This window comes from Schistocerca gregaria, chromosome 5, assembly GCF_023897955.1.
Source record: "Schistocerca gregaria isolate iqSchGreg1 chromosome 5, iqSchGreg1.2, whole genome shotgun sequence".
NCBI classification, from domain to species: Eukaryota; Metazoa; Arthropoda; class Insecta; order Orthoptera; family Acrididae; genus Schistocerca; species Schistocerca gregaria.
The window spans coordinates 256,086,813-256,158,901 of record NC_064924.1 but is presented as its reverse complement, the minus strand read 5'-3'; the positions used below and the strand labels follow the sequence as shown (position 1 = coordinate 256,158,901).

At 40.7% G+C, this 72,089-nt stretch overlaps 1 protein-coding gene and 1 pseudogene across 1 annotated transcript; both read left to right on the top strand.

Moving 5' to 3' along the window:
• The first annotated feature begins 36,500 nt into the window (after positions 1–36,500).
• LOC126274439 (5S ribosomal RNA) lies at positions 36,501–36,618 on the top strand (annotated as a pseudogene).
• A 9,651-nt stretch (positions 36,619–46,269) lies between these two features.
• On the top strand, positions 46,270–69,973 carry LOC126272327 (allergen Tha p 1-like). The gene is made up of 3 exons (XM_049975109.1): positions 46,270–46,343; positions 59,461–59,596; positions 69,652–69,973. Exons 1-3 carry the CDS (start codon positions 46,284–46,286, stop codon positions 69,837–69,839), a joined length of 384 nt encoding a protein of 127 aa, XP_049831066.1. The 5' UTR covers positions 46,270–46,283; the 3' UTR covers positions 69,840–69,973.
• The last annotated feature ends 2,116 nt before the right edge of the window (positions 69,974–72,089 follow it).

Here is a 72,089-nt window from a genome sequence, read left to right as displayed (position 1 = left end):
TAACAAAGCTGTGGTCGACCGACTTTGCAACATGTACTTCCAAAAAATTCCTACCATTCTCTTTTAACTGGCCTAAACAGTGGCAAGATGTTTCTGTGATTTGACAGTGGCAGCGAGAGGAGACAGCAGTGGTCCTCATAGCTCACTACTGTGTTACACGTGAAGCAGATGTAGTCTATTATCTGTAATCGTTGTTCTACAAGGATGAAGTTGCTCCCATGGATACACTAATACAATTTTCATGTTGAAACGTCCCCTTTGAAAAATTATACATGACTGTGCTTAAACTGACTCACAATATTTTTAGCGCAACGCAATCTAACTTCCAAAAATCCCTACGAAAGAATGGCCCTGACTAACATTAACCTATATGTTTCACAAATCACTTACCTTACAAAAATCTTCGTTACTCTAACTACTGCAATACAGCGAGCGCCACTACTGCCAGCTAACTAAAAGATTCAAACTACGGAAGTCACTAACTACTGAGGCACAGTTAGCGAATGAAAGATTTTAATAGAGAACAAACAATGTATTTACCTTAATAGTCATAATATATATATCAGTTCATGACACCAATTCTTACAGATTTTAAAACTCCGCCATCTCTCTCCCCACATCCACCACTGCTGGCGGCTCACCTCCAACTGCTCAACGCTACGCGCTGTTAGCATCCAGCTGCCGCTGCCCGACACTACAATGGCAGACAACAATGCAAACTAGCCACAGACTGCGCACAGCACAGCCAGTGATTTTTCATACAGAGCGCTATGTGGCGTTATCAATAAGAAAACCTAAACAGCCTACTTACATAGCCCCCATGCTACCCACAAAAAATTTTTACAAATTGTTTTGGGCAGTGGCCAATAATGATTTGATAAAATTTTTCATAATTACTATAATAAATATATCAAATGCACACACTTATTGATACAATGTTGGTCAAAAGCTAAAATTTTCTCACACTCCATATAGACAGTCCTGATCATTCATCACAGTAAAATAGTAGTGTTTTTCTCAAAGACTGAGCAATAAAAGAAAATGCACATGGAAGTAGTGGATTTCCATGCAGTCTTGAAGAAGTAGTGTTGTCCTTCCAATGGAAAGACAGTGCTGACTCTTGACATGCAGGCAGGTAATGGGCCACAACAGAGTCAGTCGACGTTGAAGACTATTGGTAGGTAGGTCATCACAGAGCAGACCCACTGTAGTCCTGGTAGAGATTACTATTGGTGGGCCACCAGAGGTGCAGACCCACTGCAGTCCTTGTAGAAATAATGGTATTGGTGGGTCATCAAAGGTGTAGACCCATTGTAGTCCTTGTAGAAATAATGGTATTGGTGGGTCATCAAAGGTGTAGACCCACTGTAGTCCTTGTAGAGATGGCCAGCAGCCATCTGTTGCGAATGTGCAGGTGCACAATCACCCTCGAAAAGAGTCTTGCGAAGAATATAGCAAGTCCATAAACCACCACTTTTACAATCACAAAGAATTTGTTTGAAATGTCCTTAGAACCAGCAATGCTGTTATCCAGTCTCTTGCTGAATTATTAACACACGTGCAAACACTATCAGTCCCTACTTCTCACATATTGTCCATATACTATGACCAACAGAAACGTGTGCAGTGAAATGTAATTTACAAGTTACTTAATTTGATGAACTGGTGTCAATTACAATTTTATAACATAAGAATGCAATAACAAAGGTACAAAATACATCTTTAAAGAACATAACACTACAGATAACATTTGCAGTAGTACAGGCTTTACAAAGGAATCGAAATAGCAAATACATCAGTGTTACAAAAATTACGACATAAGTACATACATAAAAGATCAGAATAACTTTTGAAACATCAACTTCACACATGAGCATAAGAACAAAACAGAATAAATAATGTGTAAACATCTTTACAAAGTAAATAACATGTTATTAATGCAAATTATATTTGAGGATAACAGTATTCCTCATCATAGTGAATGTAGCTTAGTATTAGAAGAGAAAAAATTCAATGAAACAGTACACAGAGACAGGAAGAAAACAAATACACAAGGGTACACAAACACATAGTGGGATAACACAAGGAAAGGACAGGGTTTATTTTACTGCAGTATTTTGCATTGAGATCTCCCTTAGTTCATCATTATTCCCAAAAAGTCTTATCTAAACCTGCTTTCTGTATTCTGTTCACATTCTCTTTCAAAAATAGTTTTTCTCCACTGTACACTGCTTTTTTGGCCAAACCATTTTCTTATAGCTTCTCAATGCTTTTCTTCCAATTCGCTCAGATGCTAAACTAATGGATGAGGCAATGCAGCAGCACAAAACAATTAATACAAACAGCAATGACAAAAAAAATGCAAGTAAGCATAGCGAGCAGCAATAAATGTAATAATTTATATCTAAACATGACAAAGCTGAAGCAGAAAAAATATTACAGTAAAAATGTTTAATACCTATGTCACACCTTAACACTAGAGTGATGCATCACGAGAACATACGCTAGCAGATAAGTTACCAAATCGTAAAAAAAAATTATTTTTGCAATTCCTGTCCAGGGAAATGTCTTTTTGAGCTCCTTCGTTTCTTTTTAAGTGCATTATAAGGTTATTATTTACTGGATCTGTAGGCATAAAATATTTATATTAGTACATCCATTAAATTTTATAGTAACCAATGCTGCAGTGCAGCTATAAACTAGATATTAAACAAAATAGGCAAAGCAAGGCGTGAAACGTCATTCGCTAGCCGTATGGCGTTTCATAGTGCAGTAAACAATCTTTCAACTAGCAAGACAATAGACATGAAACGTTTCTCATCATTTCATTTCAGTAAATATCATAAATTAAGAACTCTACAGTGTAATCATGTTTTCAAGTTGGAGGATGTCGTATTTGCGATGCTTTCTACAAAGGAATGCCAATAGCGAGGATAATGGCTTCCCTTTCTTTTTCTCCACCTGTGCCTCTGACAGGCACACACTAATGGCTTTCTTTTGTCAGGTGGTTGTCGCGCAGCTGGGTGCCCACGACGCATTACGTGCAGGTGGTCACTTACCTTTCTTACTGAAAAATTTACGACAACAGTTTCCGCTACAGTGACAGTCTCATATAAAAATATTTTCACAGGTTCAAAATTTGCGTTAGAAATGTGTAGAAAACTTTCACCAGCATAGTGATACATTCACGCATATACACACATTTCAAAACACTTAAAGTACGATTCTCGGTTTCCAACATCCTTTTTCACAAACCAGAGTCCCTAACCACTACTCGTTATTCCTTACCTTTATTACATATACACATATTCGTAGACACTTCTTCAATTTTTCATTATAACAGATATGTAGCATAATCAAATAGCATCAGTTTATTTATCATAAACATAATGCAACAGCATAATACACATCGTCGACGTAATAATATCATAACATCTCAGTCAATTCTCAAAAACGTTGTAGCTTCCTCCAGTAATTTCAAAACCTAAAAAAAAATTCTCTGCTCATATCAAGTGTCATCTGCCTCAAACGTACTTTAAAAATCATGATCTCATACCCAATTATGACATTCAAAGCTCTCATAGTATCACAATGGTTCCGAAAATGTATAAACAGTTCACAAAGTACAGACAAAATACAATTTCGTAAGTGTGAAGTTATCCAACTGTGTAAATACGTAAACATCTGTCATTGATCTAGTAAAATAAATATTTGTCTCTCTCAGTTAAATGATCAGATAGCTGTGTAATTCTGTGTTAGAGAAATATGGTACCGATGTGTAAAGTTGTATAAGCAAATACCATATTAGCTAGGGCTCCCTGTGCTTGCCAAACACATGGTACACAAAGTAAGCGTGTACCCCCCTGAGGATTAATGTAATTATATCCTCAGGTGTTACAGATTACAGCAATGGAATGAAATGTATCTCGGAAAACCTTTGTATCATTGTATTTCAAATATCTTTAAAAATAAATGCTTTAAGTACAAAATTAGTCACTCAAATACGCGTACTGTAGCGCTAAAGTGTGCGTCTTGTTGTAAGATTATCTCTGTGGAAGTGTCGTTGTTATCGTCCTCCGAAAGCTAAGTTCTGCAGAAGTCAATGTACTTACCTCATGATAAACGAAACTGAAATGCTTTGCGTATAGATATCTTAGTTATTACGCTTATTGCTGTGATGAAGAATGTAATGTGCTGCAACGTATTGTTGTGCTACGGAAAAGTCTGTCTCATTGTAGCTATACCACAAAAGCTACAACTAAAACATGTTATACTTTCCAGAAGAATTCAGAAAAACTGTGCAGATGTAAAACAGATACACCGCGAAAGCAACATTGTAAATTGTCACTCATTAGTAGCGTCGTGATATAATCGTGTAGCTGTCACATATACTAACCACTGTGTCATCTGGTATCTCACAGAATGTACTTAAAATCCAGAATGTATTTTCAAGTAAACCAAAATGTTGCATTAAAATCTCATTAGCAATACTGGTAAATGTTCTAAGTATGTGAGCCTTATAGTCGTTACGTAATCGTGCAACTAACAAGCAAGAATGTACACACGCAATAACACTGTGATGTCTGTTCACTATAACAATGCACTCGTATATACTGTCTAAATATGTTCCGTAGGTTCTAGACTGGATAGTAAACTTCAAACATTGTTGCATGTTAACAGTTTCTAAGTCTGACAAAGCAAACTAGTAATGTAAAGTGAAAATTTTTATGGCAAAGACAAAAGTTAAAAAGCAGATTATATTTCAATGAACGGTTTTACATGTGAAATGTGGTGCCATCATTTACCCTTTCTAGTTCGCAGAGTTTTAACTTCAAAGCAATTATCATGTTGTGTACGTCGGTAAGGAATGCTAAAATTTTTCTCAAGGTTAGCGTCTTATGTTATTTTTCTCTGAGCCAGCCGGCGCACGTGGCTGCCTGCGGTGCGAGTCATTGTCTGTTACCTCTTTGTTGGCGCGCGTCGTTACTGAGATTAGGAGAACTAACTTCTACAAATTCACCTTGCCGAGAGGGCCCTGTCCTGTAGGAATCCCGCCAGTTATGATGCCATTCAGGTCTGTCATTTTGTCGGTAGATTCCGTAGTTTCTTTCTTGTCGGCCACGTGGTGGAGAATTACTTCCTGAATCGTAATTGCGCGCTGAACCGTTGCGTCTGAAGTTATTCTGTCTCCCGTGATAATAATAATAGTTCTGCCATATTGTCTGTTTCTATGATTGTCTCTGTCATGTTCATTACTACGCAAATACGATCTTTCTCTGTAACTATTATTTTGCCAGCGGTTGTCATACGGGTGGTGTCTGTTTTGGTCACGATTTGTGTTGTGAGAATAGCCTTGTCGTGTCCAGTTATCATTTCTTTCATCGCGGAATTGCGACGGATGTGACCTGTAATTGTTGTGTTCCTGTTTTCGCGTTCCGCGATTGTCAGTGTCAATTTCCAGTTCTTGTAACAGTCCCTGAAAAGCTTCAATGTCGTATTTGCATCGTCCTGCAAAAATAATCTGTCGTAAATGTTCAGGTAATTTGATTAAGCAAATGCAGATGAGTTCTGAGGGGCTGTATGGGTTTGAAAGATACTGATTCTTATGTAACATGTCTTCAAAATATTTGACAAGACTGGAAAATTCAGATTGTTCGAAATTTTTCATCATTATGATGCCATGTTTTACTCGGTCTTGTGTGGCTTGAGACCAATATGCTGAGAGGAAGGCGTGGTAAAATTCTCCTTCACTGTGGCAATCGTGAATGACCGATCGCATTCTTACAGCTGGTTCATTCTCTAAATAGCCACACATAAATTCTAATCTGTGCTCTAATGACCAGTTGGGGGGGAAACAATGAGAGAATTGATGAAGCCACGCTTGTGGATGAATGTCGTTGCCAGAACAGCTTATAGTCAAAATCATCGTGTCGGCGGGTAGCATATCGTTCATTGTTACGTCGCGTCGGCAGTTCCATCTCAAAATTCGGTGCACCTTGCCAATTTCTTTCACGATTTCCGAAATGCCCTGTATTATTATTTTGTGGCTTTTCCGTATTTATAAGTCCCTCTTCCCATGTTGGAGCGAGACTGTCCTCTGAAATACGTAATTCTTGTATTACCTGTGTCAGCTGATCTTGCACTTCCCGGATTTCTCTTTGGTGTTGTGTATTAATTTGATTCTGATTTTGTTTGAATTTCCTAATTTGTTCGCACTCTTCTGTATCATTCAGATCATCATCTACCTTTGTAGATAAGTTAGTGAACTGATCTGAAAGTTCGGCTACTTTCTCCGATAGTGAACACATTTCCTCAGTGTGTTTTTCTGAACCAAGTTTCAGAGTGTCCATTTGTGTTGAAATCGAATCTACTGTGACCTTTAAGTTTTCCTGAGTTCTTGCAAGTTGCGTAACCGAATCGGTGGATGCAACTGAGTCCATTTTAGCTTGCAAGGTGTCGTGATTTTCACGAACAATAGTTTGCAGTTCTTTTATGGCTGCTTCATGATTCTGTAATGCATTTTCATGCCGCGAAAACATAGGTTGAAAATGCTCACAAATTTGTGTTTTTACGTCATTACAGATTTTTTGGCATTTCGATTCAATGTTATGTAACTCAGTAGTTAAAACTTCGCGTGTTTGTTCAAGTGTGGTGTCTAACTTCCAAAGATTTTGTTCCATTGTGTCTAACTTTTGAAGCTTTTGCTGTGTTTGTCTCTGATTTTGTTCCATTGTGTCTAACTTTTGAAGATTATGTTCCATTGTGTCTAACTTTTGAAGCTTTTGCTGTGTTTGTCTCTGATTTTGTTCCATTGTGTCTAACTTTTGAAGATTTTGTCCCATTTGTTTCTGATTTTGTTCAAGCGTTGTGTCTAACTTTTGTAGCCTTTGTCCCATTTGTTGCATTAACTGTAATAACAGTGCACTGGTGTCTGAAACATGTTCCTCAGTGCTTTTCAGCAGTGCATTTGAACCGGCAATATTCGCATTTTGAAAAGCAGAAAATGTGTCTTGATTTATTTGAGAAAACGGTGAGGACGCAAAATCTGAATCTACAGTATTTGCAAGATTGTGTCCTGTCATTTCGGAATCCTGAGGCGAGCTGTTGCCGACCGATCGATCGATAATGCTTCCCTGTTCACTAATTGTTTCACTGCCTACACCATTATTTGCAGCCCGCTCCATTTCCCTATGCGCTATTACCAAATTACCACTTTGAACGTTAGTGAATACATTGCATGGTGACGCTAACACACTGCTTTCGTCTTCACTGTCATTTCTCAGTTTACTTTGGAGCCTAGTGTTACGTTTTTCACACGCCATTATTGTCACAATTTTTCACACGACAACACAGAAAAACACAATTTGAAGAACAAAAATAAGAGAACACATTAACATAGCACTGAAAATAATATCTAGTTAATTGCAAGCGCAGCAGCGAAATACTTCGTGCAAAACTACATGCATGCCACAACTATTTTACTGTACAACAATGAAAGACTGCAACTACAAAGGAAATTCTCTCTATGATTACGCGCTAGCAATAAACACTAACTACACAAACTACAAGAAAAAATCAGAAGATTCCAGTGAGGTATCCTCGGCTAAGGGTCGACATATGAAACGTCCCCTTTGAAAAATTATACATGACTGTGCTTAAACTGACTCACAATATTTTTAGCGCAAAGCAATCTGACTTCCAAAAATCCCTACGAAAGAATGGCCCTGACTAACATTAACCTATATGTTTCACAAATCACTTACCTCACAAAAATCTTTGTTACTCGAACTATTACAATACAGCGAGCGCCACTACTGCCAGCTAACTAAAAGATTCAAACTACGGAAGTCACTAACTACTGAGGCACAGTTAGCGAATGAAAGATTTTAATAGAGAACAAACAATGTATTTACCTTAATAGTCATAATATATATATATCAGTTCATGACACCAATTCTTACAAATTTCAAAACTCCGCCATCTCTCTCCCCACGTCCACCATTGCTGGCGGCTCACCTCCAACTGCGCAACGCTACGCGCTGTTAGCATCCAACTGCCGCTGCCCGACACTACAATGGCAGACAACAATGCAAACTAGTCACAGACTGCGCACAGCACAGCCAGTGATTTTTCATACAGAGCTCTATGTGGCGTTATCAATAAGAAAACCGAAACAGCCTACTTACAATGTATACAATTCTTGTCAATTATTAATTCACTTAGAAAAGAAATATCAGTAAGCTAATACCATATTAATAATGAGTGGAAATGGAAAAATCCAACAACATACGTTTCATTCCCCGTTAACACAACATTACTAAATACAGTGAATTGAAATCCGATCTCTTACGTCCCATAAAGGTGATGTAGAAAGTCCGCAATAAATGCATTTGGAAAGCGTGACTAAATAAAATATTGTGAACATCAAAACTAACCCACTTCTGTAGTAACTGTGAAATTGCTGGGCTGAATACAGATAAACATAGACTTCATGAATAGCGAATAGCCTATAGACCTTATCAGTAAGACAAATTACACTGAGCCAATAAAAATTGAAGAAAATACAAGTACAAAATATGTGGTATAACATGTACCATGGATCATTATGTTGCATCAAAGAATGTCTGAAAATTATATGTAACATAGAACGATACTAGATTCTCGTATTTATCTGCGATGTGTACATGGTCAGTAGGCACCTGGTACACACGACGTGCGCGTAATCCAAATGCAGTTAGGTTAAAGCACGATTCTCTTCATAACTTTGTTTTTTAATACCTGCTTTAGTAACAAAAGCTTCAAATATTTTTTATCGTAAAGGTAAGAAAGTTTCGGTGTTGCGCAACTGAAATTTATTCTGTAGTACCAGACATGTTTCGCTTATTCATGTCAGGCATCTTCAGTGGTATTCATTTTTGTGTCCTGTTCACCTTTCCCTTTGTTGTTATATACGTACCTGTACCATGTTTATATAACATATAGTGAACAACAAAATGGCTAGATGAACAGGGCAAAAAATGAATACTACTGAAGGTGCCTTACAAGAATAGACGAAACATCTCTCGTATTCAAGAATAAGTTTCAGTTTCAAAAGAATATAGTTTTCTTATCTTCAAAATAAAATATAATAAAGTAACGTTATTACCAGCTACTGAGCACAATGGATGCAAATATTAACAGTATTTCATGTTATACGAATTTAGACTTTCTAGGAGAATCTCGATGATGAAATATTGTCGGCTTATCAGCCGAGTCAAGGTATCGTTCTGCCTTGACTCGGCTGATTACCCGAGGTGACTTCATCATCAACATTATGTGTTAGTAACAATAATCACGATTCTCCGGAGAACTGTGTTCATTAATTGCTAGGTTAATAACAATAATGACAGCGTAACTGAAGGGGTACGCACTCACGAATATTGACAAAAAGTCGAGGGAATGAACGCTTAAATCTATCCCACAGAAACACGTGAACACAAAAATAATACAAAATACTTCAGAAAACAAACATAATATTATATAAGTGTCCCAGACACCAAGAACTGCTTTAATTGTTAAGATAATAGATCTGTATGGGTGAATGGGCCAACAGCCAACATCAGGAATAAATTACAAATCTAGCACTGAGGTCAGCTTTACTCATTAGCACCAGGCGGATGAGGTCCGACGATAACCTCTGGTTGGGGGAGAGGTGGTCGCAGAAGTCGACCCTCCCCCCTCCCCCATGTCAGTAACACAGAGACAGAGAGGATAACTGTGGTAGAGCACATTTCTTATTGTTGATAAAAATGACCAATAGCCAACTCGTCGAGATGATACGTTCGTTCTCAGGGGCCCTAAGTGGATCGATTGACTGGAGCAAATATGCGTCCTTCCTTTTGGGCAGGAAGTACAGTAAAAATTGAATCAAATTGAGTTAATAGTTTGTCCCGTGCAGACGGAAAACTTGATTGTTGTTGCTGTTATGGTATTTAGTCTGAATGCAGCTCTTCACGTTACTCTGCCATGTACAAGCCTCTTCCTCTGTTTTTACCTTACTGCTGGTAAGTTTCGAACTAGATGTGACGTCACGTGTGCTAGACTGCTGTTGTAATTGCTCGTGAATATTTTATAAAGTTTTAGCCTTCAATTACTTATTTTAAAGTTGATTTTTATTAATATTTGCTGTAAAAGTAACTTATTAGTGGATTTTCATTCGTCTCAGTCTTTCTTCCTGTGTTATTGACTCGAGTGGTCTGTTATTCGTGAGTGTGCTTACGTCTTTCGTCCAAGCCTCACGTCTCAATAGTGTGTTTACATTTTTCGGCTCGTAGTTGCAGCTGTAGCGGCTATAAAGCTAAGTGCTGACAAAGTTATTTGCGCACTGTTATACAGTTACTAAATTTCACAGTTTCCATCTGTTTTTCGTGCTGTTTGTGGCGAAATAACGATTTAATAAACTTCTGGCAACGCTCGCTTGCTGAGTTTTTTAGTGTTTTCTGTGCTTTGAAGTCGTTTAGTAAATTTCGTGCTTTTGTTTACGGCTAACGTTTCTTTTTGTTTCTAGTGAAATATTTCAGAAAAATTTTCATTCAGTGTTCTAACTTCGTTGAGTGTTCCAGTGGCCGCCTTGAATTTTTGGTTTTAGCTATTAATTTTGTGAAGTTTTGTTGGTACTGGTATTAGGTGTGGTGTAGTAGTATTAATACAAGTTATTGCTTTCTTAGTAGACAGACAATTTTTACTATAAATAGTTCTACTTGAGTAACTGAACTTAAGGAACGTAGACATATAGTTGTTTTTCAATAACTGTAAAATTTTACTATGAGTGAGAATGTGGGCTCGCTCGTAAGTTTGTGAGTAGTGGTTTACGGTGTGGGATTTGTTCAAAGTATTTTCATTTGGGGGGTGGGGGGAGGGATTCAGTGGGGAAGCCTGTAGGCATTGTAGCGAGATACTCTCCAGGGAATGCAGAATCTGTAGTAGAAATAAATTGATAGAAAAGCACAACAGTAACATCTGTGCCCTTCAGGTGCAGTTACAACGCGCGAAGGAGAACTGGATAGGCTGAGGAGGCTGAAGGGTGGTGGGGGAGTGGGAACTGGCAGCTGGCAAGAAAGCAGCTAGGAGAAGGTGGTGTTCCGACAGTTATTCTTTGGGTATATGCAATAGATTTGCCCAGTGCTGTTTTTTTCTGGGGGAACGCTGTGGGATGCGTACCCCTAAACTTTTTCGTCGACAAAATAACTTTCTTATGATGTTGAGAACTCGGAAGAGTGCCAAAGATTTCAAGGACGTAAATATTTACTTCATTTTTTCGTGTTGGTAATTGCAATACGAACGAGACCAGTGCACTTTTTGGTGGGAAAAGGGATGGCATTGACTGTTTCAAGCATTTCGAAGCTGCGGCAACCGTTCTCGACAACTGAGTCGCTTGCAGCCAGTTCGGCGAGCATGTAGTGCCCTCGCCCGCTAGTGGTCGCCGATGGTAGTGTTAAACAGATATGCGTAGGCTCAAACGCCGAGCTACCGATAGATGTCTCTACGGTCACGTTACCATGATCCTTCACGATTCATTGCCATCTTTGTTTTGTTGTTCTTTATTCGTTTGCGTTTGCTGTTCCGTTCTTGTCGGTTATTCGAAGTTTTACAGTGTGTCCTGTCTTTCGTTGCAACTTGTAAGTTAAGTTGGAGGTGAGAGATGAGCAGTAAACTAACAAACTATTTTACTTGTTCTCCGGCACCTAAAAAACCAAAAACTGTCAATAATTCGTGTGAGAGTGAAAAGCCAGGAAGTTAAACAACAGTGGATGACAAAAGTGAATCTGTAAACCTGAGCACGGAACCTACGTGTGAAAATGCACTGAACGATGCATGATAGAAAATTAAATGATCATCCAGAATATTGGACTTTGGAACAAGAATTCACATTTTGTTAGAAAAATGACTGGTTGATCGGTTCAAACAAAGACCTTGGCTGCAGAATTTGCAAGGAAGTAGGAATTTTAGGTGTAAAAAGAAATAAACAATGAATGAACATTGCGCAGCCATGGACTACAGAATCTGTGTCATCTTCAGGTGGTTCCAGAAAAGAAGAAATGGTTTCTTTGCGTAAAAAAATATTTAAACATAAAGTTCCGCTCATCAAGCTGCTGCTTAAATAATACATCATGCTAAACAGACGACTATGGAAAATACTTGCATTAACGCGTTTCAAAATAAACTTAAGGCGACAACAAATATATTTCGCCCCGCTTATAAAGTCGCGAAAAAGAACCAAGTATTCAATGATTTTGAGACCTAAACTGACTTTCAAAAACTTAGTAGAGTTGACATTGGCCGAATTTTACATTCTAGAAATGCATGCACTGACATTGTTAATCACATTGCACAGGAAATGAGAAAGACAGTGATTGAAACAATTACTGAAACAAAATCAAACATGTCATTAATGACTGATGAGAGCACAATAATTAGCCAGTTATCATCTTTAAGAAATTTTTTATGAACCAAACTGCCTGACATGACAGAGCCCACAAATAGTTTCATTGATGTAGTTCAGCTGAACTGTGTTACTGTTAAGGTATTTGTAACACATTTCTTAATTTGCTTGGAATCCATGGGATTTTCTAAAGAATGTCTGAATGACAATCTTATTTCAATTGCAACAGATGGAAAAGCAGTGATGATGGAAAGAAGAAACGGAGTTGTTACCTTAATGAAACAGCATTTCCCACAGATTTTGGTTTGGCATTGTGCTTACCATAGGCTCGAGTTATCAGTTAATGACGTAATAAAAAGACTTCCCATCTCTAATGCGAATAACTTCAGGTCTTTCTTAGACAAGCTATATTAACTATACCACTAGTCACCGAAAAACGCTCGAGAGTTAAAGCAACATGCAGAGCTACTTGAAATTGAAACTTTGAAAATAGGCCGAATCTTGGGCACCGGATGGGTAGTATCGAGCTTCAGAAATGTGTCAACAGTGTGGAAAAACTTTAAGCTTGGGTTGCTCACTTCACAGCTGCAAAAGATGATCAAAGCAGGAAATCAAATGGCAGAGGTATGTGCGGTGGTTAATTGAAGTACATTACCGAAGTTGACTTCATTCTCGACTTGGCTCTAATGTGTGATGCCCATCAAGAATTATCACAATTAAGTCTTGAGCTACAGTCAAGAGGTGTCACTGTGTATACTGCCCAACAGAAGATCATAAATCAGCTGTTGGTGTTTGAAGAAAGAAGCCTGAGCTGTGGTCTTCATTACTGTGAAGCTCTCAAAGTAGTCCAAAAGCTTAAATTCATAGGAATTCAACCGGAAAAGGGGGCAACTAGGAGACATCTTGAGCCCAGAATATTTTACGATTGTCTGAAACAGCGGATGGAGAATCGTCTTATGCAGACAGAGGATATTGCTATCTCTGAATGTGCGAAAGTTTTGGACTCTACAAACTGGCCTGAGAATCCTGGAATAACATATGGTGAAGCAAATATCAAAACTTTATCTTGTCGTTTTGCCCCTCCAGAGAGAGAAATATGAAGAGGGTTTTGGGAGTATTTGATGGAGAAGATAATTCCAGTAGCTCTCCTGCCTCTTCAGAATACACTGAAATGTGTTGCTATATCTTCAAATGAATGTGAACATGAGTTTTTCCAAATGAAACTGATCGTCTCGCCAACAGGATCTTCATTTCATCTTCCCACAGTCACCAACCTGATGTTCATTAACTTGGTTGGTCCTACACTGATGTTGTTCCATAGCCCATGGACTATGTACGCTCTTGGTTCATGAAAGGCAAACACCTTGTTACTGATAGCAAGAGTAAAGTAAGTAGGTGTGAAGACTACAGCAGCCATAAACTAAAGTCAGTTTGGAAACTGTAGTAACGCTATTAATGTAAGTTACACTGTATATTTTTAGTTAAATAAATTTTCAGCTGTATTGAAAATTCGGTCAGTTGAAGCACGGGATACCACCTATCATCTGTGCCATTTCAGGAGCCAAACAAGGCTACAAAAGATTTTTGTAGAGTAGTTTCTATTCTTGTTGATGATAGGTGTGGATTGTTTTTGTTGTATTGTCTTTTAATGGTGTTTTATAGGTTAAAATGTGTGTTCAGTAATATTTCCTTGTATTGTTTTGTATGTCGGTGCGTTAATTGGACTCACCTGTTTCATTTGAGGTGTATTATAGCTCAATTGAAGTGTACAATATAATTTTCTTTATTGTTCAGTGATTGATGGGAATCTCATGCTTTATTTGAGGTGATGTAAACTGAAGTGTTCGATAATACATTCTCTTGTATGTTTGGGTGTTTCTAGGTATCGCCTGCTTCATTTGAAAAGTCTGATACCATTTTTTTTTAGTTCTACATGGTGAAGACGTCATGGCTTAAAGCAGACAGGTGGCATTCCATGCTACACTTTTAAGTAAATTTCGTTGCATTATATCCAATGCCGAAGTACCCTAAAACTTTTTTTGTTTTATAAAAAAAGCACTCGATTTGACCAACTGTGAGAGTTGAATAGAGGGGAGCCTCTTGTAGCTGTAGGTGTAGGGAACATACAGCAGTCTTCAGCAGTTAAGTGGCCTAGGTCAGTTGAAAAGCATAACAGAAAGAAGGTTCTGCTGCTTGATTGTTCACGCGGTAGAGATGTGGGCAAGCAGTCCCGGGAAGTGTTGGTGGAGTTAGTACCAGGTCACAAGCATTGTGAAGCCTAGTTCAGGGTTGGCTCAAGTGACTGACAGCATAGGGGAGCTATGTAGGAATTTTTACGGAGTAGGATCAGCTAGTGATAGTGGGTGGAGCAGGGAACAGTCTTGATAGGGACAGGGAATACGATGTACATGGTGACCTGTTAAAGATAGCTACTCAAACTGGTGGCACTAATGTGCATTTCGTGCAACTGTTTCAGCGTCGTGATCGGCCTCATTTTAATGAGGCTGTTAGGCGCGTTAACATGGAGCTGGAGAGGGCGCTGATAGTGGCAGCATAGTTCACATTTCAGTGGTGCCAGTTGGGTCTGTCAGTAGATCGGGTCTCATTAGGCATGGCCTGCACCTCAATAGGTATGGTAAGCGGAGACTGGCAAAGCTTATAGATGATAGTGTAGTGGGTAGTGGTGGGATCGCTCAAGGAAATATTCCTGTAGTAATTTATGTTAGAGTTGCACCCTTCTTAGATTGAAGTCAGCTGATAGGTATACCTGCTTAAAGGAGGTCCCTTTAACTAAGGGATCACCTTCAGAGGACATTATGTTTCCTAGTAGAGAAGGAATTAGCATATTTCATCAAAATATAAGAACTGCTTATAGATGTTGACTCTGAAATTATACGTGTACAGAACAATTTTACAGTTCAGAGGCTTGCTTTACCAGGATACACATTAGCTGGCAGTTTTTCAAGGAGATTCTTGCAGATAGAGAGTGTCTATGTAGGTAAAAAAACAATGTTCCATTTGAGTCCATAGACATATCACAGCACTGCACTGAACAGATATTTGAATGATGTGCAGGGGCAGTTTAATTTAGTGAAACAAAACCTGCAATTTTTGTTGTTTATAGGTTCCCTAACCCTGACTTCAGAGCATTTCTGCTCAAGCTAGAAAGGGTTTTTGATTCACTTTGAAGGAAGTACCAGATATTAGTTATATGTGGTGACTTCAATACAAATTTTGTATACGAGGGTACAAGAGAAAGGATGTTGGTAGATCTCCTAAAATCATATGACCTGATGCAAACATTGCTTTTTCCAACTAGGGTGCAGGGGAACAGTAGCACAGCTATCTGCAGTACATGACCTCAGTTAATGGCTTGTAGAAAATAAACTAACGCTAAATCACAGTAAGACTCTGTTTTTACAGTTTCTAACACACAATTGGATGTAGGTTACAGTAGGTACTGGGAGATGAAGAAGCTTTCACAGGATAGAGTAGCACGGAGAGCTGCATCAAACCAGTCTCAGGACTGAAGACCACAACAACAACAACAACACACAATTTAACAAAACCAACATTTCAATTTCACAGAGTGTGCAAATAAGTGAAACTGAACAGTACAAATTTGTAGGTGTTCAGATAGATAGTAAACTGTCGTGGAAACCCCTCGTTCAGGATCTTGTTCAAGTACTTGCCACTTTTACTATTCGAATGGTATCTGAAGTGAGTGATCGTTCGACACGAAAATTAGTCTACTTTGCTTATTTTCATTCGCTTATGTCGTATGGTATTATATTTTGGGGTAACTCTTCCCATTCTGAAAGAACATTTTTGGCTCCGAAATGGGTGTTTCGGGCAATAAGTGATGTAAATCCACGAAGCTCTTGTCGACCCCTGTTTATGAGTCTGGGTATTTTGACATTGGCCTCTCAATATATATATTCCTTACTATCATTTCTTGTTAACAGTATTAGCTTTTTCCCAAGAATAAGCAGCTTTCATTCAGTTAATACTCGGCAGAAATCAAACCTGCATTTGGGTCGGGCTTCCTTAACTCTTGTGCAGAGGGTTGTGCAGTATACTACTGCATCTATTTTTAGTAAGCTACCACTCGAATTCAAAAATGTTAGCAGTAATCCACGCTCTTTCAAACAGGAACTGAAGAATTTCTTCATGGGTCATTCCTTCTATTCTATCGAGGAGTTCCTTGAAAAATTAAGCTGATTCTTGTTGTATTGTTGATTGCGTTTATTTAAACTTATGGAATTACTTTTTTCGGGTTCATAAACATTTTATTTTTATCTGTTATTACTTTTATGTTGTAATTTAATGTACTGACAGGTTCCATTACCTTTCAGATTTCATCATCAAATTGGTCCTACGGACCTTGACGTGTAAATAAATTAATAAATACATAAATAAAAATTGCAACCTAAGTCCTTTTTAACCTGCTTCCTGTATTCATTACTTAGTCTCTCTCTACTATTTCTCCATTGGAAAACTGACTGTTCCCTCAAGTCTCTCGATGTGTCCTGTTAGCCTATCCCTTCTTTTGATCAAGTTTAGCCAAAAAAATTTTCCCCCTTGGAGTTCCGTACTTTCTCATAAGATAATTGATTTACCCATATAATCTTCAGCATTCTTTTGTAGCACTACGTTTCAAGTTAATCTATTATCTTCTTGACTCACCTTCTTAACGTCCACATTTCAGCTTTCGGAAAAACTTTCTGTCCCATAAGTTTACATTCTAGAAATGCATGCACTGACATTGTTAATCACATTGCACAGGAAATGAGAAAGACAGTGATTGAAACAATTACTGAAACAAAATCAAACATGTCATTAATGACTGATGAGAGCACAATAATTAGCCAGTTATCATCTTTAAGAAATTTTTTATGAACCAAACTGCCTGACATGACAGAGCCCACAAATAGTTTCATTGATGTAGTTCAGCTGAACTGTGTTACTGTTAAGGTATTTGTAACACATTTCTTAATTTGCTTGGAATCCATGGGATTTTCTAAAGAATGTCTGAATGACAATCTTATTTCAATTGCAACAGATGGAAAAGCAGTGATGATGGAAAGAAGAAACGGAGTTGTTACCTTAATGAAACAGCATTTCCCACAGATTTTGGTTTGGCATTGTGCTTACCATAGGCTCGAGTTATCAGTTAATGACGTAATAAAAAGACTTCCCATCTCATGCGAATAACTTCAGGTCTTTCTTAGACAAGCTATATTAACTATAAATATTATATGTTCGTTGTACATCCAGAAGCTGTAGCACTTCATATCCTCTCTACTTCAGACATCATCAGTTATTTTGCTGCCCAAATAGCAAAACTTATCCATGAGATCTATCGTTTCATTTTCTAGCATAATTTTTCAACATCACCTAATTTAATTCAACTACATTCCATTACCCTAGTTTTACTATTATTGATGTTCATCTTACCTCTTTTTCAAGACACTATTCATTCCATACAATGCACCTTCCAAGTATTTTTGTTATTAAAGACAGGACTGCTGCGTCATCAACAAAACCCTCGAGATTTTATTTATTCTACTTAACTTTAATTTTCTCTCAAAATTTCTTAATTCTTCTCATCAGCTATTTCCTTTCATGTTCTACTCTGTAGCTGCCGTCTGGTTTCTGTACAAGTGCAAATAACCATTCGAATCCATTATTTACCCTTCTAGCTTCAGGGCTTCAAAGAGTCTGGATTGAAACGGGGGAAAGAAATGTAACATAAGACGAATGTGTAATTTTCGGAGATTAAGTGGTGAAGGCAGTAGTGGACCAGGTAAGTAAAAAGTAGAAGTCGTTGGATATCCCGAAAGATCATGAATGTAATGATAAAAGGATAAAATTTGTAAATGTAGCATATGAAGTAGGGAATACTGATGTCTAAAAAATGATATTGACAGTAAGTGCAGAATAGAAATAGAGGACAGACACAAGCTGCAGACGCAAACAATCAGCTGAAATATGTCTATCCACTTACAGGATAATTAAAGAGACTTTTGGATAACAGAAGCATCAGTATGAAAGTCGAGAGCGCAGATGACAAGCCAGTACTAAGGAAAGAAGGCAAAGCTCAAAAAGGAAAGTGTATTTGAGGGGCTAGACTAGGGAAATTAACTTGAAAGCAATATTTTAGAAACTGAAGAAGAAGCAGATGGAGATGAGATTGGAGAATGATCCTGCGAAAAGAAGCACAGAACTCTATACACGAAACAAGCCCCTTGAGTAGACGTTATCCCCACAGAATTACTGATGTCTTTGGAACAGCCAGCTATGACGAAAGTAATACACCTGGCGTGTAAGAGATATAAAACAGGCGAAATACTCTCATTCTTCACGATGAATTTAATAATTCAATCTCCGAAGTAGGCAGGTACTGACGGGTGTAAATATTAATGAATCACCGGCTTAAAAGTCATAGTTGCAAAATATTGACATAAATTACACAAAAGGAAAAACGGGTAGAAAATTATCTGGATAAAGGTTAGTTCGGGTTCTGGAGAAATGTAGGAACAAGTGTTGCAATTCTGAGCCTACGTCTTATTTTAGATGTTATATCAAAGTAAGGTGCAAATCTACGTTTACAGTATTTGAAGGTTTACAGGAAGTTTTGACAATGTTGACCATACTGCACATTTACCCTCTGCTGTCGTTCTGCCTGCAGTACGGTTAGCTCTATCGTTGAGGGTGTGTTACCCCACCACTACAACGGCCATGGCTCATGGGCTGACTGTGTGTCAATTATTTCGCATCACGAACTTTTGAACAATGGCCCGCAGCGGATGAGCGTTGTGCGATGTGCTAGGCCGATAAGGGCATCAAAGGTCACAGTGGGCCAGGGTCAACGTATAGCCAACCGTTGCAAAATGAGATAAGGTTTGGGTTCTCCACAGTCTTTACCACGTGCGGACAAGTTGGTTTGGATGTAGCCTTTAACAAAAGAGCAGTTTCGTAGTAACAGGATTTTCGCTCGGCCGCTAACTGACAAAACATAAACTTCAACAAGTGTCTGTCTCCGGTGTGATAGATCACAAGCTTCCTATATTAATTTGTTCTAGAGAAGGCCAAACTCGTTAATCTCTTAGAACTAGTACGCTGGTGATCCTTCCTTTTCGGGAACCATTGATTTCCACTCGTTCACCGTTCCTTTTTTATACAACTGTGTGTGCTACATGGAATCTTAGATAAATTTCCAGAAAAAACATAAAGTACGCACAAATATTACTACTGCTTGATAAATCCATTGATAAAGTTATACAGACAGGTCGTTTACTTAGGTTTCCTTAGCCGAATGCCTTCTCAGAAAACATCGCATTCGTCGGCTGAACCGAGCGAGGTGGCACAGTGGCTAGCACACTGGATTCGCATTCGGGAGGACGACCGTTCAAACCCGTGTCCGGCTTTCCTGATTTAGGTTTCCCGTGATCACCCTAAATCGCTTCAGACAAATTACAGGATGGTTCCTTTGAAAAGGCAAGTCCGATTTCCTCCCCCATCAATCCCTAATCCGATGGGACCAATGACAATGCCGGTTGGTCCCCTCGTCAAACCAACGAACCAACCACCTATCGTCGGCTGGCGTGACGTGGTAGTGGTCACAAGACAGGTAGATGGAGGCCAGAGCAGGCTGAACGTAATCAGGGATTACGGAAGGAGTCTTAGCAAGTACCATGTCTTCGTTTACAGTTCGTTTACAGAAAATATATACTTGCTTGGGCGCTACTAATATCATATAAATAGAGGTAACCACTCCTCTATGAAACCAACTTTATAGTTCTCTTTTGGAGTGTATGAGGGTGTAAATTAACTACGCATTTAAGTGCTATACTATGTGTGTGCGAAATAAAGATGTATTTGGGTAAATTACTACTTCCGAGACAGGAGCTCTGAAACTGAGTATTAAATTAGCTTTATATCAGCAACGGGAGCGACTATATAATATGCTGGGAGGCCGTCGTAACTTCATAAGCAAAAAAAGGACTGTTTTTGAAACTTCGACGATGTAGCACACATCATTGCTTTGAAGATCTGTACAGATCTGTACCAGTTTTTGATCAGTCATTAGTTGAAACGGACCCCTAGTTCATACAGGGAATCAGTCATCATTTAGTTGAGTAAGAGAGGTTTTGAGCAAGCACAAACAGCAATTAACAGACGAGAGTGAAACAGTATGTGAGCCCACAATTCAGTAAATACCTATTAGGTTTTTTAAAACATACATTTTACACACAAATGTATTTGAAAATAAAAGAAAATTTCATTATTAGCTCAATGCTGGTAATATTACTCATATTTCGGTCATTTAACTTACTACAGAAAAGGTCAATAAAACGTTGAGGGAACTCGCACTGAATGGCGTTTTAGTTAAATCATTAGTTTCTGCTGTAACAACATAAAATAAGATTAGTTTTAGGGGTTCGTGAGCTTTGATTGAAATGATTTTGCAAAAAGATGTATTTTATTTACCTTGCAGGCATAGTATATATGAGAGGATTGTACTGACAGTTTTTTAGTCAATTGCATACTCTCATGTCGAAGAACCGTCTCATGGGGTACCTGTCAATGCTCCAAGGGAATCCATCATGCATGCTGAAGGTCGAAAGCCATTTACGCATTGAAATAGTTTATGTTAAGTGACGAAGCTTAATTACGACCGCAATAAGAGACTGCATAATGTCCTACTTACATTTTCCTTGGCAATATGTAAGTCGAAGCATGATCCCGTGCCGCTCTGGAAACCAAAGCACAGTATTTGGATTTCAGAATTATTACATAACTTGCAACAGGTCATCAGTAGTAATACACCACACGTAGCTTTACAAAAACTCAAATCATTGTTGGTTCCTTTCCTCTGTTCTGTCGCTTTAATCTTCTAAATTAAATGTGGAAACGTCACTAAACTGAGATATGAAGTTGTAACACGCGAGAATACGCTTACAAAGCCGAGCTTCAAAAAACATAATGATCCAAGCAGGAATCGATCAAATTCCAAAAATTGTGGCTAATGTGATAGAACAGTTTGTTTCTAATAAAGTGACTGTATCTTTAAACATATTTGACTTGATTGGCGTTTTCCTTAACAGTGATTCTTCAGTGCCATGAAAATGTCTTCCAAGCTCTAAAAGTCGTTAAAAGCAGTAAATTATACGGCTGAGACAAGCGTCAAGTTTGTGTAACACTATAATGAATAAATAAGAAAAAATGAGAAACGTAAGCTATATACTTCAGGTTGCGTCTGAGTTTTCCTCAAGGTTCAACAGCAAAAAAAGAGAATTTCTTGAAGAATAAGTATGTTTAAATTAAAACCCGATTTTCACAATTTGCCTCACACGTGAAGTACGTAATAGGTTAATAGTTTGTATTTTTAAAGTTAAGGCAGCAATAGGATATTAATTATTAAGCCGAAAGTAAGTGTTTCTTTAATGATTTCTTCTCGACAATATATTTTGGCGTAAATAGTGAATATCATTTTATGCCATTCTAGGACTTTTAAAATGGAGAGGCATTTTGTCCCCTTTTCTTACTGAGCCGAAATCATGAGCAATTCATGCTTTTGTGTAAAGCAATCGAACTAGGTGGTATCACAAAGAAGCAAACCCATGTTGAAAACTAAGCTCCACCCTAAGTTTCATACCATATTTTTAGAAGAAATGTGGAAATAATAAGCCTTATGTTCATTACACTACAACTAAAAATAAATGAAAGTTCTCTTAAGAACCAGTCGTTAAATCTAGCAAATAAAACATTAAAAAATCTTTGAGGAAAAAACAAAAGGCTGCGCAGTTTTCTTGGTGTCAAACAATAAAAATCTAGTTGCCTTGAGATAACGTATTTTACAGTTGATCAAAACCCGGAAGAGCAAAGCGCACATTCTTGGCTGAAAATATACATGTTATTTCATAAAACTAAATTTATATGTAAGTCATATAATTCTAAAACAATTGAACGGGAACGATAAACAAGTGACTAACAAAAACGAACGAGACCGAGGCAGGTACAAGAGAGGAGGAACTAGACCGAGGAATGAGACCAACTGATCGAGACAAAGGCGGGAATAATGCAGGCCGAAGTGTACAGCGAACAACCATTTGTGGGAACGTGACCAACTAAAATGAATGGTAAATGACTGTTCCGAAAACGTTATTGACCACGACTAAAGTGAAAGGTGAACGTCCGTTTCTGCGATCGAGATCGAAGTCAACGGTAACGACCATTCCTTAGAAGTCGTTCCTCGGTCTTCCTGTTGACTTTAGTGAACCATTACTTTTTCGTATCCATTTGTGAACGACGCATCTCTAATTTGTTCATCCTGACGCCACGTACGCCAATGCGGTATTCTGTAACCGTTATCATTTACATCCTGTGCTCACACAACCATTACATTCACCTACGCTCTACAACTACAAATGCGACATAACTATCATACACCTGCTAGTATGGAAGAAGAAAACCCTTTACGATACATGGATGTACCTATCCTGTGGGATATTCCAGCCAACAGTGCCATGTGACACATTTCTTTTATTGATTACCTTTCGTAATAGTAATGATATAATAGGAAGAAAACAATATTTCTATTTAGCAAGGGCTATCTAAAACAAAATCATGATTACTTGAGAGCTAAAAACAAACATCTGGCTCTGTGACAGAAAGCGTGAAGGTAAAATGATAAAAATTTAAGGATATTAAATAAAACATGCATTTGCTGAACAAACAACCAATGCTGAGTTGTGAGGCATGGTAAAGACCCACATTGATTCTCTGGCAACGTTAGGTAGTTACTACGAATGCAAATAGATCTTCACCATGTAACGTCCCCTTAGATAAATTATGAATTACTGTGCTGGTAAAACTCTTACGTACAAACAGCTGACCAAAACTCAACGTACTCAGTTTTCTCTTTATCTGTTCTGATCATCACTAAACTACCCCACAATATTTTAGCGCAACGCATTCTTACTTTCAATAACCCCTACAAAAGAATGGCCCTGACTAACAATAACCTTTACCTTTCATGAATCACTTACCTCACAAAAATCTGCGTTACTCGAACTACTACAGTACAGAGAGCGTTAATACTGTCCGCTGAATAAAAGATTATAGCCACTGAAGTCACGAACTACTGATAGGCATAGTTAGCAAATGAAAGATTATGATAGAGAATAAACAATTTATTTGCCTTAATAGTGTTCAGAAGTCAAAGTATATACATCAGTTCATGACATCCAGTCTTACAAATTTCCTTTTTCTGACGGACACACGTCTAGATCACCCGCTCTCAAAACTCTAGCATCTCTCTCCCCACATCCACCACTGCTGGCGGCTCACCCAACTGCTGAACGCTACGTGCTGTTCAACATCCCAACAGTACACAAGTGAATATTCCAACAGTGAGTCCAACCAGCAACCGACTACACACAGCACAGTCAGTTGGCGCTACCAACATAAAACCCTGCAGTCTACTTACATAGTCCCCATGCTCCCCACAAAAAAAAAAAAAAAAAAATACAAATTGTTTTGGGCAGCGGCCAAGACAAATTTGCTAAATTTATTAACGCTAATAAATATATCAAATGCACACAATTATTGATACAAAGTTGGTCAAAAGCAAAAATTGTTCTCGTAAAGACAGTCATGATCATTCATCACAGTAGTAATTGCAGTTTTTTTCTCAAAGTAAAGTAAAAGAAAATGCTCACGGAAGTAGTGGATTTCCATGCAGTTTTGAAGAAGTAGTGTTGTCCTTCCAACGGAAAGACAGTGCTGACTCTTGACATGCAGGCAGGTAAGGAACCACAACAGAGCAACTCCACTGCAGAGTCAGTTGACTGTTTGAAGAATATTGATAGGTAGGTCATCACAGAGCAGACCCACTGTATTTCTTGCAGAGATGATGGTATTGTTGGGCCACCAACAGGTGCAGACCCACAGTAGTCCTTGTAAAGATGATGGTATTGGTGCGCCATCAAGGGTGCGGACCCAATGTAGTTCTTCTAGAGATAATGGTATTGGTGGGCCACCAAAGGTGCAGCCCCACGGTAGTCCTTGTAGAGACGGCCAGCAGCCATCTATTACGACTGTACATAATCACCATCGAAGAGTTTTGCGAATAATATAACATGTCCCTGAACCACTACTTGTGGTATCACAAAACTTTTTGGAATGTCCTCAACACCAGAAATACTGTTAACCATTCCCTCGCTGAATTATCAATACAGGTGCCAGCACTAAATCTTTTTTTTCCCTCACATATTGTGCATATGCTATGACCAACAGAAATGAAAATACTTAATTTGAAGAACTGTTGTCTATACAATTACAAATTTACGACATCAGAATACAGTTATAAAAGTAGAAAACAACATTACAGAACACAAAAATACAGATAACATTTGCAGTAATACAGGCTTTATAAAAGAATAGAAATAAACACATACATCAGTGTTACAGGAATTATGATACGCATAAATAAATAAAAAATGAGAAGAGATTTCGAAACATTAACTTCACACATGAGCATTAAAACAGAACAGAATAAATGTCTAAACATCTTTACAAAGTAAATAACATATTAATGCAAATTATATTTGAGGATAGCAGTGTTCCTCATCATAGTGATTGTAGCTGAGTATTAGAAAACTTCTACAACATAACTCTTATCAGATAAACACATAAAGACACGAAGAACACAAATACACATGGGTACAAAAACGCATAGTGGAAGAACACGAAAGGAAAGGACAGGGTTTGTTTTCAGTGTAACAGTTGGTACTGCAGTATTTATAGTATTTGATTTGCAAACAAAATTTTCTTTACTTCCCGGAGCTCTTCCTTAGTTCATCATTTGTTTCCATGAAAATCCTAACTAAAGCTGTTATCCCTAAACCCAACTTTTTTGTTCATTGTACACTACTTTTTTGGCCAGACCTTTTTGTTTTAGATTGTCAGTGCATTTCTTACAATTCGTCACAACTCTTTCTCTTATATAGTCTATCCCCTTTTAAGCTAACTTAAATCTACTGAGCTCAAATATATAGATATATAGATACATATAGATATAGAGATATATAGATATAGAGAACGAGGCAATACAGCAGAACGAAACAATTAACACAAACAGCAATGACAGAAAAATGCAAATTGGCAAGGCAAGCACCAATATATATAAATTAGCAAAGTAAATGCAACATTACAACTAATATGAGTCAATGTGCAGCAACAAGAAAAATAAATCAGTAGTGAAACTGGCTTAATACAATGTAAAATTCAGTAGGACAATGCGTGACAAGCAGCAGCAGTAAATGTAATAAGTTATACCTAAACATGACAGAGCTTAAGGAGAAAAAATATTACAGGAAAGATAGGAAATGTCTAATACCCATGTCACATCTTAACATTAGAGTGATGCATCACCTTAACTTACTCTACCAAACAAGGTACCATGTTGTAGAAAAAATTATGTATGCAATTGCTGTGAAGGGGAATGTCTATTTGTGCTCCCTTTGTTTAAGAAAGTAGATCATAAAATTATAGAGACGCGTAGAAACGAAATCTCATGAACAGCAGTGTTGTGATACTGACATTCACACATGTAACACATTTCATAACTCTTAAAGTACAATTCTTGGTTTCCAACATCCTTTTTCACTAACCAGTGCCCCTAACCTCTTCTCATTACTCATATACATATAAACACATAATCACATTCCTCATATAGCATCATCTTATTGATCATAAACATATCTGAACAGCATAATACACATCGTTGTCGCAATAATATCATAAGACCTCAGTCAAATCTCATAAACACCGTAGCTTTCTGCAATAACTTGAAAACCTAAAAAATTTCTCTCCGTATTTCAATAGCATCATCTACCTCACACATACTTCAAAAGTCATGATCCCTTACCAAATTCAACATTCAAAGCTCTCATAGTATCACAATGGTTCCAAAAGATATGAACTGTTCACAAAGTACAGACCAAGTATTATTTCATAAGTGTGAAGGTATCCAACTGTGTAATTGCGTAAACATGTGACACTGAAGTAGCAAAAAAATGTTTGTCTCTCTCAGTTTTAGATGATCAGATAGCTATGTAATTCTGTGTTTAAGAAATATGGTACCGATGTGTAAAGTTGTGTAAGCAAATACCATATTAGCTAGGACTCCTAGCGCTTGCCACATGCTTAGTACACAAAGCAGGCGTGTACCCCCTGAGAATTAATGAAATGGTACTCTCAGGTTTTACAGATTACAGCAATTGAATGAAATGTATCACCGAAAACCTTCTTTGTATCTTTGTAATTCATAAATCTTTAAAAAAATGTTTAAGTACAAAAATTAATGACTCAAAAGCGTGTCCTGTAGTGATAAATCATGCGTCTTGCTGTAAGATAATTTCTGTCATTACTTGACAGTAAAAATGTGCCAAGTGTCCTAGTTCTCATCCTCCATTAGCAAAATTCTGCGGAAGTCAATGTACTTACCACATCATAAACAGAAGTGAAATGCTATGCACATAGATATCGTAGTTATTACGCTTCTTGCCATGATCAAGAAAGTACTATACCGTAACGTATTGTTGTGCTACGAAAAAGGCTGTCTCATTGTAGCTATACCACAAAAGCTACTACTGAAACATGTGTTACTTTCCAGAAGAATTTAGAAAAACTGGGCAGATATAAAGCAGATACAGTGCAAAGGCAATAATGTAAATTGTGTTACTCATTAATAGGGATGTGATATAATCGTGTAGCTCTCAAATAAACTAAGCAAGGTGTCATCTGTTATCTCTCAGAAACTACTTTAAATCCAGAATGTATTTTCAAGAAAACCAAAATGTTGCATTAAAATCTCATTAGCAGTATATGTTCCAAATATGTAAGCCTTATAGTCATTACGTAATCGTGCAACGAACAAGCAAGAATGTACACACAGTAACACCATGTCGTCTGTTCACTATAACAATGCATTCATAATTACTGTCTAAAGAAGTTCTCTAGGTTCTTGACTGGATAGTTAACTTCAAAACATTATTGCATGTTTCTTAGTGTGACAAGCGTACTAGTAACGTGAAGTGAAAAATTTTATGGCAAAGACTACGCTAAGAAGCAAATCATCTCTCAATAACCGGTTTTGCATGTGAAATGTGGTGTAAACCTAAACTCTTCCTAGTACGCAGTTTCAACTTCAACGCAATTATCATGTGGTATATGTCAGTAAAGAATACTGAAATTTTTCTCAGCGTTAGCTTATGTTATTTTTCTCAAGCCCATGTAGCATGTAGCTCCCTGCGGTCCAGGTCACTGTCTGTTAACTTCGTTGTCGCGCGTCGTTACTGGGATTTGGAGATCTAACGTCTACAGTTTCATCTTGTCGAGAGGGCCCTGCCTATTTTCCAGTTCTGATGAAATTCTGGCCTATTGTTAAGATTATATCGTCTCTCGTCATGTCGGTACTTTCTATAATTTCTTTCTTGTCAGTCAAATGGAGGAGAATTTCTCCGTGAGTCGTAACTGCGCGGTGGACCGTTGCGTCTGAAGTTATTCTGTCACCCTTGATAATAATTATTTTGGTTCACATACTGTCTGTTTCTCTGATTGTCTCTGTCATAGTGATTACTGCGGAGAGGTGATCTTTCAGGGTAATTATTATTACTCTGCCAACGGTTATCATATGGGTGGTGTCTGTTTTGGTCACGATTTGCGTTCTAAGAACAGCCTTGTCGTGTCCAGTTATTATTTCTGTCATCGCGGAATTGTGACGGACATGACCTGTAATGATTGTTTTCCTGTTTTAGCATCCCACGATTGTCTGTGTCAATTTCTGTTTCTTATAAAAGTGCCTGAAAACCTTCGATGTCGTCTTTGCAACGTCCTGCCAAAATTATATGTCGTAAATGTTCAGGCAATTTAATTAAGCAAATGCTATAAGGTCTGAGGGGCTGTGTGGATTTGACAGATACTGATTCTTGTGGCAACATGTTTTCAAAATATTTGACACGACTGAAAATTCAGATTGTTCGAAATGTTTCATCATTATGATGCTATGTTTTACTCGGTCTTGTGTAGCTTGAGACCAATATGCTTAAAGGAAGGCATGATAAAGTTCTCCTTCACTGTGACAATCACGAATTATCGAACGCATTCTTACAGCGGGTTCATTTTCCAAGTAGCCATACATAAATTCCAGTCTGTGCTCTAATGACCAGTTGAGAGGAAAACGATAAGAGAATTGATCAAGCCATGCTTGTGGATGAATGTCGTTGGCGAAATTCTTAGATATTTTGAATTAATGTGCAGTTATGAACAGCTTATAGTCAAAATCATCATGACGGCTAGTCGCATATCGATCACTGTTACGTCGTGTCGGGGGTTCCACCTCCAAATTCGGTGCGCCTTGCCAATTTCTTTCATAATTTCCAAAATGCTCTGTGTTATTATTTTGTGGCTTTTCCGTTTTTCTATGTCCCTCTTCCCTTATTAGAGCGCGAGTGTCCTCTGAAATATGTAATCGTTGTATTACTTGGGACAACTGATCTTGTACTTCCAGGATTTCTCTTTTGTGTTGCATATTAATTTGATTCTGATTTTGTTTGAATTTCGTAATTTGTTCGTACTCTTCTGTATCAGGAAAGACTATCGTTCTTGCTTCATTCTAATTATCACCTACCTTCGGAGATAAGTTAGTGAACTGATCCGAAAACTCGGCTACTTTCTCCGATTATGAACTGATTTCCCCCGTGTGTTTTTCTGAACCAAGTTTTAGAGTATCTACTGTGTCCTTTAAGTTTTCGTGAGTTTTTGCAAGTTGCGGAACCTCATCGGTAGATCCAACTGAGTCAATTTTAGCCCGCAAGGTGTCGTGATTTTCATGTACAATGGTTTGCAGTTCTTTTATGGATGCTTCGTGATTCTGTAATGCATTTTCATGCCGTGAAAAAATAGGTTGAAAATGCTCACAAATTTGTGTTTTCACATCATTACAGACTTTTTGATATTTCGAATCGATGTTGTGTAACTTAGTAGTTAAATCTTCACGTGTTTGTTGAAATATTTCTTTACTTTGTTTCTGATTTTGTTCCATTTGTTGTTGTGACTGTTTTTGATTTCGTTCCATCGCGTCTAACTTTTGAAGCTGTTGGTGTGTTTGTCTCTGATTTTGTTTCATATGTTGCATTAATTGCAATAATAACGTATTAGTGGCTGGAATCTGTTCCTGTATGCTTTTCGACAGTGCATTTGCACAGGCAACATTCGAATTCTGAAAAGCAGAAAATGTGTCTTGACTTAATTGATAAAAAAGTCAGGAAGCAAATCTGAATCTACGGTATTTGCAAGATTGTGTCCTGTCATTTCGAGTTGCTGGGGCGAGCTGTTGCCGACCGATCGATCAACAATTCTACAGTGTTCACAAGCTGTTTCACTGTCTACATGATTATTTAGAGCCTGGTCCATTTCCCTATGCACAATTATTAAATGACTATGTTGAACATTAGTTAATTAATTACACGGTGGCGCTAACACACTACTCTCGTCTTCGGTGTCATTTATCAGTTTATTTTGGAGCGTAGTATTACGTTTTTCACATGCCATAATTGTCACAATATTTCACACGATAACACAATTTGAAGATAACACATTAACCTAGCACTGAAAATATTATTTATTATTTATTTAGCGTATGACTGATACAGACATATCATGAAATTAAATTACCTATACATATGTACATATTGACACACAAGAAACTTAAGTTTGTCTTTACAACTGAATATCCGGTCCTTCAATGCAGCGCACTGCATCTGAAGTTGCTAGCAGGAAGTCCTCTTTGGCCCCATGATAGGCTCGAATCCTGCATTCACTGACAATGTGGTGAACAGTCTGACATGGAGCCCCGCAGTCACAAGCTGGATCAGGCAGCTTCTTCCACTTAAAGAGAGCGTCCCTGCATCTGCCATGGCCGGTACAGATTCTGTTGAGAGTTGTCCAGGTCTTGGCGTGGTAAGTCGAATCCACTTGGAAGTTTAGCACCTGAGAAGATGCTATGCAGGTGCACAGCTGTCACTGCTTCCCACCGACCTTTCCATTCTTCAAGAGGTTTGAAATTCTTAGTAACTATGTCAGCAGCATCGCACAGAGTTGGATGGCGTGATTTCAGTCTCTTGCGATTTAAAAGTGGCAGGTCGCTATGAACGGGTAGGTTAGAATTCCTGGAGATCTTCTAGAATTCTCTCATAAGGGCAGTACATCTGCGTAGATCAGGAGGCATTATACCGGTTAACAGTGGAAGCCAATAAACTGGAGTAGATCTGATTGCGCCAGATATTATGCGCATTGTCGTATTCAGCTGGGTATCAACAAGCCTTGTATGGTGACTGTTCATCCAAACAGGTGCACAATACTCAGCACTTGAGTACACCAAGCCTAGAGCTGAATATCGCAGAGTGGTTTCTGAAGATCCCCAGGTAGTTCTGCATAGCTTATGGAGGATGTTGTATCGAGTCCTCAGCTTTTGAGCTAAGTTAAGAAGGTGTCGTTTCAAGCATATTGTACGATCCAGGATGACACCAAGATATTTTGGGTTCCAATTATGACGAATAATTCTGCCTCTGAAACTTACTTCCGGTTTTACGTTCGCCAACCGGTTATTTAGATGGAAGCAACACACTTCTGTTTTACTCACACTGGGTTGGAGTCTACAGATTTTGAAGTAATTATCTAATGCAGACAGGTCATTGGCTAGAATCTCTTCTGTTGTCTTTATTTCCTGGTGTTTTACGGCTAGAGCGAGTAGAGCAGTATTTTCTGGACGAAGCGTCAGGTGGATCAGATAGGTATAGGTTGAACAATAAGGGTGGGAGAACTGATCCTTGAAGCACTGAAAATAATATCTAATTAACTGCAAGCATAGCTGCGAAATATTTGGTGCAAAATCTATATGCATACCACAACTGTTTTACTGTACAACAATGAAAAACTTCAACTACAAACGAGGTTCTATCTACAATTACGCGCTAACAATAAACAATAAGGTTCCAGTGAGGTATATTCGGCTAAGTGTCGACATATGCAACGTCCCCTTAGAGAAATTATGAATTAAAGTGCTGGTAAACCTCTTACGTTATTTGATTTACATACAGCTGAGCAAAACTCAACGTACTCAGGCAGTTTTCTCTTTACTTATTCTGATCATCACTAAACTAACGCACAATATTTTAGCGTAACGCAATCTGACTCAATAATCCCTACAAAAGAATGGCTCCGACTAACAATAACTTATACCTTTCATGAATCACTTACCTCACAAAAATCTTCGTTGCTCGACCTACTGCTATACAGCATGCGTCAATACTGCCAGCTACATGAAATATGAAATATTCTAACTACTGAAGGCACCAACTACTGATAGGCTTAGTTAGCAAATGGAAGACTTTGATGGAGAACAAACAATGTATTTACCTTAATAGTCTTCAAAAGTCACATTATATATATATAGTTCATGACATACAGTCTTACAAATTTCCTTTTTCTGACAGACACACGTCCAGATCGCCCACTCTCAAAACTCTGGCATCTCTCTCTCTCCATCACCTCCAACTGTGCAACGCTACGCCCTGTTCACATCCAACTGCTAAACACTACAATAGCGAATACTCCAACAATGCCAACCAGTCACAGATTGCACTCAGCACAGTCAGTGATTTTCATACAGAGCGCTACGTGGCGTTACCAACATAAAAACTTAAACAGCTTACTTACAATACAATAGGAAGAACAATATTTCTACTGAATAAGTGCTTTCTAAAACAAAGTAATGATTACTTGACAGAAAAGAACAGAAAAAACGGCTCTTTAACAGAAAATGTGAAGGTAAAACGATAAAAATTTGAGGATATTAAATGAAACATGCATCTGCTGGAAAAACGACCAAATCTGAGTTGTGAGGCATGGTAAAGACCCACATTGATTCAGTGGCCAAGTTAGGCAGTTACTACGAAAACAAGTAGATCTTCCCTGTAATCTTGGTCAACGCCGAAGCTCTCTTGAGGAAGTGAACAGTGTTAAACAGGTCCTACGGCCAGCGTGGGGAGCATTAACTGAATTATAAACCACATGACATCCAGATTATCTAGATTTGTACAAAGGAAGAAAACCCTCCTGTTTATAATGATGCAGTAAAGTGGTGGATGATAAGGAAGAGATCGAGTAACGTATTTTTGTTTTCTTAAATGGTTTCACAGAAAAAAACACTGAGTTGCCATAACACAGAACTGGATTCAATGATAAGTGATCGAGAAATAGAAAAACAGCTGAAACCGCTTAAATTTGTAATACATCATTTAATCAAAGGGCACTGGAACAATGAAGCAATAGGCGTTAAGAGAAAGGTGCTGTTGATTTGCGTTTTAAATTAAGGGTCGTTGGATATATCCGCATACGTGCACGCTATAGCACTGAAGTGAATTTATGTAACATCATTTATGTTCACGTATTATGACCAGCTTGGAGACGGCAAATATCTTCTGCTGGAATGATAAAGGATTCGACAAACAGAGGTTACACGAAATTTACTTTGCTCTGTTCGTCAATGAGATCCTGAAGGCAGCAGAGAGCTTCACACAGTTTGACACCTTGTTCCTGGGTTGAACTGAAGGTTTATTAGCAGATAGACATACAACGTCGTAGTCAATGGGGAGTAACGACAGATGTGAAAATAGCTAAGGGCATGCCCCAAGAAAGTGTTATGGGGCCACACATAAATGATCTGCTGCGTAACTCTTTTCTCGGAAGAGAACTGTAGCGGAAACACAAGGAAATTGTAGCAAAGTGGAAGAATTCTTACTTGCAGAGGATGGATGCAGTTAGCCCTCAAGCCAGTCGGTGTGGCAGAGCGGTTCTATGCGCTTCAGTCTGGAACCGCGCGACCGGTACGGACGAAAGTTCGAATCCTGACTCGGGCATGGATGTGTGTGATGTCCTTAGGTCTAAGTAGTTCTATGTTCTAGGTGACTGATGACCTCAGATGTTAAGTCCCATAGCGCTCAGAGCCATTTGAACCATTTTGAGTTAGCCCTCAGAATCGCGGAAAGACTGCGTTTGGGGCCCAATCGTTGGAATGAGTAACAACTGTAAGACATTTCAAGGCATTCGTCTGACGACGTAAGTGGAATGACCACATGAAGCAAGTTTTAAGTAAAGCATAAGATGGAGGAAGATGCATTGGGACGATTCAAAGGTAATATAATTGAGTCACGAAAGAGGAGGGTTGGAAGGCATTCTTTTGATCGATTCTCGGGAAATGTGGACGCAGCGTGAATTGCGGGACTGAACGCGTGAAAATCTCTTCATTTTTGACTAAGTAATGCAACCCACATCCATTTGAACTTGCTTGCTTTACTCATACCTAAGTTTCCCTTTATAATTCCCTCTCCCCCCCTCCCTCCGCCCACACACACTTAATTATCACAATTAATTATCCTCTGATGCCTCGGGATTTGTTCTGTCAGCCGATTACTTGTTTTAGCCAAGTTTTGCCAAAAACTTCTATCTTCCCCAATTCGATTCAATACCTCTTCGTTAGTTAGTAACTCCAGCTATCTGATTTTCTGTATTCTCCTGCAGCCCCAAATTTCAAAAGGTTCTACCTTCCTCTTATCTGAATTGCTTATCATTCGCATTTCACTCCCGTACAGGACTACACTCCAGATAAATACATTCAGAAACTGATTCTTAACACCTATATTTTTTATTAAATATTAACATATTTCTTCTTTTTCATAAATGCATTTCATACTATCGCCAGTCTGCCTTTGCATCCTCTCTATCTCGGCCACTGTTATTTTGCTGCACAAATAACAAACTCATCTACGGCTTTTAGGATCTCAATTCCTAAACTGATATTCTCAACGTCTCCTGATTTAATTCAACTACATTCCATTACCTTTATTTTAGTGTTACTGAATTTCATCTCCTAACTTCTTTTAAAGACACTGTCCATTCCGATCGTCTGCTCTTCCATTTCCTTTTCTGTCTTTGAGAGACCTACAGTGTCATCGTCAAACTTCGAAGTTTTTATCTGCTCTCCTTGGCTTTAATTCTCTTTCAAGATTTCTCCTTCGTTCCCCTTACTGATTGCTAAATGTACAGATTAAACAACACTTGAAATCGGCTGCAGTCCTGTCTCATTCTTCTCAATTACTCCTTCCCTCTTATGAACTTAGAAACTTATAACTGCAGTCTGGTCTCCGTACGTTGTATATAACTTTTCGATTCCTATACTTGATCTCTGCTACCTCCAGGATTGCCAAGAGTATAGCCCAATCATTATTGTCAGAAGATTTCTCTAAAACAATTGTTCGAGGTTTGCCTTTCTTCAACCTATTTTCTAAGATTAGTCATAGAGTGGCTACTGCCTCGCATGTTTCTACGTTTCTCCGGAACCTAAACTGATCTTGAACTTCCCTGACATCGGCTTGTATCTCTTTAGTTTGTAGGAACAAAATAATCATCATCCCCTGAGAGGACTGCTATCGTTTCAAGAAGTGAAAAACACTGTAGGGGGAAAACGTATTATCGTTAACTGCTCGGGAACGCACGAGGGACGGATAACAGTAACACTGCTTTCAAAAGGATCGGTAACTGATAATTCACTTGATAAACTTCTACGTTTACGCTGTTAAGAGCAATACGAAGCATGCACATAGGCCAGAAAAAAGACTTGCATCGGAACAGGCAAATGTGTTAGCGTGAAGCCATAGGACTCCATACCATGAAATATTCATCGATCATGTTACTGTTCTATTCAGGGTAGTCATAAACAGTCTGAAAAGCTTGAAACGGTGTTGTGCTGAGAAATACTGGTCAAGGAAAAAATTCGATACCTTGCGCCATTTTCGAGTTATTTCCAGCTAAAGCCAATGTCAGGTAATCGAACGCGCAAGTTCAAGAGCTATCACGCGCTGAAATGTATTAGTGCACGAACATCTTATGGGTTTGCGAGTTACCACTTGCTCAAATGTTCACTACCAGTTTCAATATGCTTTTTTTGGAACTGGTAAATGTAAGCTAAGTAAGCAAAAGTTTCGTTTGTTCGGTCTGAGGACACCAAATGAAGAACACGTTTAGCGACACTGTTTCCGGCAGGCTGCTTGCATTTGCGAGAGCGACGAGCTGTTTGGCTGCCTTCAGTGCTAAATACCTCGGAAACGGGGCAACGTATTGAATTTTTTTTTCTTAACAGTTACTTTCACCACAGCCTCCTTTGAAACACTCTTATAGGCTTTCCAGACTGTTTCTGGCCACCCCGTACATCATATTGCTTTTTATTACCGTAATGCCTTTTATACGTTATAAGCTCATTACAAAGTTCAACTATTGTATCCCCCTTTATTTTCGTTGTTCAATTAATTATTGAAAACTAGTGTATGCCGACATTAGCGACATCTGGTTAAACACAAACACAAACATCTGGTTACAACACAAACATCTTGTGGCTGCTGTACGGCAGCTTGTTTTGAACGGTAGTGCTAATGACAACATGACTCGTGCATATGATATATATATATAAGTACTTGAGTGGTCGTCGGAACACATTCAGCTGTTTGACAGAGCATTGGCACAGTGACATTGGTGAAATGCATGTCATGGCGTTGAGGGCCGCCACTGGAACATACAATGCGCACCGCTGAGTTACCGCCACGGTCACGATGGGCGGATGTTCTGGATCCCTGTTCGTCAGTGCATTGTCTGCAACGGCCGCCGCACAACGCTAATCGCTTCGCATCGCCGTTGACGTCCTTTCAAACAAACTGGACAACCAACTCATACTTCTCAAGTACATGTAAATTTAAATGGCGGATTTAATTTTATTTTGGTGGTTCAATCAAATTTAATGCTTTCTAACATTTCGTTTTCCTCCTACACTGCTTTTCACTCCTTCAAACGGTATATATTCGCTTTTGTAGTAAATTGGTAACATGTTATTAAATAATATTCTTATAAGTGGACGTTAATTGTTACAGCGAGTTTTTCACGACCCTTACTTGTACAAGCCAACGGCCTTGCCGCAGTGGTAACACCGGTGCCCGTCAGATCACCGAAGTTAAGCGCTGTCGGGCTGGGCTAGCACTTGGATGGGTGACCATACAATCTGCCGAGCGCTGTTGGCAAGCGGGGTACACTCAGACCATGTGAGGCAAACTGAGGTGCTACTTGACTGAGAAGTAGCGGCTTACTTATACAAAATATGCTTAATTTGTCTGTCGGTCGCTATTTCAAAATGATCGGGTTTGTGCAGAAATGCCTGTCCTCAAATACGTTAAACAATAAAAATAAATTACAAATCTTCTCTAATCAGGTTGCAAAATTAAAACTTTTTTTTATGCAATTGCAGTACCAAAGTCGTATACCGTATCGTATGTGGTAGTTACGGAGTGACCAGCCTTAACGGAAGTATGAATTCACTATCATATACTAGAACATACTTACGTGATGTCGCTCTGTATAAAAACTTTAACAGAAATTCCGCTGATCCCATATAAAGTTCCGATGCAACGGATATTAGTTTCTTCCCTTTCCTTTCCCTCCCTCACCCTTTAATTACATAAGAAATCTGATTGCTATAATAAGCCTGTAGTGCCCTGTAATTGTACAAATGGATTTAAGCTATAATAGTGAAATAATTTTCACGTAAAAACATTCCAAAGCATTATGCATAAAATACTGCTGAGGCTTTCTTAGCTTTACAAACGGATTGTATTAATGGGACGATCGCAGAGACAGATGCGTGTCTGGTCGAAAGTGGCGTATCGCTGAGGTTCCTTCCATCACAGGAAACGTGCAGTAAAGCGCCCTGTCCCACCCTAAAGCCGATAAAGGCTATAACGTGTGTAAAAATGCAAGAATAATTACTTCGTGCTAAAGCACTTTGTTCGATCAGCATTTATCCCAGGGCTTTTATTTGACTGGCGTAAATGTTGAGTTGTTCCAGCACATTCAAACCTTTTTAGATTTATGTTCAGTATCTCCATTCATTCTCCAATAGTGCAAAGTTAATATATGCTGTTTTTATGTTCAGCTCGAACGCTGCCCTATTATTGTGCCCAAAAAGTACCTAACGGATCTCAAAGTTTAACCGATCAGTCAGCTATTTATTATATTCTGCACATTTAATCTTACACATCTCATAACAATATTTTTATTGGCATGCCGGGTTTATATCTTAATCTCTGCTCAGTTTGCCCTTTTTTACATAGCTGTATTATTGTCGTTATGTGAACACTGTTTTACTTCCTTCTTTCGTCGATCAATTGAAGTACCGTACCTAGATCTTGCGTGCTGTTCCAACCTACCAGTAACAAGCCTAGTAGCCCGTCTCAGAATTGGTTCGTTGTCTTTCTTTAATCCAACCTGGTACGGATCCCAAACACTCGAGCAGTACTCAAGAATGTCCCATCAGCGTCCCATTTGCAGTCTCCTTTTTCTTAGAATTCTCCCAGTATATCGAAGTCTACTATTCGCTGTCCCTACCACAATCCTCACGCGATCGTTCCATATCATATCGCTTTGCAACCAGACGTTCACATATTTAAACGACTTTACTGTCAAGCAGGACACTACTAATGCTATATTCTAACACCACGTTTCTCCTAGTCATCCGTATTAATTTAGAAGTTATACGTTTAGAGCTACTTGCCATTTATGACACCGTCTGTAAATGTTGTCTAAGTCATCTTGTATTCTCCTACAGGCCCTCAACTTCGAAATCACAGCATCATCAGGAAACAACTGCAAATTGCTGCCCCGCCCTGTCCGCCAAATCATTTATGTATGCAGGAAATAACAGCGGTCCTATCACACTTGTGTGGGGCAATCCTGACGATAACCTTGTCTCTGATGACAAGGCGCCATCGAGGACAAAACACTGGGTTCTGTAACTGAAGAATTCTCCGAGGCACTCACATATCTGTGAACCTATTCCGTATGCTCGTACCTTCTTTAACAGCCTGCAGGAGGACCATGTCAAACGCTTTCCGGAAATCTAGAAATATGGGATCTGCCTGTTGAATTTCATCCATAGTTCGCAGTAAATCATGTGAGAAAAAGGCAAGTTGAGTTTCGCATAAGCGATGCTTTCTAAATCCGTGCTGACTCGTGTTCACAATTTCAAGAACATTAATTATATTCGAACTGAGTTCAAGCATTATGCAGCACACCAATGTTAGGGATATTTGTCCGTAATTTTGCGGGTCGATTCTTTTGCCCTTATACACAGGACTCACCTGCGCATTTTTCCAGTTGCTTGCGACTTTGTACTGCGTTAGAGATTCACGATATATGCAAGCTAAGGTGAATACTCTTTGAAAAACTAAATTAGGATTCCATTCGGACGTGGTGACATATTTGTTTTCAACTGTTTCAGTTGTTTCTCTACGCCAAGGATGCTTATTACAATGTCGTCCTTAAGGGAGTGTGTTCGATGGTCAAACGACAGCACATTTCTCCTGCAGGAATGATTTATTGAACGTTAAATTTAAAGCTTCGTCTTTCGTTTTGCTGTCTTGAACTGATTGGTCAACAAGTTACTAAATGGAAGACTTAGACCTACTCAGCGATTTTACATGGGACCAGAATTTTCTCGGGTTCTCTACCAGATCTTTTCCTAAGGTGCGACGGTGGCAGTAATTGTATGCTTCGCTCATAAGTCTTTTTACTGACCACGAATCTGTACTAACCTTTGCTTGTCGTCATCTGCGCTATCTATTTAGAACCACGCGTGCAACAGCCTCTGCTTCCTCAGCATTTTCCGAATTACATTGTTAAACTATGGTAGGTCTTCTCCGTCCTTAATTCACTTGCTAGGCAAGCAAATCTCCAGACCACGATTTACAATCTGCTTAAACACTGTACATAGTTCCTCTACGTCCATCTTACTGGAAATAAGTGCTGTTAATTCACTGTCTAAGTTAGAGGCTAGCAACTGCTTATCCGCTCTTTCTAGCAGAAACACTCGCCCTAACATTCTTAACTGACTTACTTTCATCGTTGCCGGCATTGGTTTGCTGCCGATTCTGATGAGTCAAGTTCTATCACTGAACTGTTCACAATAACTCACTAAGTGCTCTACCTTCTTAATCAAAACGAGTCCTAATCCCGTTTTATCTTTCTGTGTTGCTATTGGTATTCATCTCGCTAGAAATCCTTATCTTTCTTCCATTTTAGCTCACTTAACCTCATTATATCTAGAGTGTGCATTTGTATTTCTCTTTTCATATTTTCAAGCTTTTAGACCACTTTAAGACTTCCGCCGCTCCTCGCAGTGATTCGTAGAATGTTCCCTTTCGTTAATTAGGAATTGTTAACTGAGCGAAATGACTGGAAGGTAAGACACTACTGATTGGCGGTTCTAAACCACTGTCCAATCATGCAGATACACGTGCGCACACACACACACACACACACACACACACACAAGCTGAAATGTAGTGACCTCTGCTCACCTCGAAACTGAATACGTGGCATGTGACGCGGTAAGAAAGGATACTGGCGTATCACAGACGACCATATTCTATAGACGATACTCGCCGCAGATCAGGAAACCGACCGACATAAGCGTTTTCCACAATGTGCACGGCGTTTGGTAATAAGCATGGTGGGAGCGGCGAAAATGGTCGGCTGCTAGCGTACTGCTGTCGTGAGCATTTATGGAAGTGGTTGAATGAGGCCGAAACCACGAGGCGATGACGTTGGACGTTTGTCTCACAATGAGACCCTACGAGTTTCTCCTCACCTCTTTGATTCATACTGACAGGCTGTGAATGGCATAACTAGGACTTCAAAATCTGTAAGTAGCAAGAGACAACTATCAAGCGTTTTCTAGGGTATCGAGTCTGAACATTTTATGCGTACGTACGTACTTTTTAAAGTCGCTATCAACCACGGATTTCACCGCCAAGCGGGTAAGCACTTAGTTTCATAACCGCAGCCACGGATTTCATAGCCAAGCGAGTAAGCACTTAGTTTCATAAGCGCGGGGTCTGTGGGTCGAATTTCACTTTGGGTACTCTTTTTTTATTTCATTTCCACATAATTCTAACAACAGGTGTCCATGGTAGGCCACGAAATTGTGTAATAACCAAGAACGACTAACGAATGTAAGCCACGTTTGTTTTGCACCAGAAACATTGTAAAAACCAGGCACTTGAGAAGATCCGGCGTTTGTTACAAGTACTGTATGTCACAATGACTGTTGTTTCCCATATTTCCATGATCATTATCACCCTGATTCCTACAGTGATCCACAGTGCACATTTTATATTTGTCACACGTGTATATAAAATAATATCAATAAAACGACGGTACTGTTTTGGCTGAGAGTTATTGTGTACATACTTTTTCCAATTTCATTACGAAATATTCGTTCTCCTTTTTTTCAGGATAACTATTATGAAAATCGTAAATGAATCATTCAATAATGACAGCTTTCACATTACAATAATTACGTGAGAAGAAAAAATGGAGGAAGAGACAATCGATCCCTGGACCTCGCTCTGCTGAAATTAACCGCTTAACACGCTCGGATGCGGACTTCTAGAGTGCCAGCTACCATACGAAATACCCTGATCATCCGAAACATTATGAACACTGCCCACAGCGACGCTAGGTGCCGTCTGAAGATGTTGCTGGCACGTGACACGGTAACGAAGGTATGTAAGCGGGTTCAGAAAACATCGTTCTTGTCAAACACAACTAGCTCTTTAAAGGCATGAAGTGATGAATGCTGTCGATAAGGGATGTCAAATTGGTTCCATATTTTTAGATTGCCAGAAGCCTTTCGACACCGCTCCTCACAACCATCTTCTAACCAAACTGCGTGCCTATGAAATACCACCTCAGTTGTGCAACTGAATTCGTGATTTCCTGTCATAAACGTCACAGTTCGTAGCAATAAACAGAAAGTCACCGAGTAAAACAAAAGTAATATCCGGTGTTCCTCAAGGAAGTGTTATTGGCCCTCTATTGTTCCTGTTCCATGTTAACGACATTCTGAGTGGCCCAGTTAGATTGTTTGCAGATGATGCTCTCATTTACCGTCTTGTAAAGTCATCACATGACCAAAACGAATTGCAAAATGATTTAGGTAAGATATCTGTATGGTTCGGAAAGCGGAAATTGGCCCTGAATAGAGAAAAGTGTCGCATAGTGCTCAGAGCCATTTGAACCGTTTTTGAACTAAAAAAAAAAATAAAAAATCCGCTAAATTTCGATTACACGATAAGTCACACAAATCTTAAGGCTGTAAAGTCAACTAAATTGGAACGATCACACAGATAATGTGGGTAGACCAAATCAAAGACTGCGATTCATTGACAGAACACTTAGAAGGTGCAACAGGTCTAATATTGCAACTTCTTACACCACGCTCGTTCTCCCCATTCTGGAGTATTGCTGTGCGGTGTGGGATCCGCATCAGTAGGGACTGACGAATGACATCGGGAAAGTTCAAAGAAGGGCGGTTCGTTTTGTACTACGGCGAAACAGGGATGATAGTGCCACAGGCATGATACGTGAATTTGAGTGTCAATCTTTTTCGTTGCGAGCGGATCTTGTCATGAAATTTCGATCACCAGTTTACTCCTCCGATTGCTAAAACATTCTGTTGGCAGCCACCTACATAGGGAGAAATTATCATCATGATAAAATAAGAGAAATCAGTTCTCCCACAGAAAAATTTAAGTGCTCGTTTATCCCACGTGCCGTTCGAGAGTGGAACGATAGAGAGACAGCTTGAAGGTGGTTCACTGTATCTTCTGCCAGGCGCTTTAGTGTGAATAGCGGAGCAATCGCGTAGATGTAGCAGACACGGACGGGGGATCAGCCTAGCGAAGCTATGGGCTGCAGATGGGGAAATCCATTGAGATGAGTGACTTTGCAAAAGTCGGATTATTATTATGCTAAGCCTATCAACGAGTGTCTCGAAAACGGTGAAGCTGGTCGGAAGTTCACCTGCTACTTTCGTGAGCATCTACGAAAAGAGGTAGAAGGAATGTGAAACTACCACTAGGCGGTAAACGGTTGGAAGTCCACGACTCTTCACAGAACATGGGGTCCGGAGGCTTGTCTGCTCTGTAAAGTAGCATCCCTCCCGGTAGTGCACAATGCTGGTGCACGCCCTAGTATTTTAGAGCATGCCGCTCATCGTACGTTGTTGAACATGGAGCTCCGCAGCAAACTACCCCTACGTGTTCACATGTTGATCCAACTATATCGTCAATTACGACTGCAGTGTGCGCGCGACCATCGGGATTCGGCAGTTCATCAATGGAAACGTGTCGGCTTTTCGGTTGAATCACATATTTGCTATTCTAGATCGGTGTCGTCTCCACAAACGCCGTCATCGAGGAGAACGGCGCATCGAAACGTGCAGCGCGCCACGGGCGCAGGCCGGTGGGAGCACTATTATGCTATGGGACCTGTGGTGGTACTCTAAAACACGCTGACAGCTGCGAACCATCTGCATTCCTTCATGCTTTATGTCTTCCCCGACGGCGATGTCATCTTTCAGCAGTGTAATTGTCCTTGTCTCGGAGCCAAAACTGTGACACAGTGATTTGAGCAGCATTATAGTGAATTCACCTTGATAGTGCGGCGGCCAAAGTCGCCTGATGCTCCTATGGAACCCCTGAGGCGCTACCGGGCGCCATCACCGCGTATGCTAATCATGGTCCCGCTATTTACGCGAATTACTTGCCCTGTGCATAGACACACACATCCACAAACCTACCAACCAATTGTCAGATTCCTGATACAAGGAATCACTGATATTTTTGGTTTCAAAGACAGACAAAAATGCTACTAAGCAGGTGGTCATAATCACATCAGTGCATATAAAAACGCATAAAATTTTCAAACTCGATTTTCTCAAAAAATGTTGAGGACTTCGTCTTCCTGTTTACTTTTGCTGAAGTCGTAGTCGCGCCCTACACATCCTGAAAATATGAACCAGATGGCTGAGGAGGGGTTCGTACGGTCGCTTTGCCACCACAAGGACGTGGAGGTCGGAGGCTTGCTCACTCTGGTAGGCAGAACAGGCGGCGATCTGTGGTAGATCTGAGTACAGAATATAATGTTGATGCAGGCACTTTTTGGAGCACGTTGTTCAGAGCACATAGTTGAACAGGGGTCTCCGTAGTAGACGATTCTTGTGTGTTACCATTTTGACCCAATGACACCCTCAGTTACAGTTACAGTGGGAGCTAGATCACCGATATTGGACCTTGGCTCAATGGAAACGACTACTCCGATGACTCGCGTTTCTAACTACACGAGGTCGATGGTCGTGTCCGGATACACCGTCACCCAGAGGAATGGCCGGGCTGCTCAGAACATACACCGCACCACAGACGGTGCTAGTCGAGACAATACCACACTTTGGAGGACATTCATCTTGGCTTAAACTGAAAATGTAGTAATGATCGAAGGTGTCACGACAACTGTGGACTAAAGGAATATTATTGTGGTCCACCTCTCCTCTTCTCCAACGGTGAACGTACCTGTAAGCAGTATAACTGCCTATAAGATCAGAGCCGTGCTACAGTGGTTTGACAAGAATGATTGTTAACTCAGGCGACATCTATGCCTCCAGTCTGAACGTGGAGGAAGGCAGCTGGGACAGTAATAGTCGATGGTTCTGCGTCCATAGACCACTGGCCATAATATACTGGTATTACGTTATCTGTGAGGGGTCATGTGGTGCCACATACCTTCGGAAATTTACCAAGGACTTACCAAGTCCATGCCACGCTGAATAGTTACTGTATTGCGTTTCAAAAGTGAACCAACGCGCTATTCAGCAGGTGGATGTAGGTTTTGGTTCTTCAGTACAAGTATTCTTATTTCCCCAAAGATATTGAAACTAAAAGCCCCTATTCTTCCCTAATACGATCTAGTACTTCGTCTATAGCGACCTCATCATCCATTAGACGTTAAATCCTAATATATTTCCCTCTCCTGTAGTCATTATGTGTAAAAATACTATAGAGGGTGACTACTCCCTTTGCGTCACAATTTGAGTCTCAGATACAAGGGGCAGTCTACAGCTAGCTTATATATGTAAGCAGCCATCTCAAATAATTGTTAAACATAGATTTGCAGGGTGATTCGAAATGAATGGGGCAAATAGAGAGTATTCCTGTGAATTCAGTAATGACTATATTTCAGAAACAATACGCATACCGAAAGTTTAACTCTCACAATTTGGGTAGGCAACAATGAAACAATGAAAAGTCGCCGTTATTTTCATGCTGCCGTTGTTATTCTAAATAGTGGCATCTGTGATAAGAAAAGGCACATTGTATCATTTAATTCGCAAAAATGTCGTCAATAATCCTCGTTAAGACACTTTTGAGCCAAGTTTGATAAAGTAGCATCACATCGTCACAATGCTGCTGAATGGACAAAGCAGTTCGAGAAGACAGAATTCATATACAAGAAGAAAACCACTGCACGACCTACCGTCGAGGATGAAGTGGTGAAAACTATTCTTACCATCTACGAAAGCTACCCAGCAGAGAACTGAATGTATCGCAATCGACAGTGTGGCGTGCGTTGCGCAGGTGTCTACAGTTCAAGATTTAAAGAGCTCAAATGTTTCAGGGTCCAAAATCAACCGATAAACCAGACCGGAGAAAATTATGCATTTATTTTCAAGTGTGGATGGAGGTGGATGATTTCTCAGACAGGCTTCTGTTGTCTGCATAAGCCACATTCAACTTAAGTAATAAAATGAACAAGCGGAATTTGAGAGTATGGTGTACATAAAACCCGTATGTGTGTCTGCAACAAGTAAGTGATTCTTTGAAACTTAATGTTTTTTGTGCCATAACCAGGCGTCTGGTCTTTTCTTCTTCGCAGAATCTACCACTACAGTCATGGCCTATCTCGATAATCTTTCTCTCTGGTTGTTGCCTCAGTTCACGGAAGACGTTCCCGACTTCATTTTACAGCGGGACGGAGCCCCATCACATTAGCATAGCGTCGTGTGTAGTCACCTCAATGAACATCTTTCACAGCGCTGAATTGGTCGTGTCGGCTCAAGTGAGGTGCCATCATGTTTTGGCGCACTAGGTCACAAGACCTTGTAGCACAGATTTTCTTTTCTTTTAGGGATATGTGAGCAACACGGGTTACGAACCCCCGAATTCCACAGAACTTACAGCAGTTGAGGCATCAGATATCCAGCGCCTTTAACTCACTGATTGGCCTACGTTGGAACGCGTCTGGCATGAAATGTAGTACCAGGTAGACATCTGCTGTCACAAATGGGCCCCATATCCAATATCTGTCAATGTCCAGGGGAACTGTCAAAGTTAATCTTTCGCTCTATATGTGTATTTCTAAAATAAAGTCATTACCGTGGTGGTCACACAAATACTATTTTGTCACATTCATTTTGAATCACACGGTGTTTACTCAAGAGTTGCCACTACTGGTCCAGGGGACACCAAGAAATCTGCGTTAACGCCCAGTGGAGAGGAACATTAGGATGCGATCCTCGGAGACATGTTGTTAAACAACAGTGACTTTTTACTATTTCCAACGTGGCAGCTAACCTCCCTACAATTAGGATTTCGCGTGTGAAAAGTGTCGCCGCAAAGTAGGAAACACCGAATTCTGAGTTGAGGCAGAGCAGGAAGGCAGTGATTAGAAACAGTTTTCGCAGAACGATAGCCGGAAGAGACTTCTCCAGATTGCTGCGTGTCACGCAGTGCTGACTGCTGCGGAGGTATAAAGACGGGCGATGGGCGAAGACAGAAACCGCTCTCCGCCGTCCGCCATGATGCTGTGTGGTCTGTTGCTGCTGTCCATCGTGTGCACTGCGGCCGCCGCTCCAGAGGTAATATGATCACCTTTCCGTTAAGCCTTGCTTTTTCCGGTAGTATAGATTCTCCTTCTACTGTACACTGCCGTCCATATCTCCTCTCACGTACTAATCACTTCATCACTTCGTTCCCAAGAAATGAACGTATGCAGCGTGTTGCTAACTTCTATAACTGCCTTCCGTACCATTTTATCTCTTCTGCTTCACTTATAAAATGAAATAATCAAAGACACCGTAGTACATGGGTCAAGAATCTGTACTTCGGTGACGGTTTCAAGATATTTTTTATTGCTGGCATATTCTAAGCTGTAAAACATTCCAGATGTTTCCAGTTTCTTCTTCATCGCTTTCCTACAGTTTTCATTTTCAAATCTGCGTCGCTTATTACGCACAGTTTCCGACATTTCATTCTCAGTTCTGAGCTTGGGACGGAGTCGATAGGTTTCTTTTCGGAATAAATATATTTGTCAGATTCTTGTATTACTTGCTTCTTTTATATTATGAAGCTTTGCCTCCTAAGTAGCAGTGATGGTTCAGGCAGTAGACTCATAAAAACCACGTCCAAACCTTCCGTTTTAGGTTTCTTATGACTTCGCCAAATCACTCCACGTGATCCTCGGGGTCGATTCTTGTACATTTGCATCTCCACTGCACAGTTCAACGTCCAACTGTTGATATAGGGTTCCTTTGCACTCCAGCTCTTGGCAATTCATTCACGTATTGTGAACCAAAGATAACTGTCAGCACCTCTCCAAAAATATTTTCTCATGTTTATCATAAGAAATTTATTTTACCATGCACATTACGTGTGCTATGGGAGTAACGTGTTTCCTGACTAAACGTGTCGGACATACATGACATATGAACTCCTCCTTACAGTCTCCTGATGAATCCAGTTCAACATTTCGGTAGCGTTACCACTGTCATTGAGAAAAGTCTATGAATAATATTGTCCACCTCTCTTTGATACCAATTTCTACGGTTTTGTCTTCGGCCAGATAAAGAATTTATAGGGGACCTACTTCGAGAATGAATCGCACTTAACGTGAGAAATATTGTATATGTCAGAATACGGTTCCAACTCTTTCCCACAACTAGAGTAACAGATCAACGGTGGTGTAATAAAATACTGTCCAAAACTTTCACGTATGAAAGCGAAGGACATTAAATTTGACAAGCATCAGCATCTTCCTGTACTTCGCTACCATTCTCTACTTATGCAATAACTGAGTACATAAATGGGTCGTATCCGAACTCTATTATAGATTAGCTTCCGTTATCTAACGCATTACTTACATACAGTTCCATCACATTTCCTTGCGATTCGCCCGACGTCACTCACACATTCGCCTCAAATTATGTATATCTACATCAAAATGGATACTCTGAAAATCACCTGCCAGTAAGTGCCTGCCAGGGTCTTCTTCGAACCACCTTCACAATAATAATCACCTGCGCGCCATTCTTGCAGTTGAAATGCTTTGAAATGTACCGTGTCAAGGTGATGACTTTAGCTAGCCAGCGATGTTCCTTCTGTTGCTCCAAAAGGTACTAAATTCTGAAAAGGGGTGGATTATTTAAGATGGAGTGTTAACAAAATGCATTAAATAATACCACCATGTATTTTTAATACATATATTAAAATACACTACCGGCCATTAAAATTGCTACACCACGAAGATGATGTGCTACAGACGCGAAATTTAACCTACAGGAAGAAGATGCTGTGATATACAAATGATTAGCTTTTCAGATCATTCACACAAGGTTGGTACCGGTGGCGACACCTACAACGTGCTGACATGAGTAAAGTTTCCAACCGATTTCTCATACACAAACAGCAGTTGACCGGCGTTGTCAGGTGACACGTTGTTATGATGCCTCGTGTAAGGAGGAGAAATGATTACCATCACATTTCCGACTTTGATAAAGGTCGGATTGTAGTCTAACGCGATTGCGGTTTATCGTACCGCGACATTGCTGCTCGCGTTGGTCCAGATCCAATGACTGTTAGCAGAATATTGAATCGGTGAGTTCAGGAAGGTAATACAGAACGCTGTGCTGGATCGCAACGGCCTCGCATCATTAGCAGTAGAGATGACAGGCTTCTTATCCGCATGACTGTCACGGATCGTGCAGCCCCTTCTCGATCCCTCAGTCAACCATGGGGACGTTTTCAAGACAACAACCATCTGCACGAACAGTTCGACGGCGCTTGCAGCAGCATGGACTATCAGCTCGGAGACCATGGCTGCGGTTACCCTTGACGCTGCATTACAGAGAAGCGCCTGCGATGGTGTACTCAACGACGAACCTGGGTGCACGAATTGCAAAACGACATTTTTTCGGATGAACCCAGGTTCTGTTTACAGCATCATGATGGTCGCATCCGTGTTTGGCGGCATTGTGGTGAACGCTCATTGGAAGCGTGTATTCGTCACCGCCATAATGGCGTATCACCCGGGGTGATGGTATGGGGTGCCATTGATTACACGTCTCGGTCACCTCTTGCTCGCATTGACGACACTTTGAACAGTGGACGTTACAGTTCAAATGTGTTACGACCCGTGGCTCCACCCTTCATTCGATCGATGCGAAACCCTACATTTCAGCAGGATAATGCAAGATCGCATGTTGCAGGTCTTGTACGGGCCTTTCTGGATACAGAAACTGTTCGACTGCTGCCCTGGCCAGCACATTCCCCAGATCTCTCACCAGTTGAAAATGTCTGGTCAATGGTGGCCGAGCAACTGCTTCGTCACAATACGCCAGTCACTACTCTTGATGAACTGTGGTATCGTGTAGAAGATGCATGGGCAGCTGTACCTGTACACGCCATCCAAGCTCTGTTTGACTCAATGCCCAGGCGTATCAAGGCCGTTATTACGGCCAGAGGTGGTTGTTCTGGGTGCTGATTTCTCAGGATCTATGCACCCAAATTGCGTGAAAATGTAATCACATGTTAGTCCTAGTATAATATATTTGTCCAATTAATACCCTTTATCATCTGCATTTCTTCTTGGTGTAGCAATTTTAACGGCCAGTAATGTGCTTGCAACTTTTACACACCTTTTGTTCTGCTGCACTCTTTACTAATTATACATTCGACCGATCACAGAGAGTAAACTTTCTTTAATGGTACTCTTAACATGAATAGCTTGAAGATGTTAAATAATAATAATTAACGATTCTTTCTTCAGTTAACTTAACAGCAGTTCATGTTTTATTCTCTGGTACATCATATAATAATTATTATTATTATTTTCATACAAAGGTGTCTCCCATATTATAAATGTCACATAATTTGTATCACACATAGTACATTGTACATCGTACACACATCATATTTATTCTTGTTGACGGTTTTTTACCTGGTTACACTGTCATTTCGTATGGGGACGCTACATCGGTTTGTGTACAGACTTTTAATTGCATTTATGAGATGAGATGGATAATGCGTTCAGTCATCATATTCTATACCGCTCCCTGTTCATCATTTAATGCCTTTTCAATTTCTATAGTAGGAAAATGGATTTCCCTATTGAATACTCGTCTCTCTTCTACAACTTTCTGTAGTTTTATACTATTTTCGGTAGTTGATCGCCCCTTTCTAAAGCCTGATTTTTTTAATGCTTGTCAGATGTTCCATGATATCTTTTTGCCTTGCATTCTGGTATACAATGTATAGGCTGAAACCAGGAGACTTACGCCTCTATAGTTATTACATTTATTTTTATAACCATTTTTAAAAGTAAATGTTACTTTGGCCTTTAACCAGTATTTTGGTAGTTCTTGCTTCTCAAAGTATCTTGTTTACTATGTACCATTGTTTAACATTAATTAACGCTCCTCGTGAGTAAAATAAAAATTGTATCAGATTTATTCAACGAAATTAAAATTATCTTCTCGATTCTTGTTCATCTGAGCTAGATGTCTGTCCATTAATAGTTTGTCGACATGACGTAAAATAGTAACTTTTCATCCTTTCCATCTTTTTTATGTTTTGCGAAATTTGATTCTTAAGTTGGGTAACTCTGTTTTCATTAGAATTTCTCTTTAACAGTTATGTTATAATTTTGTTTGTAACTTTCAGGAAACTAAAAACCGCAAAAATCAACCTGTTGCCTTTCGCCTTCACTTTTAAGCCGTTTTCTCCAGAGCCCCCTTCAAGCATGATTTCAGGTGGAATAGTGGTAAAACGCTATCTTGTCCTAGAGTCTATTGGATGTGATTTTCCATTTCTATGATTTTCTCCCGTTTTTATGTGCAACTCAGTTTAGCATAAAATATATTTTCACCCCGTTGTGGTCACTATTCCGAGTATATTATTCACTATTGAGTTATTAGAAACTCTCAATTTATGTAACCGAGAACTCATGTACGGTACTTCCGTTTTGAGTAACTTATGTGTACTACAGACGTTACATAAATTCAATTAGTGCGTGAAACCTCAGAACATACATTTGGAAGGTCTGATTATAATAACGATGAAGTCCAAAAATTGTAGTTTCTGGAGGTTTTCCATGTAATTTCTTTTTATCGTCGAGTGGAAATACTTGACTTACGACGGTCTCGTTTAATGTGATGGAAGTTTCCACTTTTGCTGAAAGAGATGGAGAGACAGTAAAAGGTCAAATATTATTCTGATGTCTGAGAAACTCTGGTGGGACTCTCATCAAAATCTTCTCTCTTTTTTTTTTCATTTCATTCATCTGGTGCAATTGTTGTGACCAGTGTTCCAGACATTCAGCGCCTAGCACTCGAAGGAGCACATTTAAGAGTTGGATACCTTCGAGGTTAATCTAAGCATGGGACTACGTGGGATGTTCAGCAAAGACTGGCACTAATCTTTGAGTCTCTTGAGTGAAGCCATCTATCATCGTCAAATAAATCTACACGACAGAATCTCCAATTATCAGCAGTGTCGTTTTCCGCGCTCTCTTAGTTGAGCTGGAGTGGTGGATGTAAAAGACTGTGCATTTTCGGCACCTCCAAAACTTCCAATTCTTTTAGTTTCGTGAACAGCGTCAAATGACATAATTTTCTGATCCCCTGAATAAAGATGACTGGGTGACGTACGATAAATTCTAGAGAGATTTTGTTGAGTGTACCATGTCCCTTTGAGCCTGTTTTCGTTGGCCCAAAGCATTCCAAAACGGCCCGAAAAGTTGCGAACGGCAAGGAGAAGGCGCGCCCATTGAGGCCTTGATAGAAATAAGTCATTATTCGTAGTGCTCGACGTTCCATTCCATTAAAGAAGTTTTGGACTTGTCTAGAAAGTACGCACACCGGATACGGCGACACCTTACTCCGGAGCAAAAGGAAAACGGCGTAGATGTGTACCACTATGGGAGCAGAGTATTGAAGGTGAGGATGATTCTTAAATGCAAAATATAATCTCTCCAGAACAAATGGATGTGTGTGTATTGTTGTGAGCCAGCAATGAAATATGATAGCACAGAGTGGGTGAAGTGCAGCATGGTCAATCATTCCCCTCCCATTCCCCGTCACCCTCATAAGAAGCAATGATTTAAAATGGAATCACCATATAAAATTAATCGTCGGTAAAGCAGATGCCAGACTGAGATTCATTGGAAGAATCCTAAGGAAATGTAGTCCGAAAACAAAGGAAGTAGGTTACAGTACACTTGTTCGCCCACTGCTTGAATCCTGCTCACCGATATGGGATCCGTACCAGACAAGGCTGTTGGAAGAGGTAGAGAAGATCCAACGGAGAGCAGCGCGCCTCGTTACAGGATCATTTAGCGATCGCGAAAGCGTTACGGAGATGATAGATAAACTCCAATGCAAGACCCTGCAAGAGAGACGCTCTGTAGCTCGGTACGGGCTTTTGTTTAAGTTTCGAGAACATACCTTCACCGAGGAGTCAAGCAGTATGTTGCTCCTCCTACATATATCTCGCGAAGAGACCATGAGGATAAAATGAGGGAGATTAGATCCCACACAGAAGCATACCGAAAATCTTTCTTTCCACGAACAATACGAGACTGGAATAGAAGGGAGAACCGATAGAGGTACTTAAGGTACCCTCTGCGACACACGCCGTCAGTTAGCTTGCGGAGTATGGATGTAGATGTAGAATTGTGTAGAAGCCTGAAGGAAAGGTAAAGGCATATGAGAGGCAGTTGTGACGTTGGGGTTGATTATGGAAGCAAGACCGAAGAAAAAGTACGAGGCGTCCAAAGTACTTGTCGACTCAGTAAAAGGGTTCTATAATCTCAAATGGTGTAAGATGTTCGAAATTCTGAGAATAATACGAGCAAGGTAGAGGGAAAGATGGGTGATATATAACATGTACAAGAATCAAGACGTAACAATAAGACTGGAAAATCAAGAACGAAATGTTCGGATGAAAATGGGCGTAGGACAGGGATGAAGTCTTTCGCTCCTACTGTTCAATCTGTACATCGAAGAAGCAATGACAGAAATACATAAATGGTTCAAGAGTGGGATTAAAATTCAAGATGGAAGGATATCAATAAGATTCACTGATGACATTGTAGTCCTCAGTGAAAGTGAAGAAGAGTGATAGGACCTGTTGAATGGAATGAACTGTCTAATGTACAGAATATTATTTTAGCGTAAATCGAAGAAAGTCGAAAGTAATGAGGAGAAGCAGACATGAGAAGAGCAAGAAATTTTTCATCATAACTGCTTGTCACGAAATAGATGTCGTTAAGGAATTCTGCTATCTAGGCAGCAAAATAAGACATAATGGACGGAGCACATGAAAAGCAAACTATCTGTGCCAAAAAGTGCATTCCTGTCCAAGAGAAGTCTACTGGTATCAAACATATTCCTTATTTTGAGAAAGAAATTTCTGAGGATGAACGTTTGTAGCACAGCATTGTATGGTAGTGAAAAATGGACTGTGGTAAACCGGATCAGAAGACAATCGAGGCACTTGGGACGAGGTACTAAAGGCGGATGTTGAAAATTAGGTGGACCGGAAAGGCAAGAAATGAGGTAGTTCTCTGTCGAGGCGTCGAGGAAAGGGATACATTGAAAATGCCAACAAGAAGAAGGTACAGGGTGATACGACGCTAAGACAGCAGGAAATAGCTTCCATGGAACTAGAGGGAGCTTTACAGGGTGAAAACTGCATAGGAAGACAGAGATTGGAATACATCCACCAGATAATTGAGTACGTAGGTTGCAAGTGCTGCTCTGAGATGAAGAGGTTGGCACAGGAGAGGAATTCGTTGTCGGCCGCATCAAGCTATTGAGAAGACTGATAATAAAAAGAGCCTGATAATAAGTCCATGGTGATCATAATTTTTTATTACATCCATACTCTTCGAAGGGATGCTACAATCATTGCAGCATACTAATGACGGCCCTAAGGCAATTGCCCCTTAGGGATATGGCGGCTAAGGAGGGGAAGAAATCCAGTGTGCACTCCGTGTGCATTCCGGGAGGAGTCATTCCTGATGTGGAAAGGGTCCTTCCGGATGCCATGAAGAGCACAGGGTGCAGCCAGCTGCAGGTGGTGGCACATGTCGGCACTAATGACGTGTGTCGCTTTGGATCTGAGGAAATTCTCTCTGGATTCCAGCGGCTATCTGATTTGGTGAAGGCTGCCGGTCTTGCTTATGAGATGAAGGCAGAGCTCACCATCTGCAGCATCGTTGACAGAACCGACTGCGGACCTTTGGTGCAGAACCGGGTGGAGGGTCTGAATCAGAGGCTCAGACGGTTTTGCGACCGTATTGGCTGCAGATTCCTTGACTTGCGCCATAGGGTGGTGGGGTTTCGGGTTCCGCTGAATAGGTCAGGAGTTCACTACACTCAGCTGGCGGCTACACGGGTAGCGGAGGCTGTGTGGCGTGGACTGGGCGGTTTTTTTAGGTTAGAAGGCCTCGGGAAAGTGCGGGATGGGCTGCAATGTCAAAGGGTGCTTGGCAATTACAGGACGTGCTTGGATCAAGGAACAGTCGGAATTATAGTTGTAAACTGTTGTAGTTGCGCTGGAAAAGTCCCTGAGCTTCAAGCGCTAATAGAAAGCACAGAAGCGGATATCGTTATAGGTACAGAAAGCTGGCTAAAGCCTGAAATAAGTTCTGCAGAAATTTTTACGAAGTCTCAGACGGTGTTCAGGAAAGATAGATTAGGCAGAATTGGTGGTGGAGTGTTGGTGTCTGTCAGTAGTGGTTTATCTTGTAGTGAAGTCGAAGTAGATACTCTGTGCGAATTGGTGTGGGTGGAGGTTATACTTAACAGCCGAATTAAGTTAATAATTGGCTCCTTCTACCGACCTCCAGACTCCGATGATACAGTTGCGGAACAGTTCAGAGAAAGTTTGAGTCTCGTAACAAATAAATACCCCACTCATACGGTTATAGTTGGTGGGGACTTCAACCTACCCTCGGTATGTTGGCAAAAATACTTGTTCAAAACCGGTGGTAGGCACAAAACGTCTTCCGAGATTGTCCTAAATGCATTCTCCGAAAATTATTTAGAGCAGTTAGTCCACGAACCCACGCGAATTGTAAATGGTTGCGAAAACACACTTGACCTCTTGGCCACAAACAATCCAGAGCTGATAGAGAGCATCATGACTGATACAGGGATTAGTGATCACAAGGTCATTGTAGCTAGGCTCAATACCATTTCTTCCAAATCCATCAGAAACAAACGCAAAATAATTTTATTTAAAAAAGCGGATAAAGTACCACTAGAAGCCTTCCTAAAAGACAATTTCCATTCCTTCCGAACTGACTATGCGAATGTAGACGAGATGTGGCTCAAATTCAAAGATATAGTAGCAACAGCAATTGAGATATTCATACCTCATAAATTGGTAAGAGATGGAACGGATCCCCCGTGGTACACAAAAAAGGTCCGAACGCTGTTGCAGAGGCAACGGAAAAAGCATGCGAAGTTCAGAAGAACGCGAAATCCTGAAGATGGGCTAAAATTTACAGACGCGCGAAATTTGGCACGTACTTCGATTCGAGATGCCTTTAATAGGTTCCACAACGAAACATTGTCTCGAAATTTGGTAGAAAATCCGAAGAAATTCTGGTCGTATGTAAAGTACACAAGCGGCAAGACGCAGTCAATACCTTCGCTGCGCAGTGCCGATGGTACTGTTATCGACGACTGCGCCGCTAAAGCGGAGTTATTGAACGCAGTTTTCCGAAATTCCTTCACCAGGGAAGACGAATGGAATATTCCAGAATTTGAAACACGAACATCTGCTAGCATGAGTTTCTTAGAAGTAGATACCTTAGGGGTTGCGAAGCAACTCAAATCGCTTGATACGGGCAAGTCTTCAGGTCCAGATTGTATACCGATTAGGTTCCTTTCAGATTACGCTGATACTATAGCTCCCTACTTAGCACTCATATACAACCGCTCGCTCACCGATAGATCAGTACCTACAGATTGTAAAATTGCGCAGGTCGCACCAGTGTTCAAGAAGGGTAGTAGGAGTAATCCATTTAACTACAGACCTATATCATTGACGTCGGTTTGCAGTAGGGTTTTGGAGCATATACTGTATTCAAACATTATGAATCACCTCGAAGGGAACGATCTATTGACACGTAATCAGCATGGCTTCAGAAAACATCGCTCTTGTGCAACGCAGCTAGCTCTTTATTCGCACGAAGTAATGGCCGCTATCGACAGGGGATCTCAAGTTGATTCCGTATTTCTAGATTTCCGGAAAGCTTTTGACACCGTTCCTCACAAGCGACTTCTAATCAAGCTGCGGAGCTATGGGGTATCGTCTCAGTTGTGCGACTGGATTCGTGATTTCCTGTCAGGAAGGTCGCAGTTCGTAGTAATAGACGGCAAATCATCGAGTAAAACTGAAGTGATATCAGGTGTTCCCCAGGGAAGCGTCCTGGGACCTCTACTGTTCCTGATCTATATAAATGACCTGGGTGACAATCTGAGCAGTTCTCTTAGGTTGTTCGCAGATGATGCTGTAATTTACCGTCTAGTAAGGTCATCCGAAGACCAGTATCAGCTGCAAAGCGATTTAGAAAAGATTGCTGTATGGTGTGTCAGGTGGCAGTTGACGCTAAATAACGAAAAGTGTGAGATGATCCACATGAGTTCCAAAAGAAATCCGTTGGAATTCGATTACTCGATAAATAGTACAATTCTCAAGGCTGTCAATTCAACTAAGTACCTGGGTGTTAAAATTACAAACAACTTCAGTTGGAAGGACCACATAGATAATATTGTCGGGAAGGCGAGCCAAAGGTTGCGTTTCATTGGCAGGACACTTAGAAGATGCAACAAGTCCACTAAAGAGACAGCTTACACTACACTCGTTCGTCCTCTGTTAGAATATTGCTGCGCGGTGTGGGATCCTTACCAGGTGGGATTGACGGAGGACATCGAGAGGGTGCAAAGAAGGGCAGCTCGTTTTGTATTATCGCGTTATAGGGGAGAGAGTGTGGCAGATATGATACACGAGTTGGGATGGAAGTCATTACAGCATAGACGTTTTTCGTCGCGGCGAGAGCTTTTTACGAAATTTCAGTCACCAACTTTCTCTTCCGAATGCGAAAATATTTTGTTGAGCCCAACCTACATAGGTAGGAATGATCATCAAAATAAAATAAGAGAAATCAGAGCTCGAACAGAAAGGTTTAGGTGTTCGTTTTTCCCGCTCGCTGTTCGGGAGTGGAATAGTAGAGAGATAGTATGATTGTGGTTCGATGAACCCTCTGCCAAGCACTTAAATGTGAATTGCAGAGTAGTCATGTAGATGTAGATGTAGATGTAGATAAAGCATGTTGTGTGGTGTAAGCTTCATTAGGCCTCTGGTTGCCTATACTGTGACACAGGCTTTGACCAGAAAAGATGCTTCTACAACAACCCTGGTGTTTAACAGTCAATACCTCGCGTCGTGCAACTTTTCCTGTATTGCAATACCAAAAAGGACGTTCAGGGACTTCCTGTTTGCAACGAAGCTCTTAGAATGAAAGTTTTACACTAGATCTTGAGGTGTATGACAAAGAGCGACCTCCACTGTCTGTTCCATGACTGGTAAAGGGAGTGGGACAAGTGCTTCACATTGTGTGTGAACCATACTGAAGATAACAAAAATTTGACTTCCGAAGACGAGTGCCAGGCTCAACTGAACGCCTCTCGCACAGGCTACATATCTAAATTTATCCTCGAGTGTGAGCTCAGTGTGGTGTATACTGCTATCAGGAAGAGAATAGCAGTGACACTTTGATAAAAGACGATTTTCCGTACTTGAAGGTCTATCCATTTCTTTTCCTTTATATGTGTAGTATATTACACTCCTGGAAATTGAAATAAGAACACCGTGAATTCATTGTCCCAGGAAGGGGAAACTTTATTGACACATTCCTGGGGTCAGATACATCACATGATCACACTGACAGAACCACAGGCACATAGACATAGGCAACAGAGCATGCACAATGTCGGCACTAGTACAGTGAATATCCACCTTTCGCAGCAATGCAGGCTGCTAATCTCCCATGGAGACGATCGTAGAGATGCTGGATGTAGTCTTGTGGAACGGCATGCCATGCCATTTCCACTTGGCGCCTCAGCTGGACCAGCGTTCGTGCTGGACGTGCAGACCGCGTGAGACGACGCTTCATCCAGTCCCAAACATGCTCAATGGGGGACAGATCCGGAGATCTTGCTGGCCAGGGTAGTTGACTTACACCTTCTAGAGCACGTTGGGTGGCACGAATACATGCGGACGTGCATTATCCTGTTGGAACAGCAAGTTCCCTTGCCGGTCTAGTAAATGGTAGAACGATGGGTTCGATGACGGTTTGGATGTACTGTGCACTATTCAGTGTCCCCTCGACGATCACCAGAGGTGTACGGCCAGTGTAGGAGATCGCTCCCCACACCATGTTGCCGGGTGTTGGCCCTGTGTGCCACGGTCGTATGCAGTCCTGATTGTGGCGCTCACCTGCAAGGCGCCAAACACGCATACGACCATCATTGGCACCAAGGCAGAAGCGACTCTCATCGCTGAAGACGACACTTCTCCATTCGTCCCTCCATTCACGCCTGTCGCGACACCACTGGAGGCGGGCTGCACGATGTTGGGGTGTGAGCGGAAGACGGCCTAACGGTGTGCGGGACCGTAGCCCAGCTTCATGGAGACGGTTGCGAATGGTCCTCGCCGATACCCCAGGAGCAACAGTGTCCCTAATTTGCTGGGAAGTGGCGGTGCGGTCCCCTACGGCACTGTGTAGGATCGTACGGTCTTGGCGTGCATCCGTGCGTCGCTGCGGTCCGGTCCCAGGTCGACGGGCACGTGCACCTTCCGCCGACCACTGGCGACAACATCGATGTACTGTGGAGACCTCACGCCCCACGTGTTGAGCAATTCGGCGGTACGTCCACCTGGCCTCCCGCATGCCCACTATACGCCCTTGCTCAAAGTCCGTCACGGTTCACGTCCACGCTGTCGCGGCATACTACCGGTGTTAAAGACTGCGATGGAGCTCCGTATGCCACGGCAAACTGGCTGATACTGAAGGCGGGGTGCACAAATGCTGCGCAGCTAGCGCCATTCGACGGCCAACACCGCGGTTCCTGGTGTGTCCGCTGTGCCGTGCGTGTGATCATTGCTTGTACAGCCCTCTCGCAGTGTCCGGAGCAAGTATGGTGGGTCTGACACACCGGTGTCAATGTGTTCCTGTTTCCATTTCCAGGAGTGTATTTTATTGTCATTTCAGTTGTTAACGTAACGTAAGAACAACAAAAAATGTGGGGAGAGTCACATCTAATAGTGTTAGACCGAACTACGGACTGAACTTTGAAACGAATTTTGTGGACTTGTAGTCTGTGATCCCCGTATTGATTCCCCGCTGTTTTCGTAACAATGTTATTCCAATTAGCAGTTTAGAAGCTCACCATCTTTATGTTCTATAGCGTTTACCCGCTCCTGACTCTTGCTGGGTCACCTTTAAGTTGATTAGTTTTTATCTGATAGACAGCTGGCTTCGTAAAATTACTTATCCATCCTACTCACTCTTGTGTGTTTTGTTCTCCACTTTACAAAAGTCTCCGACTCTGCCACAAAAGCTGCACAACTTAAAGTGTTGTACAATGAATCCTTCAGTCTGATGCGAGTAATTACTCTGTCGTCCAGGAGACGTACCAGTCGCCGTACGAGGGTGCTGATGCCGACGCCATATTGCAGGATGACGCCAGGGTGGAGTCCATCCTCAAGTGCCTTCTCAGCGACACGGACGACGTCTGTAGTAAGGAGGACAAGCAGGGCAAAGGTCAGAGCACAGTGCTAAACAGTCTCTCTCTCACACACATAACACTTGTATTGCATACCGTTTCTCGACATTCTCGTTTCTCACATTTCCTTTACGTCTTCTTCACTCAGTTACAAGGCATGAAAAAAAGTCACGTTATTCGCTCTAGTTAGGAAATGTAATGCCTGGGAGAAGTCCTAAAATTGTAAGCTTTCCAAGATGCTAGGTAGTGATAAGTCACTTACAAAGGTCATAGTTCACGGAATCAAAGTTTTCATCTTGTCTTAATGTTTCTGAAGCGGCGGGGTGCTAGTGGAGGAGTAGTAAGGTGCTGAGTGAACAAAATTGTATGCAAGATGTCTCTCCTAAGATTCGCCAGGCGCATTGTGTGTATATGTGTGTGTGTGTGTGTGTGTGTGTGTGTGTGTGTGTGTGTGTGTGTGTGTTTCGGCAGCACCGCCTGGCCCCAGCTGACTGGTACTGCCATCCAGTAACAGCGGTGCTGAATTGCTGCTGCAGTAATGGTTATTCTTGGTTTTTTAATGACCCTGTTATTGCATATCGATAAAAAGAATATCAACTACACTACTTTGGGACTGCTCTATCGATTGGGCATATAAAATTCCGCTTTAAAGGTCATTTTGGTTGTAACGGGAAACAGACTGACGGTTTTCATCGGCACAGGGTGTCCGCATGAAAGGCTATATGAGCAGTATTTGTTTGGGCCGACTATGCGCCTCACTACCTTAAGGGTAGACATCCCGCATTATCGAAAAATAATCGAACACTTTACAATTAGTGAAATACAATACAATAGTGCGAGCAGTGATGACTAATACACTGAACGCCAAAGAAACTGGTGCAGGCATGAGTATTCAAATACTGAGACGTTAAGTCCCGAAGTGCTTAGATCAATTTGTACCATTTTGTTCTTACAAGTACAGTTGACTCTTTCGTAGATGTCCATTACTAAAAATGATTTGATGAAAGCCACAAGACCAACTGAGAGGCCTTTTTCCGGTTTCACTCTTGAAATCATTAAACATGGTATTAAATAATGGCTAATGTATCCCATAACATACGTATCAGCAGGATTAAACACTGATATAATAAAACATAGTACACTAATAAATAAAACTAGGCTGGCAAGCACTGAATAGATAATATGCCAGACAAGTAACTTGCAGAATTTTTTACAGAAAACGCCGGCCTACGTCCATATTCAGTCAAGCCACGGTACCCAGCAACGTAGTTAGTAGGAGTCAAAATAACAATGCACGTCCACCACACACCGCGAAAACGTGTCAAGAAATCCGTCTAAGCACAGTCGGACAGAACGCCTTCGATTGCAACAAGATATCGGAGGAACGACCACCAATACCAGCTAGCACGGTAGGGCACTTTCCGTGTTGTTTAGGAGTACGATGCAATGTTCCTTTGAACAACCAGGCATGTTCAAAGGAACACGCACTGCGGCGATTAGAGTCATTTTGAAATACGTGAAATATATTCGCAGTTGCGAATATGGAAAAGATAAGCTGTACAATGCAGTGACGACAGACCGGGATTCGAACCTGGCTTTCCACTTATCACGAGCGGTCGCCCTGCATGTATGTATGCATGCATGTCAGAACGAACATTGCATCATACTTCTGAACAGCACAGCACTGCAGTATCACATTTACCCTCCGACACCAGGCGAGCGACTTTGAAATGAAATTGAAACGTCCCCTTTCGAAATATTATATTTGCTGTGCCGGAAACTTCTACGTTATTTGATTTTCAAACAGCTGAGCATAATTGAAAATACTCAGACATTTCTCTCTTTACTTATTCCGACACACATCATTTTTTTAGCACAACGCAGTCTGACTTTCAATAATCCCCACAAAAGAATGACTCCAACTAACAAGAACCTATACCTTTCACAAATCACTTACCTCACAAAAATCTTCGTTACTTGAACTACTGCAATACAGCGAGCGCCACTACTGTCAGTTAAATAAGATTCTAGCTACTGAAGGCACTAACTACTGATAGGCATAGTTAGCAAATGAAAGATTTTGATAAGAGAACAAACAATGTATTTAGCTTAATAGTGTTCAAAAGTCGTCAGATATATATCTATCAATTCATGACATCTATCTTCACTTTTTTTTTCTTACGGACACCCGTCCAGATCGTCCGCTCTGAAAACACTGGCATCTCTCTCCCCACATCCACCACTGCTGCCGGCTCACCTCTAACTGCGCAACGCTACGCGCTGTTCACATCCAAAAGCCCAACACTACAATAACGAATATTCTAACAATGCCAACCAGCCACAGACTGCACACAGTACAATCAGTGATTATCATACAGAGCGCTACGTGGAGTTACCAACATAAAAACCTAAACAGCCTACTTACAAAATGTCTCCCCTGTACGGGAATGTACATACTGGATGTACGAGTGCAGATTGTAGACACATAGTTGACGACACATGGAAATTTCGGGTATGGCCGTGAACCGTGCTCGGGTAACCTAAAGTTAGGCAACCTCTCGCGACGTCCGGAAAATCATCTTTCGAGCGCCGGTCCCGCACAACTTCTCATTGTCGTCATTCCATATACAGGTAATAGTTGTTAATATTCACAACTGCATATAAACTTCATGTAATATCATCTATACCCGAAAGAAATCAGGATGCAGTGAGTTAGACGTCAGTTATGAACAAAATTACTGCACATTACAGAAAACGGCTCACTCCTAGTATCATGGTGTGAAGATCCATCAGCAACGACTTCAAGTTACAGATGGTAATAACTGAGGGAACTCCGATGCCGCACTACGATAGGTCACGGACTTGTTGCGTCCTCGAGAGTTACCTCTAATGCGACAGTACAGTGGTGCCATTTTTCAACACGATAACTATCGATTACATTTGGCTCAGGACTCTATGAACCATCTAAGTGATGGTGAGGTGCTTCTTTAGCCATCAAGATCCCCAGATCAGTCCTCAGTAGAACACGCGTGTTACCATCTCAAATGTCACCACAATCCCAGTGCCAGCACCCAGGATATCACTGCCGAGAGACAACAGTTGTGGGCCAAGGAGAGAATTCGACTGCCCTATGACATCCTTTCCAACCGAAACAGTGCATACATGCACGCCAGACTCCAGGAGGTGTAAATAGGATCATACCTCCAAGTTCTTTCTGTAAATTTGACTCCATTTTGTAGTTACTGAAATAACGCCACGTATCATTATTCCGTTTCCTCTTCCCCTTCTGGGTGAGCCGTGCCAGAAATGAGTTTAGCGTTGAACATAACATTATTATCGTACACTGAAGAGCCAAAGAAATTAGTACACCAGCCTAAAATCGTGTAGGGCACCCACGAGCACGCAGAAGTGCTACAACATGATGCGGCATGGAATCGACTAAACTAATGTCTGAAGTAGTGCTGGAGAGAATTGACTCCATAATTCCTTCAGGGCTGTCCATAAATCCATAAGAGTACGAGGGGATGGAGATCTCTTCTGAACAGCACATTGCAAGGCATCACAGATGTGCTCAATAACGTTAATGTCTGGGGAATTTGGTGGTCTGCGGAAAAGTTAAAACTCAGTGTTCCTCCAACCTCTATGCAGCAATTATGAACGTGTGGGTTGTCGCACTGTCCTGCTGGAATTGCCCAAGTCCGTTGGAATGCACATTGGATATGAATGTATGCAGATTATCAGATAAGATGCTTACGTACGTGTCACCTCTCAGTCGTATCTAGAGGTATCAGTGGTCCCACATCACTCCAAATGCAGGCGCCCCGTCAGCCGGGGTGGCCGAGCGGTTCTAGGCGCTACAGTCTGGAACCGCGCGACCGTTACAGTCGCAGGTTCGAATGCTGCCTCGGACATGGATGTGTGTGACGTCCTTAGGTTAGTTAGGTTTAAGTAGTTCTAAGTTCTAGGGGACTGATGACCTTAGAAGTTAAGTCCCATAGTTCTCAAGCCATTTAAATCTTTTTTTGCAGGCGCCCTCCCCCCACCAGCTTGAACAGTCCCCTGCTGACATGCAGCGTCTGTGGATTATTGATGTTTTCTCCATACCCGTGTACGTCCATCCGTTCGATACAATTTGAAACGAGACTCGTCCGACCAGGGAGCATTTTTTGTCATCAACAGTCCATTGTCGGTGTTGACGGGCCGAGGCGAGGGGTAAATCCTTATGTCATGCAGTCGCCAAGGGGCATTCGGTTGCCAAAGCCGGTATAGATGATATTCCTTTGAATAATTCACTTATTGATGGCCCAGCATTGAAATCTTCAGCAATTTGCGGAAGGATTGCACTTCCGTCACGCTGAACGATTCGCTTCAGTCGTCGTTGGACGCTTTCTTGCAGGATGGTTTCCGGCAGTAGCGTTGTCAGAGATCTGACGCTTTGCCTGATTCCTGATATTCACGGTACACTCGTGGAATGATCGTACGGGAAAATCCCTTCATCACTACCTCGGAGATGGCGTGTCCCATCGCTCGTGCACCGACTGTAACACCACGTTCAAATGTACTTAAATCTTGATAACCTGCCATTGTAGGAGCAGTGACCGATCAAACAACTGACGCAGACACTGGTTGTCTTATGTTAGCGCCATATTCTACCTGTTTACATATACAGGGTGGTCAGAAAATGTCTGAAACGCTTGCCATGATATTGTAGGGCAGATTGTACTGAGACATTAATTTTAAGTAAAAATTGTCATACGTTGTGCCGTTTCCGAGTTATTAAACACTGAATGTAGCCATTGGGGGCGTCCCGCGCTCACATTCAAGCGGCCTGCCAGGGGCGGTGTTACCTAACGAGTGCTTTGTTTGGTTTGCAGAAACTTGAATTCGCGCGCGCAACGACCTTATTGGCTAACGTCAATGCTAAATAAGTCGGAAACGGCACAACGTATCGCATTCTTTTCTTAGCATTTATGTCTGAGTACAATCTGTCCTAGAACATCACGACAAGCGTTTCAGACATTTTATGACCACCCTATATATGTATCTGAATACGCATTAGTGGTCTCTGTATTACCCGGATGTTGAACTTAAGTTGTCTGATAGTGCCAGCGATAGATGCTCCTATTTCGTTTCTTGCCAAATTACCATATGGCTGCTTGGAAATGTCACCAGACAGTAAATGAAAATACTTTCCGATTTTTCTCCAACATCAGCCTACTACATCACATGTCATGTTAACATAAAGTTCAAAACGATAAATCATTATCCAATTCTTTTCCAAGTACAGTCCGATGGAAATTGCTTTGCCAAACTACAACACGCGGACGATGCAAAGCACATGAATCTACAGACACGCTGCAGTTCTACACTCGGAGACCACCAGACTTCTACGTCCAGGTTGTGTAGAGATCACTGATACGCATGTCTATACTAGTTTCTTTGGCGCTTCAGTGTACTGGCAGCGGAAAAAGATAAGTCTGTATCGAACATAGTTTTTAATTTAAGGAAAGTAGCTTTGAGAATGAAAAATTGGAGCAATTAATTGTATGGCAGTGTGGACTGAGGAGAAAACTAGAAAAGAAGAGAATATATGTATTTTAGGTGTGATGATACTGCAAATTATGTGGTCTGATGAGAGTAGAAAGAAGAGGTTCTCAGCAGAACTGTAAGAAAAGAAACACGTGTAAACCACTGGCTACACTGTCTGGAAGAAAGGAAAGCATGATAGGGCTTGTGTTAAGACATCAGGTAATAACTTCCACAGTTCTTGAGAAAGCCGTTAAGTGCAAAAACCGTAGGGAAATGGCAAACTCGTAAACTTATCGCAGCACTAATTCATAAAATTGATAGCAAATGTTGCTCCGCGATGTTGATACAGGGAAGGAAGCTATGGGCGTTTATCAAACGAATCAGAATCACCCCAAAATAAAAAGGGTCTATTTAAGATTAAGCCTCCCTCACCAAAACTTGCTTAGTACTAATGTCTTTCTATTATTTTTGTTGTACTGTACTCACTTTCACTTTCCCTTCATACAACGTACGACAAGAATCATCTTAAAAATTGAAATTGTGAAATGGAAGCCTCCTGTGTGGAGAACACTTCTCTGTTCATTCCTGGACCAGTCTCAACGGACCAGCCATTAATTTGTGGAGTGCTGAACGCACGGTGCTGGACGTCGGACTTGCAGACATACCAGCTGCTCTTAAGCCTTCTTTACACGGAAAACTACAATTCCTGAATCAGCTGTACACTGCACAGACAGTTGCAAGTCTCAATGTATTTCTACGTGCACATAAAGTCAGAAATCTGTTCTCCAGCAGACTGTACGTTCTAGACCGACTTTGTATCTCGTATCTGTCTCCAATTAAATGAAGATTGCAGCACTTTTACCGTTCCCGGGACTGCGCGATTTGAATTACCTGCTCCGGGGCATTGGAGACCTTCGAAAATGGTTCCCTGAGAAACAAAAACACCAAGGAATCTTCGTGGCGACACCTTCCAAATTTGAAGAGACTACGCTCATTTGACAACAAAAGCTAAACACCATTGACACTTCTGGTCTGACACACTGCATTTAGTTATTTTGAGACCAGGGGATATTCTTTTCCTGGATTACGATTTGTAGCGTAATTTTAAACGTCATTGACGATTGCTCTCATTTTATTTTTCGATAATACCTATCTCTTGGATATCACTGCTGTATTTTCCAATGACCATATTTATATCAAAATTGGTTTCCAACAAATAACTTATTTCTTAATTTTCATTGCACAGTACTAAAGTGATCCAAGTACATAATTACTCACAGACAAAATATAAAACTTAAGTCTTTTAACAAATTTAGGTAATTGTTAAAAACATAGTTGTCGAAAAGTATGTGAACAATTCATTTCCTGGATGGTACGTTAAGCTGACCATCTCCGTAGTGTACATTTACTAAAAATCTGTTTCCATGAAGCCACTTTTAGTTTTCAATACCGTAGATAACATTTTCCATCAATCTATTGCTCTATTATTCTGAATGCTTCAAGTAATTCATTGCGTAAATCAGGTGTTTTGGTGTAAAACATCTATAATAGCCCAAAAACATAACAGCCAGCCAGGTGCCGAATTAAAGCATTATCGACTCTTTACCATGGTTTCGACAAAGGCAAATCTTTCTTCTGAAAGAAAATGGATCTATTGAATAAATTATTACAAAACAGTGCAAATGTCGAACAGACAAGAAACAAAGTATTTTAATTTGGTCATTCACGGCTACTTCCCTGTTACGTTTCTTCATAGTTTATAAATATACCCCCCCCCCATTCACCCACCTCCCCGACCTTTTTGCTTGTGTTTTAATCTTTTACATTCCCCCCATTTCATAAGTATCTTTTCTTAAAGGTTAGTTGAGTGTTGCTTAATGGCGCTGTACGTATTTATCCATGCAGAATACGGCGCTGCAGTCGGCAACGCCTATATAAAACAAGCGTCTGGCGCAGTTGTTCGATCGGTTACTGCTGCTACAATGGCAGGTTATCAAGATTTAAGTGAGTTTGAACGTGGTGTTATACTCGGCGCACGAACGATGGGACACAACATCTACGAGGTAGCGATGACGTAGGGGTTTTCCCGTACGACCGTTTCATGAGTGTACCATGAATATCAGGAATTATGCAAAACGTCAAAGCTCCGACATTGCTGTGACCGGAAAAAGATCTTGCAAGAACAGGACCAACGACGACTGAAAAGAATCGTTCAACGTGACAAACTGCTCCGATTTCAGTGCTGGGCCTTCAACAAGTGTCAGCATGCTTACGATTCAACGAAAAATCATCGATATGGGCTTTCGGAGCCGAAGGCCACTCGTGTACCCTTGATGACTGCGTCGCCTGCGCCCGTCAACACCGACATTGGACTGTTGATGAAAACATGTTGCCTGGTAGGACGAGTCTCGTTTCAAATTGTATCGAGCGGATGCACGTGTACGGATCCACAGACAACCTCATGAATACATGGACACTGCATACAAGCTGGGGTCTGTTCAAGCCTCTGGAGGCTCTGTAATGGTGTGGGGCGTGTGCAGGTGGAGTGATATGGGATTCCTGATAGTCTAGATACGACTCTGACAGGTGACACGTACGTAAGCATCCTTTCTGTTTCACGTGCATCCTTTCATGTCTATTGTGCATTCCTACGGTCTTACTGAGCATATCTCGCATGCCTTGCAACATATTGTTCATAAGACATTTCCACTCCTCGTACTCTTACTGATTTATGGACAGTTGTGCAGGATTCATGGTGCCAGTTACCTCCAGAACTACTCCGGACAATAGTCGAGTCCATGCCACGTCGTGTTGCGGCACATCTGCGTGCTCGCGGGGGCCATCACGATGTTAGGCAGGTGTACCAGTTTCTTTGGTTCTTTAGTGTAGTTTGTAATAATTTGTTCAACAGGTCCATTTTCCTACTGAAAAAAAAATATATTTGTCGAAATCCGGGAAAATTTTTAATAAATCTTTAATTCTCCAACTGATTGGCTTTTATTTACCAAACTTATCAAGTGAGCCACGTGTAGTATATTTTAATAATTGAATAATTTTTGTGCTTGTTTTCCGATGTATATCTTCCATTGCTTTTTCTGCTGAACTGCTGAGTAGTTATCAACTCCTGCCATTTCATCGGCAGGGTGCCCTACTATTATCTATTAATAACCCATCCATAATATCAACAAAGACCGATTCGTATTGTAAAGTAGGTAGGTAAGGTCATTGCTAGTCACCAGTGTTATTCAATATGCTGTAAAAGCGCCAAAAAAACACAGTGAAAAAAGTTTCAGAAGAGGAATATCAGAGCACTATGTAGAATAACGGTCCTAAACCTCGCAAGGCAGCTGACCGACCTGGCAGAAATAAGGAAGATTTACAACAACTGCGAATGCAGCGAACAAGAGACAGAATATTGCTCGAGGACAGATATTGGTAATACGAATGTTTTAACGAGTAGAAGAAAGAGAACAGCAAATCTCATAACAATCAAATTGGGAGGACCACAGAGAAGGCATTCTCCTGTGTACGAAACAAGATCTTCAAAATCAAAAGGAGATGGAGCGTAAGCGGAGAAAGATACCCTGTATTAAACGATCACTGCAGGTTTTAGGTGTCAGGATGTCGTTTCTGAAAGTATTTGTATGGAGTGTAGCCATGTATGGAAGTGAAACATGGACAATAAATAGTTTGGACAAGAATAGAATTGAAGCTTTAAAAATGTGGAGCTACAGAAGAATGCTGAAGAATAGATGGGTAGATCACATAACTAATGAGGACGTATTGAACAGCATTAGGGAGAAGAGAAGTTTGTGTCACAACTTGACTAGAAGAAGGCATCGGTTGGTAATACATGTTCTGATGCATCAAGGGATCACCAGTTTAGTACTGGAGGGCAGCGTGGAGGGTAAAAATCGTAGAGGGAGACCAAGAGATGAATACACCAAGCAGATTCAGAAGGATGTAGGTTGCTGTAGGTACTGGGAGATGAAGAAGCTTGCACAGGATAAAATAGCGTGGAGAGCTGCATCAAACCAGTCTCAGAAGTGAAGACCACAACAACAACAGTTGATAAAGGTATTCTGGAAAGTTGTGCGCCTTTATCACAGCACTGCATGAAACTGAAACGAGGATTTAGTTAACCTAGAGAACAATAAACTGGTACCATTGATGTATCATGTCAGTTAAGGATGCTCAAATTTAATGGACGGACAAGCAATGAAATGTAGAGCTGGGAGAAACAAATTCTATGAAAAACACGACAGAAGAGCGACTTTACTGTGACCTCTTCTACGGCATACATAAATACTTAACATGGTGCAGGAATGAGCCAGCAGAGAGATAAATATTGCAGTAAAGAGGATGAACAGATGGTAGGTGTTGGTTATGAGAAGTATCAAGAGACGAAGTATTTAACGTCAGGTTAGTGAGAGTTGAAGAACACTGTCAAACCATCCTTTTAATAGAAGCCTCTCTGCAGTAGAATGTGACTCTTTGATTATTTCATAATTCGTGACGTGGGAACTTTATGATCGGAACCGTTTACTTCTCTTGTGTTTTCCAGACATGCTGCCTGAGGCGCTAGCCACACAGTGCGCTAAGTGCACCGAGAAGCAGAAACAAGGCATGGCCAAGTTCTTCGCCCACGTGTCGAAGAAGTTCCCCGACATGTTCAAGCAACTGGTGGCCAAGTACGACCCCACGGGCGAGCATCTGCCAAAGTTCGCGGGTGCTCGCAGCCTCACAGCCTAGCCCAGGGGACGCCACTACTGCGGTCCTTCCAGCTTTACAGGATGCAATGTCCAGCGAAGAAACTAGTACTGGAATTAACTATACTAAGTTATGTACAGTTTAATTTGAAATTATATCAGATACGTGTGACTGTACATACCTCAGTAAATGAAATCCGTATGTCCTCTGTTTTGTACGATCTGTGTCTTGTGACTTTTCAGTATTATGATTTGAAGATAGTGCGATTCCTGTGAAAAACCAGACTTGTATTCCACAAGCGGCGGTCTTCTGTATCACAGTTCATTCTCTTCATTCACGAGATCTAGAAGAGTAAGTTGACGTATATTCTGACTTCTGGGAAAATTTTATATGTTCCAAACAGCCATCCACCAACGTAATGTGTCTCTGAAATGTCAGACTAGGTATATAAATTGACTGATGATTACCTCTGAAAAATGGAATTCATTTCTTCTGGTCATGGATCGATAATTACGTAGTGAATGTTACAGGAAAGTGTTGCATAACCTATAGCTTCCATTGAATGTGGCCTTTACTGTAACAAAGGTAATGCCATGTACGTAATCTAACAAAAAGACTAGATTTTCTTTAATTAAACCATCGCTAAAGGGATCAATCGCAACCTTACAGTATTTAGTAGTACTCGTCCCTAACTGATGTACAGACTTTATTATGGAGGTGGTAGATATTAGAGACATTTCTTTTGAAAGGCTATAGGAAGTGTGAAATACCTATGTATCTTAGTTATAAAACTTTCGCCCTGCTTGTTCTTTAAGTATCTTTTGACAACTTGAGATTCAAACTAAACTGGTTAGACTGGTCAGATATGCAGATCGCCAGAGTTTTGTTAACATTGGTGAGAAGAGGTGCAGGAAAACGATTTTGCGTCTCGTAATAGTTTATCCCTAAAAATTAAGAGAAAGCACTCTCAAGAGGAATCTAGAACCATGTAATTTGCAGCACACAAATACTTCTCCCATAATGATTGTTCCAGTAAAATAGGAGAGATTCGGACGTAAAAAAAGGGGGGGGGGGGGGGCGGCGGAGGGATTTCCGTCTAAGGCAACAGTTTTTGGTACGGAGCAAAACAAATGATTGATTAGCACCTAAACTGCACCTCTACCCCTCATGGAGAAGATAGCTGAAGCAACGTCAGTTGGTCATTACTCCGCTAAAAACTGGCCTCATGCACTTTAAAACATCCATTTCCTCCCACAGGTATTATTTTTTACTTTTGATTGTTGTTACAATTGAAGCTTATGTTCTTATTTAAATTTCTTTGTTGTTGTTCTGGTCTTCAGTCCGAAGACTGATTTGATGCAGATTTCCATACTACTCTACCCTACGCAAGCCTCTTCATATCCGAAGAATTATTGCAACTTACATCCTTAGTCTGCCTCTACGATTTTTATCCTCATCACTTCCCTCCAGTACTAAATTGGTGATCCCTTGATGTCTCATAATGTGTCATATCAACCGATTTCTTGTTGTTGCCTCTCTACTTCGACCACCATTAGTTAGTTTGCTGCCCATAGCAAAACTCGTTTACTCTTTAAGTATTGGGTTTCCTAATCTAATTCTCTCAGCAGCACCCGATTTAATTTGACTACATTCTTTATCTTTGTTTTCCTTTTGTTGGTGCTCGTCCTGTGTCATCCTGTTGCTGTCTCTGAAGGAATTACAGTGTACTCCTGAAGCCTCGAAGTTTTCATCTCTTCTCCCTGAACTTTAATTCCTACCCCAAATTTTTCTTCAATTTCCTTTACTGCGTGATCGATGTACAGACTGAATAACATCGCGGAAAGGCTACAACTCTGCCTCACTCCTTTCTCAACCACTGCTCCTCTTTCATGCCCCTCGAATCCTATAACTGATATCTGGTATAATAGCCTTTCGTTCCCTGTATTTTACTGCTATTCACAATTTCAAAGAGACTATTTCAATGAACGTTGTCAAAAGCTTTCCCTTAGTCTTCAAATTCTATAATCGTAGCTTTGCCTTTCCTAAACTATCTTTTAAGATAAGTATTCCCTATTTCGTTACATAAGCAATTTTATCTTGCAAGTTTAACTCTACATGATAATTACTCCTGACACTAGAAAAGAAATAATTTCTTCAAGGATTTATAAAGACCCGGAAACGCCTTCAAACGGAAAAGGCTGTTCTGACGTCAGAACTACACGATCCTGTGATTTGCGGAACTCGACACCGGTCATTACAGGCGCTGTACCCTGAGGATGTTCCTGGAATATC

Coding starts and splice junctions, on each gene's coding strand:
- LOC126272327 (XM_049975109.1), top strand. CDS start 46,284: ATGATGCTGTGTGGTCTGTTGCTGCTGTCCATCGTGTGCACTGCGGCC. Junction 46,344..59,460: donor CTGCGGCCGCCGCTCCAGAG/GTAATATGATCA, acceptor TCTGTCGTCCAG/GAGACGTACCAGTCGCCGTA. Junction 59,597..69,651: donor GGAGGACAAGCAGGGCAAAG/GTCAGAGCACAG, acceptor TGTGTTTTCCAG/ACATGCTGCCTGAGGCGCTA.